This window comes from Dufourea novaeangliae, unplaced genomic scaffold (assembly GCF_001272555.1).
Source record: "Dufourea novaeangliae isolate 0120121106 unplaced genomic scaffold, ASM127255v1 scaffold21, whole genome shotgun sequence".
In the NCBI taxonomy this organism is placed as follows: Eukaryota; Metazoa; Arthropoda; class Insecta; order Hymenoptera; family Halictidae; genus Dufourea; species Dufourea novaeangliae.
The window spans coordinates 4360315-4431187 of record NW_015373910.1 but is presented as its reverse complement, the minus strand read 5'-3'; the positions used below and the strand labels follow the sequence as shown (position 1 = coordinate 4431187).

Sequence of the window (70873 nt, the reverse complement as noted above, 5' to 3'; positions counted from 1 at the left end):
CAGGCATTTTAATTAATTCTAAAATAATTACTTTCTATTTCATTGCGTTTCGTTACCTCATGTAGACGATGCTCCAAGTGTCCCTTCAACAATGTGAACTGAATTCTCCTGTATTCCCCCTGCTTGGAGATCGATTTCGAGCTCTCATCGCCGTTGGACGATTTGCTCTTCAATCGAAGATGCGACATCCTCACGTATCTCCCGTTTCGACGAGACACAATCGCGATTCACGAACGTTCATTCGGTCGGTATAGTTCGACAGTCACTCAGAACGTTTCCAGGCGAAAGGTTCGCGTCGTGAGTTGGTACAATCACGCGAAAACTGATAGCTGCGAGATAATAAGACCAATTTCCACCACAGTTTGCGTGTAAATACAGCCGAACGATGGTTAAAAAGAATGTTCGTTCGCGTGCGTGTGACAAAACGGAACGATTATTATTCTTTCCTTTCGCGACACCTACTCGAGGAAACGACGCGCCGATTGATCGTTACGGTCCGATCTCCAGGCTGATTAATCAATTGAAATTCGTTCGCTTGGCACGAAGTTGCCTCGCATGTGTGACGATAACAATGATTCGTTTATGGCCGACGAGAGTATACAAAACTTGGATGAAATGAGAATTTATTCTACTGAGCCGTGGAGTCAACGTGAGTACCGACACTGTTTATGCAAATTCGCGGGATCAGAGCTGATAGTTCAAACACAAAGAAGGTCAAAATCAAAGGATTTATTTTCGTTGTGTTTGGTATTTGGTACGGTAAAAATTGAAATACATTTTATTATAATTAGTTTCAGTATTAATTATTTTAAATACTAATCTATTTACTACATAGTGACTGTATTATACTAAATTATAAACGGTACTGTGAGTACTGAACAAATTTATTTCGTTAATTGCGTAATAATTGTTCGTATAAAAATTTTAAAAAGAAATTATATTGGTTTTAGTGTTGATCATTTTAGATAGCAATCTACATACTATTAATTCACATCTACTAAATTATAATTGCCACTGGTTCGGAATTGAATAAGTTTCTTAAAAAAAAAAAGAAAAACACATGTTCTACGTAAAATTAATTGTACGGTTGTTACATAAGATTAATCCTACACGTAATGCATGGCAGAAAATCAGGTTCAAAGCCCAGAATTTCTATTTAATACCGGTCGTAAAGATAATGATTCTTACCAAAACAGATTCGAGGTAACAAGTGACTTAAGTAGAAACAACGGTTACATCCTATCGCATCCACAATCAATGTATTTTCTTTGTCTCTCCCATGCTTTTTATTATTTCAGGTGAGTTTCAGCTGTACTGCCATATTAAACAACAACAGACGAATGACGTAATGGGATGTTCAAGAAGCCGTAGTATTTATTACCGATTAAAAATTTATCATCGTTACAAAAGTCGCAATTAGTATCGTGATTCGTCATGAATTATTTCTATAAACTTGACTTTGTAAACCAAAAGTAGACCAAAAACTATGTACCTAACTTCACACTTATGAATGAAATTATCGTACAATTATGAAGGTAATAAAATCCTTAATAAAGGAATTGCAAATATCTTTTCAATTTAATTTTTTCCAAATTATCCTGTAATTAGTTGAATTTCCGTAGATAACTTGAATCCAATTATTATCAATTCACACGATTATTAACTATTTCAATCTTTAATGACGTTAAAAATTTCTAACAGTGTTCGTATATTCTTGCAAAATGCTGAAAAGTTATCACTAGATTACAGAAGTTTATGCAAATTAATAATTTCAAATACTAGTAACTAAGAATTAAAATGGAGCAGAATTTTAAATTCTATGCTAGAGACTTTACTACGTTAAAAGTAACACATAATAGTATTGAATTATATTAAAACCTTCATTTTATTGCATTTCCCAAGTTAAAAGATAAACACAACAACCTATTGTACCTCGGACATGGACCTATATCCAATTTTAAATGTTAGTGGATTTATTTTGCAAATTTGACAATATGTAGTACTAGTTTATACAAATCGAGGCGTTACGACGATTTGAAACATTTATGCTTTTATAAACAATAAATATACTTCTTGGAAATTATTTTTAATTAGTTTTGTAGATTATGTCCTTCAAATGGCCACCATTTTGTTCTTAACAATGGCGGGCTCTTTCTAACAAAATATATTTTAAAACGGTCTAGTAACTTTTGGGCCACCCTGTACAATCAATGAAGTGCGTAAACTATTTAGTACTTTAGAAAATAGCAAAAATAATAACAAAAACTGTACTCAAGGTATAACAGGTTCCCCTAATATTTTGAATTCGTAAATTAATTGCAGGATAAGAAACCACGGAACCATTTTTATCGTGAACGTTTATCGAGCCCAGTGGATTACGATACCAGCCGGAACGTACCTCGAGAGGAGATCAATGGTGCCAGCTGATCGAGCACGCGACCGGAAACCCTTGCACTTTCGCTTGGAACATATCTCGGTAGACCAAAAAGAAAGCGCAAACGACACGAATATGCGTTCAGTTTGTCGTCGATAATTGTCACGCCGCTATCAGGCGACGCTGCAATTATCGACCGATTACGGGAATCTTTTTGCTCGAGTGGCCGACAAACGGAAATACTAAATATTTAGAACGTAACAGTTATTTAGCGTTCCATCCTGGGTTCGTAATATCGTTTGCAAAATTAAAATTATTACGAACAATAAAAAGAATAAGAAATATTAAAGAAAAGAATAAAAGAACCATTGACACACAGTTGGTCACGAAAGTATTCGGCCATTTGAGACATTAAGCGAATTTTCAGTGGAATTGTAAGTAGGTTTGCAAATAAAAAACTATTAAAACTTATTTTTAACCCTTTAACGCCCAGACTCTTAAATCGTTATTTCAAAATTATGAGACTGATATATAGGCTTGTTATGTTGTTATTTTAAAGTCAAAAATATCGATATTAGACCAACTTTTTTTTTATTTATTTTTTACCCTTTAACGACCCAATACCTCTTGTGGGGAAAACATTTTTTCTCGCGATTAGTTAACTCAAAAATGGTCCAAGTAAAATAAAAGATATTTAGGATAACGATCCCATACACTGCTGCTTTTTACGAATAAAATTGTGCCCAACTCTACATCAGGATCGCCATTTAGAGTTTCGTTCAATGGAAAAAACGAGAACAAAAGAGAATAAAAAATCTCATCCACGTGTATCGATCTTCCCCACCCACGTGCTCTATTTCAGTGACCGTAAAAGTATCTTTCCTCGTGACGGCACAAACCGAACTCGAAAAGTTAGGTAATAAAATTTTCACGTATGGTAGATATGTGACGCATACATATTTGCGCAATCCGTTTCCTACGATGAATTCACGATTCCAAGTCACGGCGAATACTACGCCTTCGACGTTGGTCACATCCTCCGTATCGATAGCAAGAGATCCGATAATCTTCTTCGAATAGACGCGGACCGAGTCCCAAGGACAATTATCCGCACTTAGCGTTTCATGACTTTGAATTCGATTATCGTTAATTCAATGACAATGCCGAACGGAGGTGGAAAAGTTTGCGCGACCGAGAGCGCGATTCAACTGACAAAGAAAAACGATTCATGATCGGTATGACTAACACGCACAACGACGGCAACGAAACGTAGAAATGATACTCATTTATCGCGAGATATGACTCTTTTGTTAACGTCAAAATGACTGTAATTGATTGCCAGAAAATTGAACTGTACATTGCGGAAGGGAGTTAATGACTGATTAGAAATTTTTAATGTTAAAAGTGTCGATTATTAGGTCATGAAATGATCTTTGGACAATTAGATTTTATGGGTCTTAAATATTATTGCAATCTGTATCAGATAATTTAAAAAATAATTTTCATACGCTTTCTGAAAATCTTTGTGTAACCTGGAATACGATCTAAATGACAAAGAAAAGATTTCACGATTCAAATGATGCATCAAAGGTAGAGACGATAGTTGTTAGAAATATTAGCCCGAAGCCTTTGATTTTTAAAAGAACTGCGCTCTTTCGAGGTTATGGGGTTAAGTGCCGTGCAGTTGATCGGATCCGTGGCCAGATCCTCTAGGAACAATGTCCTTATTCTTAAGGCAATTTTCACTCATTTGTTTCATATAAACAATCATCCCCAACTTTCGCTCATTTGTTTCACATAAACAAACCGTTATCGATAGCCGAAGGACCCAGATTTCTTTAGTCCCATCCCATGCACCCTCTTTGAACGCATTCTAGAAACGCACGCGTTCTAGAAACACTATCATAAATTCTCCCATGGTCAATGAGTGACAGACACACTTCAAACCAGGGACTTCTACCGAAACGTAAAAAATACCGGTATTTCAAGATCGTACCGGTTTAAGTCCTTGCTTAAAACACGTTGACGCTAACATAGTACAGTCTCCTCTCGATTATCGTCCCGAACTCGAGTTCACGCCGGGACAATAATCGTATTAGCAGAAATACTTCAGGTTCCACGGCCTCCCCCAATGGTGGGGATAATGCCTGGACAATAAACGTGTAGACCAAGCCAGACAATAATCGAGAGCAGTCTGTACCCAGGCATTCTGACTGTTTTGACGGTCCTAGTGTCAAAAACTTGCGGTCATCGATAGATTAAGATCACTAACATCGTGGCGTTAATTCCCATCTCTCCAATCCCCAATTACGTCAGGATCGCATTCACGTATCACAACTGTATACACAGCCACTACACACACGGGCGCACATGATCAAGCACATTCCACATATGGTATATAACATCACAGCGATCCTACTCTGTCCGATCCATTTGTAAGTCACGTTTCGGTCACTGCGCGCATGACGATCGAAACAACACGACCGGCCCGGAACCGAGTAGTCACCTGTAGCGGTTCAAATCAACCGCGACGACGGCTGACCACGCACTGAATTAACCATCGGCCGGGGGCTGCGATTTATTAGCCTCCGCGGGACAAAAGGGTCCCCGCGTGAGAGAAACGAGAAATCGATAGGTAAGTTGGAAACGCGCTTAGAACGGTGAAACGATGACAGTATGTGATTGACCAACAGGCTTGGATAAATATGCAGAATCAACTCTTTTTTTTTACACGAAAGATACGTTCCTTAAAAAATCGTGTATAACTGTGCAAAAAAAAAAACGTACGTTGATTATAGTAAAATGGGAGATACGTTCAAAGTTATTAAAAAAACTGTGTAAGATGAAATAAAGAATATTTGCAATTTAATATTTTAGTTACATTACCAAAATAATAGTAGAAATTAACTTTCATTTATACATTTATATATTTCATTCACGAAACCGAACAATACAAATTTTGAAAAAAGCTTTTTTTTTTCTTCAAGCAAAATTTGTTTAAACTTTTTTCCAATTTTTGTTATGGTGAGTTTATAGCGCTTATTGTAACATTAAACTTCTGTTTGAAACATTTCTTCTAAGCTCTTGTATTTTAAGAGTTATACGCGAAAAAGTGGGAGTGCCTATGCGATTTTGAGGCCAAAAAGGCCACTTCACTTTACTTCAAAAATTTGTCGTCTTCGCACTGTGAATGTTTTGATTCGCGTGATTTCGCGCTACGAAGCGGAAAACCGTTGCACAAAGGAGAAATAGGTGTTCTAAGGGGGTGGAAAGGGGCTAACCGAGATGTTGGTCAGTCGAACATCTTTCGTTGACTGCCACCGAGGGAAACAATAATTGACCGCGGGCCAGCAACGATACCTGAGACCGTGTGTGGGCGATCCACGTGGACGGACCACCGTTTCCCATCCGTTCGCCAGGTGGTGGATGGGAACAAACGCAGAGAGCGGGGTCACAACGATTTACGCGCGAGCCTAAAACAGGCTGGGGTCTAGAGCAAATGGAGGATGATGCACGAGCGTCCCTACGATTAACCGTTCGGTAACGGTAAACTTTTGCCGGCCCGAAGGTGTGCCTAGCGGAGAATAACGTCATTGGGTTTTCGAGGATACGATTTGGAGAGTCCAGAACATTTATGACGCATCCAGGCGTTGAATGTTTGTCAGTGAATACAACACAGGTGGCAAATCTGTCCTTGAGGATTGACTGTTTGGTAACGATAACCTTTTCCTGCCCCGAAGCTGTACTACAGGAGTAACGTCACTAACTCTTCGAGGGTTTTAAATATTAGATACTAAAATCTAAGGTGCCACAATCAAGTGAAATCTGTCCTTGTGAATGAAGCTATTCCAATATCGAGCAATGTTCAGATTTATGATGGTCCTCGGTTTTTAAGATCGCTCGTAGATAATCAGACTTCGACTAGTGGAACTCGTTTGAAGCTGAACCGAATATGAAGTGGAAATAAACGGTAATAAAGGCGCCGCAATCAGAATTATCGTGTTGTTAACCACACGGGGACAAGGACAGTGCAAACAATTGCATGGATCGTTATCGGTGAGGTCCACCGTTCGTGGAAATTAACGATCCACAAGGAATATGAGCGTGTCACGTTCGTGGAGCCCCCTTTCACTCTGGAAGACTGAGAAAAAGTGGGAAAGCGTTTGTCTTTAAGTATCTCGCGTCGGTTCGACTTTAACCTAAAGACCACTTTTGCTTTGCACTGATTGTATTCATGTGACCGTAATGATTGTTAAATAAACATTTTAAAAAATGTGTGTAAACTTTATATCGTTTGCTGTTCTTTCACTGACCGAGTATGGCAGGTGATTACTCTGCTTGGAATTCGAGAAACGGACAGCTCGATGCTTCCAATCGTGTACTTCTATTTTTCCCATTATTCCGTCCGAGTTTCCAATATTATTAAGGTGTATATAGGTCGAGACTGCGGAATCGGCCAGATGTAACAATCGAATCACTTCCGAGCAATTGTTTGTACATCACCACTGTCGTTTTTCTAGTTTTCTGGTTTTTCGTTCTCTTCGAAGAAAACTGAGACTTCATGTAGCACGTTCAATCGATACACGATTAGAACACCGTTCTTGTAGAAACCGAAGCAGTCGATCACAGCAGAATATCTAATTCGCACTGAACACGAACAATTTTCTGGTTGTGCCTAAAATTGAGCACTCATTTCGTGCGTGGTTTTTATCGACGAAGGAAAACCAAGATAAGGACGAGTACATACTTGAAAGCAAGGTTTTGTCGTATCAACGAACTATCTGCAAGCTTCGGCATTTCCACGATCGATAAATGAATTCTCGAGGAATTTTTCGTTCCGTTTCAGAAGTAGGTCTTCGCTTGTTGCGCCGTGCAATAATGCTTTTACTTCGCTCCTTGAAATTCCCTGTCTGAACATCGAAAACGCCCCCTTGCAGCATCCTGGATTTAGTACTCGGTACTCGATAGTGGAAATATCACGAAAAATTCAGTATTCGGTATTTGAACCATGAAACTAAAAGAGTCGAATATTCAACATTCAGTATTCAGTATAGCCAATACACGATACTCGAGAACCTCCGATCAACAGGTAACCGATTCATCGATCTTAAACGATACTAACGGTATTCAGTATTCATTTTGTAATCTACGAATGATACATTTCCGCGTCTTTTAGCGAAACTTTAAACCTTTAAATAATAAATCGATATTGAATATTTACACGATACCGCTTTATCAGATTCAAAATTGGATCGGAGACAATTTAAAAAAAAAACACACACACACACACAAGAATAAAGATCTAAAAAAAAGCCATAAAATTGAATGAAAGTAACGAAATTATGTGACTAACCTAAATTCGATGGGAAACTCGGTCACATTGACGACAAATCGTGTGGTTCCATTCGGACGCGGTTTCAAATACATAAATATAAATAAGTAGGACAGCCCGCCTTTTCGGATAACAGCAGATGAATCGAGCTTGTAGGGTACTACGGGCGTCCTGTGCCAAATCACGGCTGCATCCCGCATTCCTCGCGGTTTTGTGAATCGTCTGATCGCGAAATTGGAAGGATCACTCCCCCAAATAATCCCGACACGCGTTCGTCTGTTAATCCGTTTCACGCATCAAATCGTTGCCAGCCAAATGTTACTGTGTCACCGTTAAACTAGCATCTTCCACCGATGATAATTGGCAACGCATTATACTTGTCCTCAAAATTCATGTACTTTCCAGCTTCCACTTCTTTTTTGTTCGCTTTCGATGTAATTAAATCGAACAACTACCTCCTAACACACGTTTCTGTGTCGCAAAAAAAGCGATATAAACATGGTGCATGAGATAAACGAAACACCCTAGAGAACTGAATATCCAAATATTTTCCTGGTGGTTAGCAAAAACTGTTAATGATATGACGGGTAATCAAAATTTTACTAATATCTCCACCGAAACATCTTTCTATCGCGTATTGTGTTGAGTTAATTATAACCCTCAAATTGTATTCAATGTAGATTCGTAATGGCGCGAAACACTGATTTGAACGGTCATTGATGCCGGGAACGTGAAGGCTCGTTCATTGTTAATTAAGAATTATTTACCCAATTCGAGTCCGAATCGAACGTCAACCACATCCTCGGATCCGGCAGCCATGAGTTCATATTGATCAATGATTTGTAAATGTAACATTTGTCCGTGAAATTAACTTTGAACACTATCCTTTCGAGCGTATTCGAACGTTGTCACCAACGAAAGTTTCGTTTGTAACTGACCGAAGGAACTGTACCTCCGGTCATGTTTACACGAGAAAGCGACCAATTCGATCCTTCGATACCTCTCTGCCCACGAACTCGAGACTTAATCGATCTATTACAGTGAATTAAGCGCCGAGTGTTCGTAATAGGCTTTATGTCCCATACAACCCGTTTTTGAAATTTACCTACGACCTAATTCGCAACCGTGTCACTTCTCGGCATAATATAGTTAATAATCGATTACCGAAAAAATAATTTTATGTTGAAATAAATAAAATAGTACCTACGTGCTGATGTATCAGCTTCTGTGTATTTTTCGAAATTACTTTCATCTGACGCGGTTGCTTTTTGGAAAATTAGGAATCGTTATGTACTTTTTAACAGAAAAAATATTCAATAAACAAAACTATTATTCCTAAATTATCGACCCCTTCTATGATTCTAAACTAACTTTCGAGATTAATAGAGTATAAACTTCAACGAATTTTTAAAAGGAACGTTAAAATTCTGTTGTATTCGTGTGTAAGAAATGTATGTTACTCGTTGCGTTTACAATGAACGTCAAATTAAAAAAAAATATTCCTACGTGATGATGGAACGATAATACGATCGATGGGCATTGCATACTAATGAGATAACATCAATATCTTTCTTAAAATCGTACAATTCGAAACTTAACCATTGCTGACAAATAGGTATTCATAAAGGAACAGTTAATTTAATTGTTTTCTCCTGTTTAAAATTCAATCTCATTATAGAGTTACCTATAGTTATTTGATCGAAGTTTTAGAGGTTAATGCCTTAAAATACAGGAACAGATAACACGAAGGATTTTTTACGTCGTGTCAACTACAGATAAAAGAACGAAGTCATAACTTGAAATACTGAATTACGCTTGTTAGTTGTCAATAAATTACCAACAAACAAACAATCGCTGTGATCCGTCGATTTCACTTACCAATTAAACAAAAGATTGTCTCCTCCGGGTGTCCGTTGTCGTCATGTATAATAAAGCTGTCGTTCTTCCTAAACCGAAAGACAAAAATTCAATCACTTGTAATACGATCGATTAGCTCAAAAAATTAATCCAACACAAGCAATTTGTCCCTCAAAGATTTTACTTTCATAACAATTACTCATTCCTCTTTAAAACTACATAAAATAACGTAAAAAGAGCAATCCCTGTTGAACATTCGAAACAAAGGAAAGATAATAAAGACTTTAACCAAAACCGGAAATGAATCAAAGAAACAACAGCATGTAATTATAACTATTAAAATTCTTGACACAATTAATAAAAACAATTAAAGTATTCTACTTTCTTGATTATACATACACTTCTATTACGAGACACGACAAATTCCTCTTAAATGATTTGATTTCTTTGAAACGATGTACGATTCTACAGGACTCGAGGAAAGTTTTTTGTTGCGAGAATTCTAACCTCACCTGAGAGAGTGCAATTATTTCAATGATCTGTAAACCCGTCACTCGTCAACACGTACAGCACGAGCGCGGATTAGAAGCACCATTTTCTGTTGAATCGCGAATCGCATCGTGTTCAACGAACGATTTAATAATGACGGACAGTCACACGATAAATCGTAACACAAAAATGTATCTCGCTTTCTTTTGCTTGATCTACGAAGCGTCATCCACTAGTTAGCGCCACAGCAGCGAACAGCTGATTTCTCATGCACGTGCGCTATGTGTCAGCGTCTGAACACCAAACTACTTGTACCGAAATGTGCACTGTACCTCGAACATTTCTGTAATCTAATAATACTGAGAACATACGTTATCAATATTATTGATTTACTACAATGTAAAATAAATACTGTAAGAACTGTTATGTGTTATTATGTCGATATAAAAACTGTACAATAAATTCACGTGATCGATCCTTATTAAACGTTTCTCTCGCTCTTACGTATAAGTAAACACGATGTAGAAGTTCAAAATTTGTTTTTGTCTTTTTCTATGTATTAGTTTTTGCTGACAGGCCTCTAAATCATGTTGTGTACATATACCTATTTAACTGATCTAATAACACCACTGTTATTCTATTTTTCTTAATAGTCTGAACAAGATTTTATTATTAACATTATAAAATTAGATTTTCTATCCTATCTTTCCAATGTTTAAGATCTCTATCATTATTGTATATTCTTACTACCACCACGCCAAATTTAATAGAAAAATAGAAACGAAATTGATAATACATTTCTTGTATTATTCAGTACGCAGAAATTTCATTTCAGTATTAATAATTTTGTACTAACCTTATTATATATGATTGTTTTTTTCGAACAGTTTCGTTCTTTACTGTTACGAGAGTTGTACTTCTTACACATCAATCTTTCCACTATAAATATTATTGTATTTACACGTTCACCTTGAAAACTTATACAAATTCAATTCACTTTATAATGTATATATCCAGGTTTACTCGTAAGAAGGATAAATAAATCATTATAAGGAAAAATACGAAAGTGGTGAGCAAATGCTCAAATATATTTTATTAAGGACAATAAATTTATACAGTATGTTTTAAGCGATACTGCTAGCATTGGATGCAATTCTGGGCCATAAATCTGCACATTCTTTTGCGACAGGTCCTGTAATAGCTGATCCTTTCATTTCACCCTTATTATTTACTATAACACCTGCATTGTCCTCAAAGTATATGAACACACCATCCTTCCTCCTAAATGGTTTCCGTTGCCTTATTACCACTGCAGGCATCACTATAAAAAGTACTTGTTAATGTTACAGGAACAGTTGATCCTTCACATAGGATAAGTTATTTTTGAATAAGTGAAACATTTTACATGATTATGTATGTAAGAAATATCATATACAAAACTGGAGTTCCAGACTGAGAAGGTAGAAATGATAAGTTTCTTTTTGAATAAAAAAAATACTTACCCTTTTTTCTGAGTTCTGGTTTACCCTTCTTAACAGTGGCAACAATCATATCACCTGATCCTGCAGCTGGAAGGCGATTTAATCTGCCTTTAATTCCTTGAACTGCGATGACATATAAATTTTTTGCACCTGTAAAAATAAATTTGACACTGAACACAAATACAAATGATAAAACATAACTGTATCAGTTATCCGGAATGTAATATTAGATTTTATATGTTCAAATTACATTTCTTTGTTCCTATAACAATTCAAAGAGACAAATCACCTATTATGTTTTGCTATAAAGAATTGATTGTAAAGTGCTAATAATTCGATAAGTTGTATTATCTCCACTTATATTAAACCATCGAATTATAAAGAACTTGTTCCTTCCGAATTACTCAAAATACTTAACAGAAAATAATTTATAACAGTGAATGACAATCACCAACCATGTGTTATTCTCAGCCATAACATGGCTACTTTTTTGAGGTTACATGATATTTATACTATTTTTTTTCCAATTACTTTCATGTTAATCGTTGATATTGATGGACACGTCTAACGCGGCGTTTGCTTCCAATACAGTCGTCGATTTTTCCAAGTTCCACCGATATTAATGAAAAATTATTCCTGTCGCTACATATCGCGAACATTCCTTTATTGTTTTCATCACTTATTTCAAATTGATACTTCATTTTCAGATGGATTTCCTTGGATTCTTATCCGTCCCGAAAACCGACTTACCTCTCTTCGACATCTTGGCGTGTTTGAAAGAGAAAGAAACTGCTGTTTACAGCGCACTAGTCCTTGCGCATATCATGCTGAACAGCTTCCGGCGCGGAAACACTTGCAACATTTAAACAACACAATTCACTTTCGAATAATGATAACAGACACATAATATATTTAATGCAATTTAGATTAATAAAGTAAAAAGTTATAAAGTAATAAATGATATAGTAACAGGCATATTACAACTATCTACCAATATACTACATTTTTATGTTTCATCTAATCTCATTTAATTGTATTTTTTTAGACAATTAAAATTTAATCAAAATGATATCAAAGTATGTTAATGTATACGAATATGATATTTACACAGTGTCTAGTTTCTCTAATTTTTAAATTCTAAATATACAAGATATTTTGTAAGGGATATATTCTTAATTGCTTTATTACATTCAATATATAAATATTGAATCAGAGTGATTTGTAAAATATTTACTATATTATGTAAAATATTATTCTTTTCTGCAACAAATACACACATTAAAGTATAGAAATATTATATTTTAATTGGAAGTTATTATAAACTATAAAAGATGTGTGATGTATGGGATGTATAAGTGTATATAAGTAAATATATATACATGTATATATATATACTTGATTCAGAGCTGGTGATCCAGAAGATAATCAGATAGAAGAGTACTTGCGGGTACCTGCTCACCGAAACTAATATAGCTATCAATAGCTATTTAATATTGTCTATTATTATTTACCATAAAGAAAGTTGTAATAAAATCCCCTTTTACTTCCGACACTCTCTTGTTCTGTCATTCGTGGGAGTTTGAGGCCAAAGAACAACAATAAAATTTTGTACCGTTATTGACATCATATTTAATACAAGAAAAATGCCAAGTGATCTATTAGAGGATATAACTATGGAATTGGGAGGTAATTCGTAATTTGACTTCGTTAAGTATATTTTGCATGTTCCTCACTTGCACGAAACTTAACCTTCATATATTTAGTAATATGTAATCCTAAGTTATTTATTTTTTTTATATGTCCATACATAAGAACCGAATATTTACAAATAAAACTTTTATGAATTAATAGTATACATTTTTGTACATCATTTGCATATTGTTGTAGTCAGGGGGATGGTTATATGTTAATAAAGTTTATCCATTTTTTCTTTTATTAAACATTGCATAAATTCTTTTTTTTTTTTATTTAGCCAAGGAGACATGGCCTGTAAATGTACCTATTCCTTTATATCAACCGTTCCAAGTGGAACAGATGCTATTGCCCGACAGTGCAAATTCTTTGGCTGTACAAGCATTTCTTAAAATGTGTGGCTACAAATTTGACATAATCTCAAGATATAATGCTGAATATATGTCTCCTACTGGTCGAGTACCGTTCATCAAATGTGGAGATCGTATAGAATCTGAATTTGATAGAATTGTATCATTTATAGAAAGCAATGGTGTTAGTTTATCAAAAAATTTGTCTACAGCCAGCAAAGCAGATATGAGGGCTTATATGTCATTGGTTAATAATGTACTTGTAAATGCTGAATTATACATTTGTTGGGTTGACGAAGTAACCCTGAACCAAGATACTAAACAAAGACATGGACACGTATATCCTTGGCCTTTGAATCATTATCTGAACTGGCAAAAAAGGAATGAAGTTATAAAGAAACTGAACGTACTTGGCTGGTATAATAAGAGCATAGAAGAAGTATGTAACGAAGTTGAAACTTGTTGTAAAGCATTATCTGACAGATTGGGTGGTAATGAATATTTCTCTAGGGGCGAGTAAGTATAAACTAGCAATATTGAAATTTTATTTATGTTTTAAACAAGATTTGACAAACCATTATGTGAACCTCTAACATTTAATATTTAATTCAAAGAAAAATGCATTTTACTTTTTACCATTTTATTTATGTGCTTTTGAATTTAAAAGGATTACCGAAGTAGATGCCCTGGTATTTGGTCATATCTATACCCTAATCAATTCTGACCTTTGCCCGACCGTACAAAATATTGCAACAACTATAAAACAATTTCCAATGCTCATTAAATATATAACAAAAATAAGAAATAACTATTTCAAGGATACTTTGATTGAAGATTTTGAAATTATCGAGACCCCTTCCAAAGATACCCTGTGGAATTGTTCTGAATCCCTTGAATCGCTACCACCATTTTCAGACGATTCCTATGAATTTAAATTCTTGAAGGTTTATTACATTTGTTATTTTGTTAAGAACTTTGTACAAATATATGAAGTATATACATATATTTGTATTGTTTGGTATTCATTTGTTCACTTGACTAATTCATAATTGATCACTTTGTTGTTTAATTATATTTAGGACACCCAATGAATTAGATGCCTTAGTCTTTGGACATATTTTTATTATAATCACAACACATCTACCTCCTGATAACGTACTGGCGTCTATTGTCAAGAAATATACACTGCTTGTGAATCTCTGCAATCGCATTGAGACTAGGTATTTCAAGAAGCCAGAAGCTTAGATGGAATTACACTCGAACTTTAGATACATTGAGATCAGGTATACTGACGGCGTTGATATTAAGTTCCTGTGTTATGCTCGCGACCTTGGTACAAATGAAAATGTAAAGCCAGAATTGTGTAACATTCAATAAATTCCGAGAAATGAATGATTTATTTTGAACAATTATTTAGTTCAAAATTATTTTGGGAAAATACAATGATATATGTTATTGGAAGGTACAAATTATTGTAATAGTATTGTATGGTGCATACCATATATCCATACACATACATAAATACCTGATGACAAATTTTGCAACTGCAGCAAAAATAAGTATCAATGTGTCTGAAGTTCGAGTATGGTCGGATAGTAAATTGTATAGAAAAATAAGAAAGTATTGATAGTTAATTTGTTATAACAATTAACACTAGAACTACCACAGCAATCGAAACGATGACGAGTTCGTAAATTATTACAAAAGTAATTAAAATGCTATAACAATGTATTTCTTGAAATTTCTCAGAAATTTCATTGCAATATATAAATAAAAAGATTAATTAATTTATAAATATGTATTTTAATGAAACATTCAGAAAATTGTCATATTTGCAGATCTGATAGAAATATAGGTATGTGTTAATCGTCGGTAATTCTAGTGTTTAAGTAGAGAAAGTATATTAATGTTGAACATGAAATACCGTTGAATGTATTATTTTAAATATATAATACTGCACGTGACATTTTTCAGCATTTTTTCTCCCCAAGCAATAGAGGTGAAATAAAGTAAGAAAACATTGGAGGCGAGAAGTAAGTAATACTTCGGAGATTTCCAATGTACCTTTTTGGAAAACCGCAAGAGTTAAAAGATATCTAAACTAGATACTTTTCAGAATAATTTAACAGAAGTAATGGTAAATAATTATCAAATGATTATTGTCAGTTTTTTTCCTTTCAAGGATTATGTTCAACGTACCTGTTGTCAGCACCTATGTACTTCTGACTTAATTGAATCATACCGAAGAGTTATATGTAATATACAATTATTTCGATGTTAAGCACAATCAGAGAGCGTAAATCGACAATAAGTAATCTTTTAGTCATACATATTGTACATACAATCGTACTTTTAAAAATTATATTTAAAACAACGTTATAATGTATTATAAAATACTTTCCAATTTAAATTAAATATAAGTTATTAAAATGTTTAAATGCTTTTATATCGTACAAAATTCGATCCGAAAATAAATACTTAATATTGACGCAGGCTTGCATCACTATGTGTATATTTTTACAATTATTATATTAACAATAAGTCTGTTACATACTTCTTGTCTCCAGCGTTCCGTTATACAACACAGATTGTAATTGTCTTTACATTTTAATTAAATATCAACATTATCAAATGTTTGTGCACGAAATAAATTATAAAATTATTCTAATTTATTTAAAAACACCGGTGTCCAGTTTTTGTCAATGTATTATTGTAATGTGCAGCCATCTTATTAAACAAAAAATGTTTATCGTCTTAATGTAACAATTTACATCTAACTACATTTAATGTTCAATGATGAATAAATGAATTAATAATACAAACATTTGTTTCATACATAACAAGCATGTATTTACTTTGTATGATCTTCCTACTTTTATTATTTTTATTTTCTTGATAGCATCTATCGATAACAAATACGTCTGAAAGATACTATTACAACTCACACAGAAATCTAGTTTTTTTTATTCTAAACAGAAGTGTAAGCGGCTTGTGATTCGTTACTAATTAAAACTAAACACAGAAAAGTAACTGCATCTAATGAAAAATACATAGAGCAATTTGTAGTCATACAATTAAAACACTAAATCCATTTTCATTTTTATGTGATACACATACAAAATTAAAATTACCAGCTCGAGTAAACCTCGTTTTACATGATTCGTATAATATTTCTTTTGTGTATATTAAAGAAATTCAATAGAAGATATCCAATTAAACAAAAATTAGAGCACTCTTACAATTCCTCTGTAACAGGATCGATCTTACACATCTGTAAATTCGTGGCGTGAAACGTACATATGCGATCTTGAGGTATAGTAAGGACTACAAGATATAAATTCTCATGTTGTGTTTGTTCTGCTAAATTGTTTTGCATGGATGTTTTTGATATAGGTCTCCGTCTATGGATTACACGCAATTCTATAATTTTATTAGGTGTAGTTATAATGATATAATCGTCACACTCACGCTCATATACAGACACATACGTATCGTGTATTCATAACCATGGACATTACGAATATAAATATACATGCACTCAGTCTGCAATCTGAACTGATTTATACTTGTAGTGCTCAACTAAAGCTTCGACACTTATAGTTTTTAATACACTGATTAGGGGTAGTCAGCTGAGATCATATTCGCTATAATAACTAAGCTTGAATCGAAGACTTTGTTACCCTTTTGTGGGGAGATTTTTTGCAAGTATACGGATCTGCAATAAAGAGTAAAGAAAAATCGAAGTGACAAACAATAATTATACTAACTTATTCAGGATGTTGCTTTAAGAAAAAGCTGACGTTACTTGTGCAGACATGCTTGTCAAAACGTAAGAAAATTGAATTAGACAACTATAAATACAATGAATACGATCATTTTTTTTTGTACTGAAGGTACGAGCTCAGTATTTCCGTTTATGGATTTCCTGTTACATTGGGTATGATTCCCTCCTCACTATGTACGTACTATGTGTAGATGTAAAAACATTGTGAGAAACGGAAGATATTTGTGTTATAACTGGAAGTTCGCTCTATATTCATCTTTTATCTGTATTCTACAACTATATTTCGTTTCTATCGAATGAATCTTACTATTTTTTTTTGTTCTGTTAGATATTGCAATGATCTTATTTTGTGAGTCTTAGCTTTCTTCGGCTATTCTTACGATTAGATAAATGTGTAGTAAGTGCTTTGCGCTTTGCTATGTGTAACAGATTTAATTCATTTTACAACTGAACTACTGTTTATCTCACCAAAACTGAACTTGCTTTTAAATAAAGAGAGGACAGTTGTGCATACATACTGATTGTGTTTTTCTTCTTCGTATGCTCAGTATTTTTAATGAATACAAATGAGCTGATATTAACAATTTTTTTCAAAAGAATTTTGATTTTTTAATAAAAATTTGATTCAGACATCTCTCGATTTAATATTGCGTACAATGATATAATTTACATTTCTATTATTCGATTTCCGTAAAGTACGCATAAACTGAGAGACGTCTGTGATCTATTATAATTTTTACTGCTAGAGCACTTTAACATTGAATACTTGAACCAATTTTTCAATCATTTTAAATGAAAATAGTGTATACAATACAGATCGTACATATTTAATATAATGTGTAAGCCCTAGCAGTTAATATCGTTAAATCTTTATTGGTCTGTCTGTGAACTATAAAGATTCATTACCTATCATTTTAATTGATTGGTACCTGCCCAAAGTTTAATAGATATTGATTCTATTATCTACTATGATGCGTAGTTTTTAACAATACAATTTTATTGCATCGAGACATTGATTTTAAAATGCATTCTCGACGTTAAATTTACAAGATCAATATAAAAGGAATTATTCTTGCAGTGAAATTGTACATGAAACAAATACCAACAATGAACTATTGATAACAGTGTAACAAATGTATCATCAATATCTCATATTTCACTCGAAATCTTATGAGAATTATAACTGAATATCAATTTAAACTTCAAAAGTGACTGTTGTATTTTTGCTAGACATCTTTTCCATCGGACGTACTTACGAATAAGATTATTATTGCAAATTGTATAATTTTTTGGCGTGTATTATTGCACGCATTTTTAAGATATACATACATGTATAAGATACCTATGTAGACTGATACCTCCACATTAGTTTTGTGCTTACTACCCAAATTAATCTGGTGGTAAAAAACTAAAGAGTCGGAATTGTTCTCTAATACGTGGTCTAACATCCCCTCCCTGCAATATCAATTATATTTGGTTCATTATTATTAATATTTAAATATTAATCAAATCATTACAAATACTTACCCAGTTTACTAAGTTTTCTAAAAAAGGTAACAACTTCATTAGTTCATTGTCTGAACGGTCAGCGAACCAGCTCTCTATAGGGATACCATTTTCCAACTGCAATAAACAGATTTCGTAAGATTAACGAACAGTTTGTAAAATTTGAATTACTAGTTATTAACACTAACCTGATATCCAAATGCTTGTGGACTATTATCAATAATAACAGTTTTAGATAAATCTCTACCCAATATAGACAGATCCTTGATATAATTCCCATTAACGCAGACACAGTGTTCTCTGAATAGACGGTATTTAATCAATTTCCTTGTCGGATCTAATAGATTCATTAACTTGTTTGCGTAAACACGCTTGCTCGCGGTAAAAAGGATGACTTCGTACAATGATGAAACATGTTCTAAAAATTCACGGAAATACGGTCGTGTTCTGACAAATACTGTGTATGTTACATCTTGAAAGACTACTGGAAAACGGAACGCTGCATCCGAGAGTTCTTGTAGACTACAGTGAACTAACGTTTCATCCTGTTTAACAAAAACATATTTTTATATTTCTTTCTCCACATGTTTTGTGATATCCAAGGGAGTCTGTCAGTTCTGATATCTGATACTTCAGAAAATACACAACGAAAAAATGACCATTTCTCCTAGAATTCTGGACTGAAAGACTCCCTTGAAACTTTATGTTTTATTATTCTAAAATGGACGTACCAAATCTAATACTAGACTAAATTCTGGACTGCTGCGTGTTTTAAGTGGAAGAGCAGGACATCTAGCTCTCATCGCTGGGGTCAAAGGTGGTAAATGCTTGATGAAGACATAAGGATCAAACGGCTCCCAGTCTTCTTGAACATGTGTAACCATATTTTCTACATCGCAACTTTCTACTATTTCCTCGCCCCCAACTTCCATATATTCGACATCGTGATAGTCACTCTCAATATCCTCGGAGTCATATTTTTCCGTAACGTTTCCATTTGTGTCGGAGGAGTGATGATGATTTATATTATACATGGTGGTTGCATTATACTTCGTACTACTAAATCCTGGCTCGTATTTTGATGAATGACTATCAAGTGGATATTGATTTTTCGATAAACTACTGTTATTTTCATTATTGTTGCTAAGCGTGTATTTTCCGCTTGGAAAATACTTTTCTGTTGAGAACGAACGAGTTCCGTACATGGATGTAGAATGTATTAAACTGTAGCATTCGTCGGATGTCTCTGTTTGGATACAGGAAGCGGTGAAGTACAGCGAACTGGTATCTACAAGAAACGAAATATCATTCGATACACGGTCAAAAACGAATAATTGATTTTATATGACATTTTTATATATCTGTGTACCATTGTTCTTAGTTTCTTCATCATCCAATGCATACGAAAGGTCTGCATGCGATCCTACAGATGCTGGAGGCATTAGATTTGTCAGTGGTAATACACTTGGAATGGAAGGCTTAAAATCGTGTACAGTGGATATGGAGGAACTGCATGAATCTGTGTTTAATATTGATGAGTACAGAGATAAAATGGTTGTGTTCCAGTTTTCTTTAGATTCTTCAGAAACTTTCGACACTGTTGTGCATTTCGATGGCTAAAAACAATTGTAATTATTTTTTCTTTTAATCGTACAGAAAAATTTGATATTCATTATAACAAATCACTATGATTTATAACAACATACAGTAACTGCATCTTTCGCAGTCGTTCGATGTAATGGAGTTGAAGTAACCATTGACCGCTTTATGCATTTTCTTCTACGAGGTCCTCTCTCTCGTCTAATAGGCGCAGACTTCGCGAAATGTAAAACATTTTCTTTACAAGCCTACGAAGAACAATCGTTTTAACAAAACTGAATTGGTGTCTTTGTATTAACCAAATGGCTTCGATTGTAGGTCTAACAAATCTAATTGCACAACATCCTTGCGAGTTAGTCAGTCACAACCATTAATCGCTGATTAGTTAGGAAAGTATTTCGTTTTAAGAAACAGTGAAGCTTTGTTTTTAATAAATGACCTGCAAAGATCATTTATAATAAGCGAATAAACAGTAATACGATGATACTAAAGAAGAATGTACTATGTATAGGAAAGATGAATCATGTTTAAATGTTAACTGAAACTTCAATGCTCACCTCTTTCAAAAAATGTGTGCATCTACGTCTCCATCGTGTTAGCCTACTGCATTTATTAGGCGTGTTAATACGGTGATTACCATTACCCACAGATGGAAGTTTCCTCAGACCGTTCAGTTGTACTCTATGGTTGGAAATTTTTGATCTAGGTATACTGCTTATATTTAGGCGACCACGCAGTCTTCTACTAACATGTTCGCTTCGTAACCACATTTCAAAGAAATGTCTAAATTTCCTAAAAAGAAACACACAATCATAGTTATGCTGTTGAAACTAATGAAAAACACGATATCAAGTATTATTAGCTGGATCAATAAGTAATCCACTACATTTTTTTTTATTATAAAGCAATATATTTTGGTTTACAAACATTATTTTCCAGTGTAACAAATTCACTTAGTAAAAATTATGGAGAATCTTGGAATAACAATACGGTATTATTAATTAACAACTGGAACATTCATAAAATGAATAGAATACTTTAAGTACATTTGAGAATTAGAATCACATCTTTATCAACAGAAAGGTGTTGCAACTTTGCATATGTAATATATGTAAGTATACAGTAGAGACAAAAGTCTCTGTACATTATGATTGTGGGAATAATAAGAGCTATACTTTATATTAATGATTGCGTATAAATCCTTAAATTTATATATCATACACAATACACAGACTTTAACAATAAATATTCCAGAAAAAAATCAATTATACTATTTTATAATAATATGAAGCATACAAATACTTTCGTCCTTCATTATACATTCGTAAATTCTCTATTTCTTCCAGCAATTGTATGTATATGTTATACATTCTTCCAAAAGCATTGTAGTAAAATAAAAATTGACATATGTCACATTTTATATCAGGTCTATAACTTTTTATTCTCAATTCCAAAAGCATAGCAAGTAATAATAACAATACAAATTAGTACACTACATATTGTACAGTCAGTTATTTGACTAAAATAAAAATAACTGTGTCATTCCTAAACTTTTTTCGAAGTCAGTATAGTAAAATATGTAATAAAATTAAATGAAGTTTTTATTTCATTTTGGAGCCAGAAATGTTTGTACAAAATACTTCACGAGTAACTTATTTCTTTCTCAAATAATTGTAAATAAGTAATAAGATAAAATTATTTGAAAAACTGTCAAAACGTTTAGGTCCTGTATCATGGAAATTACGCGGGAAAGAAATTCGATCGCAGGTAAAAAGGGGCGTTCCTCGACCACAGTTCTTTGAAGAACCTGTATAAACGTATATACATACTCCCATACTCGAGCGTCATATACCAAGCGAAACACAAACACAAACGCGTGTACGCACACATACACGCTCCTGAGTATATATCGATTTATATGCAGTGTAATACCCGGTTACGTTTTCTAACGTTTTCAGGGAAACGGTCGTTTGTTCGTGCGCGAAACCAAGCAATCATAGAGAAATCGGAGAAAAATCGCGTCAAAGGAAAGGCCATATTCGATGGCTATTTCGCTTTACAGTCCCAGCATCGGATGGAAATCGATCGAGAGTTTGAAAGTGCAATGTTGCGCCGCGGTAGCGGCGGCGGCACCCAACAACAATTGTAACACCTGAAAATTCGCGCGAAAACTATTCGCCGGGTATAGACGGTGAATCAACACTCGGACTGATGCTATCGCTTACCATATCTCTCAAGTAACAGGCAGGCTCGTTAAACACAGAAATAAGTCGGCCACGTTATATTCACACGCGTCTCATTCAAATCCCTCGCTCGCGTTCACTTTTCATCCCCCCGAAACTAAACAATCATGGCTGCGGCGTCGCTCGAAAATACATAATGAATCAAACTCAACACTTCTTTATCGACACACTTTGCTGTATTGCGATATGGGGAAAATTTGTAAGAATTTATTTGTGATTCAATGTGAACAGTGCCGATTATGAAAACGAATATATTCTACGGCATCGTTCTTCCAGCAACTTGATTAACTTATAGAAGCTTTCCGGTTACTAATGCGACATCTATCTTTTAAAGAAGCTTTCGTTCAATTCTTACAATGGCGGCTTGCTCTGATTAAAAGAAATCGAATAAAGTACCATTCCGCGAATGTGTTATTTACAATATTACATATAAACGAAAATAAAATTTAATGTACTATTATTAGGAGACAGCTTTCTTATTTAAGTTGGAATAAATATTTTAGATCACGATCTTGAATTTTGTAGAATAAAGTACATATTGAGCATAATGCGACGATCTAACTGATGAACATACTTTGTAGGAACAAATAAAAATAATTAGACCATGAATTTTATGCATTGATAGCGTAGATGAGTGTTGAAAAATCATTACAGTAAATTGAAAGAGTTTAATGAAATTATTATGTTAAGTGTAACTCAATAAAACTGTTACTACAGTGGATAAATTTTTGTTTCATTCCAATTTTTGTAAATTAAGAAAAATTGATATTTGTATAAACATACATCCCCTAGTAATAAGAAACATTTATTTTTGAGAAATGGTTTTAGTACGCCTCAAAAAATCAGTGTATAAAAATCTGTTATTGTGTATTTACGAATCCTGAAAGTATATAGAAAAATCACGAAGCCCAAAAAACTTGTGAAGGCACGATTTCTATACAAAAATAGCAATAAATATTTAAGACTTTTATTGAATTTGCGTGTAGCTATTTACATCGTTATATCATAATTTCTTTTCAATATTATATCATTGTAAGAATAGCGAATAATAATTTTATATTATTTATAAAATCATCTTATACCGTATGCTCTATTAATCATGATTAGTTCAATATTTACAATATGTATTAGAAAAAGCCAAGTTGTACATCGACTATGTACAGCAGAGTGGCATGTGTATAAATTGTAATTGTTATTTAATTAGCACTTACGAATTATCTATATAACACAATTTTTGTATACTTGCTTCGACTTCTACTACATTTTATGTGTTATTTCATTCAAAACATGAGAAATCACATCGTGTTATGTAAGTTTCTGCGCTGTATAGATGGTAATGTTTAATTGCAAAAAAAAGAGAAAATTATATATGGTGTTTATTATCTCTAAATTCCACGTGTAGCATTTTTTGTTATCTAAAGACTTTTCGTTTTAATTAGGAAAGGCTTCAATTTCAAAGTTATTTTCATATAAGCATAGGTATGCGAAAGAATCGAAATTTCGTAAGCTTCAAGTAAACAACTAAAGTGATGCTTCTTTTGTACTTTAATCACTAATCTACGAATTGTAACTATGCATCTATAAAAATCTATTACAATTTACAAAATCAAAAACATTTTACACCATTAAAACAGCGATGATAATTAAATTCGATTAACTTTTTACATATAATAATAATAATAATAAAAAATGTATAAAGTCTGAATGAGACAAACGTTTTAGTGCGTGTCAAGGAAAAAACTACCAGCAGCAATTCATCTTGGAGTGCATTCGCCTTGTATAGTATACGCGGAAGTAAAAATTTTGTAACGAAATTTATTATACATGTAACCGTAGTCACAAGATGTTCACTACTTGTTTCTGTAGTAAACATCACTATTTCCGAGTTAGAAGTAAAGAATGTAGTGGTCAAACACCGTTCGATGTTGTGGAATTTTGAACCGGTGGCCTCAATAGATCATGGTATTGCAGCAAAGCTTCGCGTAAAGATCTTGAAACTTGACCCGATGCGGTAGCAATTGTACATTCTACTAAACAGGGATATAATCCAATCAGTTGTTCCCATACTGACTTTTCAACTGAAAAATGAAATTCAAAATTTTAAGTATAATACTGAGTTAATTGCAAATGTATTAAAATGAAAAGTTTAACCCTCTACGCTACGTCACTTCTTGTTGGCTCAATAAACTACCTATATGTATCTACTCCAAATTTCTACTTCAAACTTTAGCAGAATAAAAGTTATTACAAAACAAAATTTTGGAGGTTAGTACAACTCCACGTGTGATTTTGCGAATTCAACACAAAGGATAAACAAATAATGAAATATTCTTATTAGTAAAATTATGTTTTTCTTCGTATTTTAAGTTACAGTTACCTTTATTTGGAGGCGCTTTTTTTAGCGACACAACAAGTGTTGCAACTGCTTTCAGGACAAATGAAATTTCGGACAATCTGTACCTAGAAAAGGTTTATATAATAAGTACTCACAAATGAATAAAAATTCATCGCACTTTATAAAGAGGCTTATGCAGTTATGTAATATTGTTAGGTATATCGATTGGAAGTCGGTAGTAACATTATTTGTCGTTAAAAAAAAACGAAACTATTACCTAGGTAATGGACATTTTCCACTTCGTCTTTCATTTTCTATATATCGTCGTAAAACTTCTTGAAACCTATGAAGGAGAGCAGTGACTGCCAATCTTCCAGCTACGCCTCCTTCGTCGTTTTCGGGATTTTTTGATGTGTCGTGTTCCGATTCGTTATTTAATCCGTCCAAAAGGGAAAACTGTAGCAGTGTTTCGAAACAGGTTTTCGCGAACTCCTCCCTCAATTTCGTTTCGCTGCCATTTTCTGGACAGAAAATGGAAAACAATATTACAACCAGATTATTTTAAGCATAGAAACATTGAACTGCTTACCCATATTCGTTGTGGTCGCCGAATGTATAGAACCTTTATTCAAAAGCATCACCACGCGTAAAATAAATTGATGAGGTATGTGTTGAGAATGCGGCAGAACTTCATCTCGTAAAAGTTCCATCACTTGACAGTCTACAGCTTCATCCGCTTGAATTTCTTCGACGCCTCGTTCCACGTTCAATACGCTATATGATGGACAGAAACATCGGACATTTCAACGAAAATCAATAGCTTTTCTAAATGGACGATAACGATAACATTTTCTTCTTTTTAAAGTCACCTTTTCGGGAACAAAAAGTCATCCAAGGTACTCGCAAGTTCGGGCCACATATTCTGAAACTGTTCGGGAGATTTTCTGGCCAGGGGCAAGCCCGTGTGCAAAACAGCAAGCAAACTAGTAACAGCTAATTTCCATGTTGTCGGTGACGGACAGGCATATTTCATCGACAAAGGCACGTGCAACGCTTCTATAATGTGCTTCAACACTTGCCCTTCTATCACAGCTATTTCATGGGCTGTTTTTTGATACAACGTTACGACCATCGATAAGGCTTTCTCTCCGAAAGGAACGTAGTTCATGGTGACCCAATCAGTCTGAATAAATGAGAAACACTAAGCAACAAATCGCTCGGTAAAGATAACGATCGAGTGCTCGAAGTATAAATACGCACAGATACACCTCTAACTTGGGAAATGTGTTTCGTTGGTATTTTACCATACGTGGGCGCTTCACATGCCAATTTCGAGAAGCTCAGAAGCTGGAGGAAGATCAGGACGATCATTGTTCGCAAATTGTCAGGTCCGTTTAGAGCCTCCTGTCGGGCAGGTAATAAAGTTCATTTAAACTGGTTGTAGATAATTCAAAGAACGCTGAAGATCACACACACCTTTTGTAAGAGCTCCATCGAATGAAGCACGCCATCCTGTAAATGGGTAAGGACGACATCTGGCATTGTTGGTAAAATATACGGCGTTGACTCACCGTGTACCGGGACTGCAACTGCATTTTTCAATACTATGCAAAGTTTCTGTAAGTCTGGACCAGTGAATCTAAACAAACGACGTAAGAGAAATTGTAGTCGACTTCTGGCTGCAAATGAAATCTACTGTAAATCTAACATATTAGGGAAAATTGTATCACGTGTCCCTGAAATATGTTAGGAAATACTGGATGACAAATACATACTGGATATAAAACTTTGCCCTATACTGCGTCCGCAAATCTTACTGGATGAAATGATTCAATGACTTTGAAAGGATTTATAAACATACTTGTTTCTGATGTGTTGAAAAACAGCTGGGAATATGTGAACCAATGCTGTTAAAAATGCTTGAGACGGTATATAAGGTTCTGCTTCGCCTTCCTGCGGCGGTGTTGTACTTTCCATTCCAATATTAAGCCACACACGCCACGCAACGACCCACAATGCTTCTGAGTCGTTCGACTGGATCACTTCGTTATTGTCGCTTCCTTTTTGAAGATATAAAATCTCTTGGAACGATTTCAAGGCTGCCAACGATACCTATTGACATAGATCACGTATAAATTATTTAAGATTACGCATTATTCTGCTCTGACGGGGACAAACATTTTTCACTGTACCTCATTGTTTTTACTGAGCGCAGAATTTTCTATGAATTCAAGTAAAAGAGACCAAGCTCTAGGGAAATCGCCCAACATTTGTAAAAGTTGACGTTTTGTATTAAAAACTCTTCCAACGCCACTCAATGTCAATACCTGTAAAATGATCGTCTATAAGGCCTGTTCCTTCATTTAATATCGGTTAAAAAGTTTTTTCTTATTTATTAATAAAATACTTCAAAGCAGAAATAAATCAAATATTCTTCTCTAATAGTTATTGGACTGCAGATTTTATGCATTTATAACATAAAGAAGTATGTGAAATGCAATAGAAAACAGAACTTGCATCAGGTTTAATAGATGTTTTATTTTATTCTTAACCCGATAAACAACTTTAGGGAAAAAAGAAGTTTCTGTTTTTAACCCCGTCTTTATAAATTGTTTCGTAAAATGTTATTTGGCATAAATATAATACGCAATATAAATAGAAATTATTACCTGTGTTTCTGCCCATTGCTTCTGCGCTGTGTTTCTACTATGATGTATGAGAATGTTTCCGCTAGTATCTACCTTTTCACTGCTAGCAGAATTAGATAAACTTCTTACTTTATCTAGTAATGGAAAGAGAACCTGCCAAAGCACGGCCTGCCATGTTGGCTGGTGCAACAGACTACCATGTGCGGATATTGTCGAAAATAAAGTTTGACTGGCTGATTTGCGTACTGCAGGCCGAGGATCCACGCACAAATCCCCTGAAAATATAACAGTATCACGTGCTACCTACCATTTAAAATCATTACTATAGTGTTAATTATAATTACAATTCGTTGTAATTACAACAAGTTGCTGTATTGAGTTTGATAATGTAGATCATGGCTACGATACAAAAGTAATGCATTACCTAATCTCGTGTATAGGCACATCCAAAGTTTATCAAACGCCGGCATGTTTGTTGTACCAGGAAAATCCGGAAATACAGAGGACGAATCTCCTTTCAGTGAAACACAGAGTTTTTCTTGATTTTGATAAAAATAATCGCTTATATTCCACTGAAAAGGCGAACACAATGATGTCAACGAACTAACTACATTTATATATTAAATACACATAATTTACTGATCCGTTTATCTACTTCAACCAATTGTATATTATACACGATAGAAGAAAAAAAAACTGTTCATTTTAATAATGCGTTCATAATTAATTGTAATTGCCTGATTGCCTTGATTGATCTTAATTTTCATTTGTTCAAGGTATTTTCGCTTGGACTTTAATAACTTTAGGCGCTTCTAAGTCTTCTACAACTGAACGTATGTGTCTTTTAAACATGATTTCTTGCCCTGATATATTCCAAAGGAATTCCACCTGCCTGTAATCGCGCAACACACCTTCATTTCCTATGTCTCTTGTAAGATTAAAAAGAATTGTACAAGCAATGCTACGCATAGAATCAAAATTCAAGCATCAGAGATTTTAATAAAATGTAAATCGGTTCTTACCATTAATCCGACAGCAGTAAGTGAAATATTTAATTCTTGAGTTTGCGAACCAAACTTGGCAGCTGTGTCGACGCAAAGTGGAAGACACCGCCAAGGCATCACTGGCAGAAAATCAGTTACTACCAATTGTAAGCACTGAAAAGCTATTCTAACTAAAGCTTCCCTGTAAAATGTTATTAAGAGACCACATTAATTAACAATATCGAGCTATATATACGTGTTTAAATATTGTGATATTTACCCATGGTGATCAGACACTGCTCCAATGATACCAAGTACCAATGGCCAACCATGATATAATGTCTCTCCTGCTCCATGTAGAACTTGTAAAACACACTCCAATTGACGTTGTCTCACATCACCATGACGTACCGATGATAACTCGGATAATGGTCCCAAAAGTAAGGTCTGCAACTTCTGTGTTGAAACAAGGAATAGCATTTGTAGTAACAGATCCTGTTGTATACACTTTTTTTTTCATTTTACAAAGTGCCATATAGATGAACATACTTGGTTATCGCGTAAAGGTTGGGGATATTTGTGCTGTAGTGCCATTTTGACAAGGTACGTAATAGCTTCCACTCCCCATTCTCTCATACGAATGTGCGGATGTTGACAAACTTCCAACAAATGATTCGTTAATGGCCTCCATAGAACTTCCACTCGAGGCAAATTCACTAAACCAGTTTCCAAAAGTTTCGCCACAGCAAACAACGATGGTTCCTAATAGGCATACAAGTTGTATGTAAGCAGCTTCGCATTTCAACTTAAAAAAAAGCTGTCTATTATAAATATCCGGAAATTTACCCTATTGGAGTAAGCCAACTCCATGGCTTCGTGGCTTAGTTTGCAAAGTGCATCTATTAGGTGATGTAAAGCTACATCGTCTAAATGTTGGCTGCTTTCGAACAATCTGCTAAGCATGGCGCTAAGTACAGGCAAATCCGCCATTACTGCATTCGTAAGTACTGCATTTGGATCAGCAGCAGTCCTACCAGCTTTCAAGGATCCTCCCGTGGAAGGTTTTAAACCCAGTATCCAAACAAGATGTTGTAATGTTGTAAGCACCAAGTGCCACGCACCACCGAGTATACTACCGTGGCAATGGGCAAGTGACAATAATGCACGCATGCATTGTAAATTCTTTGCTGTTAACATCACAGGCCCCTGGTGTGCACCTACATAAGCATAATTTTACAGAATGCGTAAAGTGTTAATGAGTATTCAGAGATGCATCGAATGATTGAATTAGTTCCTTTTTAAACGAAGATATTAGTACCATATGAGAACATCTTAACCTGAAGTGACACAGTAGTAAAAAATTAATATAATGAATAAATGATTAGTTAAATTTGTAAATTCTTTCAAATAAATGTCACGGAATCTCAGTTAAAATTACATGACAGATTAAGATCATTTCTTAGGAGAAAAATGTGTCGAATTAACATAAGAGATGGATGAGGGTTAATACAAAAGGCCACTTGATACAAAATAACTTTCAACGAACGAAAGCTTTCATACTTAATTTAGTATTACAGGTATAAATACCTAGGCTTTCGTTTTTATTTGGAGTTATTTTAATTTTCAGTTATATTTACGTACCAACTGGCAGAGATGCGGTAGGTAGCGGAGTACCAACAGCTACTACCTGCTGTCGATAGTCCGGTTCTCCCATAGTCAAATTGTACTGAGAGGATTCTTGTTGTCTTGCACTTGGTATACCTTGAGGAGCATTGTACAATACTGTCAACGCATAGTGAGGAGGCAACGAAGCTTTGCATATTGCCGTAATGAACGCGTCGCGGGGAGTCTGTAGCTCTAATTGTCCACACAGAGATGCGAATGTTTGAATAGCTTTTAACACGTTTTCTGTCGCAGATTCGTCGGTGCTGATAATTATGATAAAACAATAATTATTTTTCTATATAAATAGCTGTAAAATAATCATTGCAAGCAGCAGGGCTTTTTTTTTTTACCTGGCATCTATAAGAGGACTTAATGCCGCTAGTAAACCGCACCAACTTGAATTAATGAGTTGAGTATGAAGTTTTCGTTCAGATTCAGTCGGTTTATACGTTTGATTTCCAGTCACAGCTTCGCCAGACCCATTAATTGCAAACGCGATGGATCGTATAATATCCAGTAAACATGCATAAGCTATACTGATTCCATAGCCAATTGGTATTTGTGGCGGTTCGACTTTATCAAGCATGTCCAAACTATAAATTATTTTCAGTAGAAATGTTACTGTAATCGAATTAACATCCGTGCGAAATATTGTAAGCAGCGACGGTATACTTACTAGGTGGATTTAGCTTGACCACTTGTGAACGTCGCAACTACCGGCAACCAAATACCGCGGGAATAAAAACCAGGTTGTGGTGAGACGCCAGGACCAATTGGCATTCCCGTGAATAGGGGGGATGCAGTATTTTGTGGTATTGTCGTACCTGACACTGTATTATAAACGTGTTAATGTCTCGTCGTTTAACGTTGTATCGTTATCTAATAAAACAAACTTTACCCATATTAGTCTGATTCATCATTTGCGGATTAACAAAAAGACTATGAACATAGGCTCCCAAACTATTGACAATATCTTGAAAGATATTGGTCGCATGAGGCTTTAAATCGTAACATTCGCAAAAATTTGTAAGTAGATCAGCTTGCACTGTCATCTTATGTAAAACCTCCAATGCTAATGCTCTCTGCCAAGTTGGCTTATCAGGATCCAAAAATTTAACAATTAAAGATAAGAATATTTCACATTCTGTTACCTAAAAGCATACAAATATAATAATATGTATTTGTTTAATTCTATAAGATATGTTTATACTGTGTGATATTGAATTATATTATTTACCAGAAGACAATGATATTTCTGTATTAATATAGAAACAACTCTAAGAAGTCTCATGCTAATAGGAAAATAAGGCTTATCCAAAGGCGTGGCTTGTTGCAACGCCGCCGGAACGGAATTACGATATTTGATATTCGGTGAGAACAGTTTAATTACGAGGGCACAAACCCTTTCTTTTAACAGAAAGCTGAATTCTGGATGCTGAAAAGAACAACAAATTGAAAATTTATAGTTCACAGTTGACTTATTTATATGTAATGTAAATACCTTAAAAAATACCGAGGAAAAATTTGTTAGAACGGATTCTAACAATTCCAAACCGAATGTACGTGTCATTTCGGTAATTCCAATTAACCAGTAAGGTTGATCTGCATTCACCAATTGAACTAAATCCTAGGAAAATAAAATGTATTTTAATCGTTTCATTTTATAAATCAATTTAATGGAAAATAGAAATGCAAATACTTGAAACATTAAATATGCATCAGCAGCACATGGCCCTAAACCTTTGGGTGCCTGATTAGTAGGAATTTTCAGCTCTTCCAAATTTATATCATCTGAATCTTCGTTATCAGCACTTTGTTCATCTTCTGCAACAACACGTTCAAATACCAATGAGACCAGCTGTCGCACAGTGGCTCCTGCCGTGTTGATTGTTGTACTATCTTTTGTAAAATGTAAACGAAAGCAAAGGACAAGATTCTGAAAATTAAATCGCTTGATAAACTTATTCCTATAACACAAGTTTTAATTTAATGCATATTATTGATTATTACCCTTGCAAGTGTTTCACCATGAACAATTGTATTACTTGTGAGTAACAATGTCACAGTTTGCAAAACTTTAACTTCTTCTGTTCCCGATTCCATCAACATCCATAATGTGTCTGTGATGTAACGAGCACCTTTCTGATCAACAGCTTGTTGTGTAATTAACCTTTGCATTATGGTTAAACAAAACTAGAACAGTATAAGGATATACACTTAAAACCAAGAGAATAAATTACAATAATTACAATTAGGGAGAAGAATGTCTGTTCCTTGCATATGTACCTTAATAATTTTTACATCTTTACTTTCGCAGCCTTGAACCAAGGGGTACAAAATTTGATTTACAATATAATAAATGGGGGCACCTGAAGCGTTTGCAGTAGTTCTGATTTTTGTGATTCCCTCTTCGCATGACTGTAATGGAAACCATATAAATAAATAACAATTATTTATCATGATTTTTATAAGATTTATCCATATGATCTTTTTTAAAAACTGGTTCTATTTTTATATTCAAAAAACCATAAAAGCAATGGGAGCATCTTGATTCTCTGTTAGAGATCATTTTAAATGTGAATTTACCAAAAAATACATTTAAGGATGGTGAACTAACCTAACATTTTCATTTAACATTACATTAAAATAAACATTGAATTATTACGGAGATTAATAATAACAACATACTTCCTTAATCTGTGGATACTTCTTCTTAGTCTCAGAGGCAAGAGCTTTCAAATCAACTTGCAACGACTCCAAAAATTTGGAAGTATTTTCCGGGTTAGCTCCGACAGCTGCGCTCGCCATCGTATTACGATCCTTTTTTTACGAGCTCACCATAAAAATCTATCTCATCATAAGCTATAAACAGCTCTTTGACGAACGCATACTTTTGTAATACCATTCGTATCTAACCGACAGTAGGTGAGTTGGCACGTCCCATGCCGATTATCAGAAATGACAATGGACAGGTGACAATCTGTCGAATTTATCCTTAAACATTCTCGAACTTACATCATTTTAAAGACATAAATTGCAATAATCCCTTGAGGATGTTTCTGACAATTGTGTTAAAGCTCTTTAAGAATCATGTTGTCCCACGATTATCAATTATTTGCATTTTTATCGCAACACGTTCAAGTAAATAATAAACCGTGGCATGCAATGGCGCTGATAACTCATATGTCGAAATCGTGCTCTGACATCGAACATAACTCATTATACACGTAGTATGGAAACTAATACGATAACCCAAGGATACGTGATACGTTGCACTCTGGAGGCCAAAATATTGGGTTCGTGAGAAAATAATATTATTTTTCAATACTAGAGATTAATTAGATTTCAAATCTAGAATTCAATACTAGAATTTAGAATACCTAACATCCAGTTTTCAAACGGTTCTAAATAATGTTTATTTAAAAGTATTGCGGATTTTTGCTACGTAATTGAAAATGGTCCAAATAAACCGGTAGTGTCATCTACCATAAAATGTTCATGTTAGTAGTCACATAGCACAACCGATGTATCTATTCGCTTGAGCATTTTACCGCAGATGACGCCACTGATCTTTTAGACTATTTCCGGTTCATATCAGTTCATATAAAAAAATCATTTTGTATCTTTAAAATTAATAATACATTCCCTTAGTTCTATATTGATCGTCAACACGTTTTCTGTATTTGTATCACTCAATAACAATTTCTGCTCGTTGCATTTTTAATTAATATTCAAGTTTGTATTAATATTAATATTCATATTGTTTGACCTGGTCATTTTTTCGAACTCTCGTGTTTAAAGAGATAAGAGAGATAAAAAGTGATGGAGGGCTAGAAGTAGCGACAAATTGTTAAACGGATACGATAAACCGAGCTACTATCGGAATCCCATTTAGTATATATATTTCAATCGTTGAGTGTATCCTCGCGAGCAAACTCGGCAAAAAGTGACGGAAAAGAAGGTCCTCCAGCACTTGGTAAATTTATTTCAAGTACTGAAATAAATATTAAATCGAATATTAATTTCATATAAATTGCAGTAATTCCCGATACCATTTGATAGGAGGCCCTCCCCCTTCACCCCTTTTTCCCCTAGCGGAAACTGAATTTGCTCGTGAGTACCAACCTAATATGTACCCTCGCGAACAAACTCGGCTTCCGCTAGGGGAAAAGGTGACGTAAAGAAGGGCCTCCTACTATGCTCCTACCTCTTGGTATTTAGAAATTTTTGTCAAATTAACATTCGATTTAATATTTATTTCAGTACCTGGAATAAATTTACCATGTGGTAAGAGACTTTTCTTCTACGCTGCTTTTTCCCCTAGTGGAAGCCGAGTTTGCTCGTGGGGTCGTTCTGTACAACGGTCGGCAACGTTCATAGTATACTTGTTGCTCACACGCGGCTGAGAGCTGAGAGTTTAGTTTGGCGGTTGGTCGAGGAGGGAAGAAAGGGGATAGGTGACGGCCCGTCCAAGGGTGTTCTTCCTCTTACGTTTTCGTTTGACTTCGCGAGCTTTCCGCAACCTGGTGAGCGCGTCCCGATCCAATTAGCATATGCCATTTCCTAGCGGGAATTTCGTTTCGCTGATCGAATAAAGGTAATTACATGACACTACATATACATATATATAGACACGTTTCAATGAACCAGCGATCCATCGTTCGGAGTTTCGATGCTGACCAAAAAACGACTGGATCCCCAGCGAAAACTTGACACATCGTTTTTCATTTTTTTTTTCGTTTCATATTAATGCGAGAGACCGCCGTTCTAACCTAAATTCTAATTTCTGTCATGGAACGTAACCCGCGGGGGATGGGGGTAAGGAGGGCGACAACCACGGGGTCTCCTTCTCTTTTTGACAGCTAAAAATACGGTTTTTGACGGAGCGTCCGCGAGATCGAACACCTCGACTATTACGGCCACGATACACCGCGCACGCATTTTAAATCGTTTACGTAGCATTCCTCGCGGGAAATATGCGTTCCGGTTCTCGCCGAATTGTACATCTATTCGAGGACCACGATTAATTATGCCCGTGTCGCCCGCGTTAATCTTCATTAACTAGCGAACGTGCCTCGTTGTTTATACCGCGATACTTCTGCTTTGCACATATATGGTAGTACTTAAATCACGATGGATTTAATATGCATGCAGCTTGAAACCGAGGATACCACGGTGTGATTTTTCTTTCGTTTGTAACGCTGGAATACGTTCGCGGCTAACTGAAGGTATTTTTATGTGCATTTTTATCTTTTATATAGTTTCATTGTTAACGTTTATCAAATTATTTTTTATTAATGTGCGAGGAAAAGTAGTAGTGAACAATCGACGACGTTTTAAAAATGACTGATTAGCAGACTGCTGATTGTATGCATTTCTTGCAGATGCAACTGAATGGAACACAAAAAATAGAAACTATTATATGCAGCTTGCTGTAAACATTGTCTTCTTCCTTATTTAGTGAAACTCTTCGTTGTAATAACAAGTCTTCAATTTTTTGTTGCTATTAAGTTCTCTATGAAAATTTGAATTTGCACAAATATTCACAGTCTACTAAAAATTTTAAATGTAACAGTGGTAGAATTTACAGACTTTATTTTATAAAATTCATTAAGAAAATATTAATTTTCTTTTGATGGTAGGATAACACTGTGACAAAATTACGGATACATTAATCTTACAATTAGAGCAGGGTGTAATTTTAGTTCATGTTATATTTACTATTACAAAAACAGTCTCCTTCCTGAAAATAGAATTAATCACTATTTAAATTTAGATCGATTGCCTAGTGAGGTTGATCACAATAATCTTCTATCAATCTTATCTATGTAATTGATATCTGTGTTGATCCAAATTCAACATTCATATTTTTATAAATAGAATCTCTATGATATTTGCAGAAGTATCTGGTATGAAATGTTTTATTGCTAGAAAAGCTAGTCATACTGTTCTCTGTCCTTTGAAAATTATTTTTATACAACATATATATTTTAGATTAATTTTGAGGACAGTAGGCATTAATATTGAAGATCATTTTTGTAAAGTAAAAAGCTGCCTTGTTTGTATTATTTGTTATGGATCTTAAAAGTCATTGGTTATATATAAACTCATTTAAGTCAAATATAAAAATCAATTATGTTGGCATACGTAAATATTTTGTTTCCATAAATAATTCATGAATATAATTGATAATTTTCCCCAGTAAGCAATATAATAACACTTGTAGCTATAAATAGATTCATTATCACTATAATTATTGCATTGATAAGTACTTCCTATTTGACATAATGTTCTGTTATCCACTGTGTGATACAATTATTTTCAAATACTTCCTAGTACAGTGTAATACCTGGTACAAATTTAGTTAGGTGCAATAGTTAATAGCCATGCGTAAGTAGTACATTAATAGATGAACAAAACCTGCAAAAATTATGTTTCGAAATGTACAAGTACAACTACCTAAATTAAAATGTATTTGTTTTAGCTTGCAGGAAATTCAATATGTCGCATCATTTTGTCACAGTTTGTGTAGTGTGCGTTTTATGCACCACGCATACTCCTTGCTCAGCACACACTGAACTCTCGAGCATGAAACAGACAACTCGTGATTATGTGAACTCTGAACATGTACTGGGTCCTAATGAACAGTTACAGCCATTGTGGTGGTCGCTAATTAAATTTAAAGAATCGCAAGCAAAGGATAATAGAAAAGAAAATTTACATAATTTAGGCACCTATAAGAATAGTGCTGTTAAATTTTCTAGTAATGTATCAAACAACAATAATGGTAATAAAATGTCAACACTGTTGATGCCGTCGGCCGTAGACGAAACTCGTACAAAGAGAAAAACCCTGCAGAGTATGAAAGTTAATAAAAATGTTCAAGATACTTATGTTCCAGTGATAGATGAACATTTTACAACTGTAAAATACTTAGAAATAATAGAGAGATTAGGACAGATTGAAATAAGTCACAATGGGGAATTAAAATCTGTACAATCTACAAAAGATTCGAATTCTATCAACGGAATCAGGAGGAAAAGGAATGTAGATATTATAGATGAAAAGTACTTCATGAGGAAAATTTTCGAAACTTACGGAGATGGTACTAGCTTGACAATGGAAGGTTTCGAGAAGTTATTAAGGAAACTAGGATTACTAAGATTACTTACAGATATATCTAGATTGGAGGATCCTAATATTGTTACTAGTCATGAAAATCCATTAGGTGAGTTTTTATCTTCATTGTACGATTGCTTAAGACATTTTCCTAATTTAACAGCAGTTATACTATCTTTATTAGAATCAGGTCTGTAGTGGATCATGTATGTGAGAGATAAAATATATTTCAATATGTGACACACAACTGATATCCAGTATATTACTTTTAATTATCAATTAACAACCCATCAATCATAATAAATCTGCTCTAATACATATGTCTGCATATCTTCTTTAATCGCACATTTTGAATTGATTTAATGCCAGAATCGTCTTAATGATAATAATCTAGCTTAATTTGTAGGTTCAAACTCCTATTGACCTATTAAATTACTTATTGATTTCATTGAACTGCTATTCGGTTCTTCATTAAAATATGTTCATGGGTAGCTTATCGTGGGAAAAAAATAAGGGTAATAATGCTTGTCAAGGAATAAAGGCAATTTACTGTTACGAAAGGATAACTAGAATTTTATACTGGCCCTGTTTGTTGTACGAGATATGATATTAAATAATCATATCTTACGTAACCTTATCCTCTACAAAGATAGCTGGCATTCTTCTGTTATCAGTAACTTCATATTACATACAAAGTATTTAACAGCATTGAAACCATATCAAAATGCATCCGAGATGCATTCTGTGGCAATGTGATAATAAAACTTCCATTTCTCAAAAAATGATGAATATTAATTTTAGTATTCTTACAATCTTAATATATTGCAATTCAAATTCACCATCGACTAATTATATGAAAAAATACGATAGTTCGTAATAAAAATCTTATGTTACAGAGAAATCAAAGAATATACAAAATAATGGCCTAACAGAATACGAGAATGGAATTCGAAAAGAACGGGTAAGATTTGTTGTAATGATTCGGACATCACATTTTACTGTAGTATTGAACACGTTTTTCTTTCTAAGTCATTAAATGTTTCTCACACACGACTGTCCCACTATTTCAGTGCTTAAGTAGCAAAGAATTATTAAGTACTGTTGCGAGAGATATGCCCTACAATTCCATCACTAATAATAATACAAAATTACCAAGTTGGCTTTTCGAACGTGTGTGTCCAGCTCTTGTTTACCAATTAGTAGGTGAATCGAGTTCAGAAAGAAATGGCTGCATTCTTGTACCGGAGAATTATAAACCAGTAATAGTCACTAAATACCTTGGAGAGGATGTATCGCGTAACATGGTTCAAGGTAAGCAATATTTCAGCACAGATAGATTCTTTATTCTGGTGTTATTACGATACATTAAATATTATTTTCATCTGTTTCAGTGTGGGCCTATTCTATAATCAGTATTCTAATAATTAGTCTCTGTGGTTTATTCGGTGTAGCTGTCATACCTTTTATGGGTAAAGTATACTATCATCAATTACTACAGTTTTTGGTCGCTCTTGCTGTCGGAACATTATGCGGCGATGCTCTTATTCATTTGTTACCCCATGTAAGATTTTCTAACGAGAGTACAACAATAATTATACGTCGTTATAAGTAACAATAATTAAGAATAGACATTTATTGATAATTGTATATTTGTCCCAGGCAATGATGTCGCACGATCATAATCATGATCACGGTCACGATGAAAAAGATCACGTTGATATAGATCATAAGGAACAGCATAATTTGAATATGTTGAAGGGGCTAGTTTCAATGATGGGTCTTGTACTATTTTTTTTCACGGAGAAAGCCCTGACACTGGTAGCAGAATGGAGAAAACTTCGACAGCGTCGTAATAAAGTAAATAATATTATTTCAGTTTTTATGAAAATTAAGCACGAGTAATGATACATAAATAAATCATTGATTTTAGCTCCCATCGCGTGTTAGAGTAATGCGAGAGACGGATGGACCAAATAGCAACGTTGTCGGCGAGAAACTTTGCAAACACAAGTATTCATCATATCCTTATTGTTACGGTGAAATTAACACAGATGCTCAAGGTGAAATAGTATAATTATTTACTCTAGAATACTCGTTCATTGAATTCTATAGCTAGTACAATCTTGTGATATCTTTTACCACAGTTTTTAAACATTGTTGAATGTGATAATTGATCTATCTTAAAAAAAGGAACTGTAATTATATTCAGATAATCACCATAATCGTCAGCACAATAATCACGAGAGGCCTCCTGTCATCGAAGAAGAGAAACCATTGACATCGAACTGTAATTCAGTATCGAAAATAATGACAAATGACGTGGAAAAGAAACCCAATGAGGATTGGAGATTAGACGATTCGATTGTAAATACGAAGAAAAATACGGACGGTGCTGATATACCGTTAAACAAATCTGAAAGTTATACCGTTATTATACGCGAGCATGAAACGAAACACCATGGTCACACTCATTCCCACGGTATAATTTAATTTTTCAAGCTGACTTGATTACTTATACATGAAGCACGTTTATTAAGCGATTTAACTCTTAAATTTCCTTGACTAGGTCACGTCCATTCTGCTCCAGAATCGATGTCGAGCGTTGCTTGGATGGTGGTTATGGGCGATGGTTTGCATAATTTTACAGACGGTATGGCAATAGGTGCTGCGTTCTCAGCGAACATAGCGGGTGGTTTTTCAACGGCGATAGCTGTATTTTGCCACGAGTTACCTCATGAAATAGGTACATCACTTTCAAGATTTAAACTTAAATTTTCGTTTTTCTTTTTGTGATTTTCCTTGAAAACAATGAAAATATTTCGGATTACCGTCACGGACCCAGTTCCTGATCAGTTTAGTATATAAATATCATACAATCAGTTTATTATAATTTATGTTTGTTTCCCAAAAAATGACTAAAAAATTATTAACGATTTTGAAATTTATACGTAAAATTTGATAGCTCAGAGTGAGATACGGATATATGATTTAGGTGGTCAGAAATAGCTCTTACGTGATCGGGAATTGGGTCCACAACGGTATACTTTTACAAGATTAAAAATATTGTTCTGAGATTCGATCCAAATTTGTTTTCTTTTTTTTTTTTAATTAGGAGACTTCGCAGTTCTGTTGAAAGCGGGAATGAGCGCTAAGCAAGCTGTCTTTTACAATCTGTTATCTTCCATACTCTGCTTATTTGGTATGATATTCGGTGTGCTGTTGGGTAGCACTCCTGCTGTGAGCAGCTGGATGTTTGCAGCTGCTGCAGGAATGTTTATATATATAGCATTAGTAGATATGGTAAATGATATGTAATTTATTCTTCTATAATTATTCAGTCGGATTCAATGACAATTCGTAAAATGTGATATTTTCGTTTAGATTCCAGAATTATCTTCAAGTCATTCTGCGGAACGTAGTTCTCATTGGCAGTGTATTCTACAGGCGTTAGGGCTATCGTGTGGCCTTGGAATAATGTTAATTATAGCGCTCTATGAACAGGATCTTAAGAATATGTTCAGTGATTAAATTTACAAAGACTGACAACTTTTTTTTAAACAATGGTAAGCTTGCGATACTTCCTACAGACCTATCTCTATAGGTTGCTACCTGAGTCAATAAAACTTTAGTTGTGAGTTTTTACCGAAAAAAACCATTTACTTTTATTGCAATGTAAACATACTTACTTTTTCCTTCTTCGTATTGTCTAGCGTAAGATTTGCTGTTGACAGCAACACACACTTTGTTGTCGAGACGAAAAACTTAGAGGTACTGTAATGGAATAAATGCTAAATATGTTTGGCAACGTTTTATAACGTTACGAGTATTTCAGTCCACAAAAACAAAACGAAATAGGCAACTCGAAGAAACTTAGATAATGCAAATACAACGACAATACTTGAGGTATACTTATTAGAAATCGTATTCGAGAATTTCCGTTCACTTAAAGTAATTTAAAGAAAAAACAAGGATCGGGAGTAAAGTTCGAATACTTTACAATTTATTTGGACATTATGAAGATAGGTAAATATAGTTTATTCTTACTGAATAGTTTTTGATATTTTACTCACTAAGATCATATGAATTTGTGAAAATGTCATGCAGATCTCGATTGGCTGTAAATAAGTAACATTGCAAAGAAAACTTACAGATATAAATACAAAATCCATGAAACTATTATTTTAGTAGTATTGATTAAATCATCTAAAATTACATGCGGTTTTCTTTTTTAATTTTAATATTTTTCAAATATTATACACTCCTTTAATTTTGATAATTATGATGATTGTTCAAAATATAAATTAAAATCCGCATATATCCTTTGTTTATCAATTGCTTGGCATTCACAATTTATATGTGCTTGAAAGCAATCAGTGCCCAAGTTGAATTGTGATATATTTAATAACTGCATTCATTATTTCGATGCAATAATTTAGATACAATTTCAGATAAATACCTTATAACTGAAAATCCGTGTTGCATATAATGCTATCGTCAGAAGTATATGATTGAAATTATCAAAGTGCTCTATATATCTTTTAAGATAATTATAATTCAGGTAGATCGAAGAAACAAGTTAGTGGTATTAAATCGATAACAAATTATAGGAAACTACGTATTCATTGTTCATAATTGCATTTTAATGAGTTCACAAAAATGTTCGTCTTTAAATTTCCGGTGCTCCTTCAGTTAAGCTGTTTTAGTGTAATTACTTAGTATGTATTATGCACAGTCTTGAATTCGATTCTAGAAAGAAGTACATATGAAAATTTTTCTTTCATTAATTGATACAAACGAGAATGTTTATAAAATATATAAAATATTTACCGACGATACCGTACCGCGTCTTAACTTTACTTAACAACAGACACGCTTGTGCATAAAACAACTTGATCAAATATTGATCGAAATGAACAAAAATGGTACAAAAATATATTACACCGTTCGTAATAATTCGATAATATTAAAACTTTAAAAGTATTCTCATACTGCCACAGTAATTACCAGTTTTCTTTTATCGGTAATTGCTCATAATTCTAGGTACATATCTGCATGTCATGCCGTAATATACGATCGAAACTTAAAATCCAAATAACTGTAGCTATAAACCTAAACATTTTTAGCTGTACTTATATAAACTAGTGATAACTTTATCGTTAATCGTGACGAAGAAAAATGTTGTTCAAGAAGCATGTTGAAATTTTGCAAAAGATTGTGTTTTTCACGAGATTTATTTTCTCGATGTTGTGTACAAATCGTTTCGACCCGATTGCATTTACCATGGACATTGCTCGAATCACACTTAAATGTCCGTTGCAAATATGTATTACGTACTTTTTTTTATTACGTAAAAAAATGTACCATTTAAACAACCAAATTGTGGGGAGACCTCCTCATCTACTTATTGTAAGTTACTTATGACACTTATTTTGTTTGTATGTTAATATTAATGCTACGATCGATAACAATGTATTTTTTTACAGAAAATGTAAAAAATCGAAAAAAAGCGTTGTATTCTTGTAAGCGAACATTATTTCTAAAATTGTATCTTACATCGATACCGATGTAATTAACTAAATGATTTGCGCTTTTTGTAAAATTTCGAATGCTATGTATAAACATTAGTTTTTACATATTATATTACATGTTTACACATTATTATACTTCCTAAGTAGTTTTAATTTTACTTTAATGCAATAGCAAGCCGTACACTTGTTGGTTTTTATTTGAAGGAATATTTTACTGTTTCTAAGAAGAGATCAGTTGTCATTTGCTTTAATAAATATGTCTGTTAAATCGGCTTCCCCCTAATTCGTCGTAATATCCCCATTTGTCTACACTAAATTAGAACATTCGCGAAAATACTAAAAAAAATATAAGTTATTTTCTTAAACAATCTTAATCTAACATCACAAGTTTTGTATACATAAAACAAATAAGAATGCTACTAATCTATTTCCTTCTTATCAGAAATTTCCAACTAAAAATACTTTTTAATCAGTTTGCATTGATTTTCTTCAAGGGGATTGTTCCATCGTATAATACTAAGGAAAAAGCATAACACAAGGAGCCCAAGAGAAGAAGATAACGAATAATGATCTTTTTTATTCTTTCAAACAGAATAATAGAAGAATGTGAATGACATATTTACAGATGAAATGCTCAACAATAAATATACGCATACGAATTGCATAAAATTATAAACTACATAGTTAATATACTTTTTGTTGTTAGACAATATGCATCATCTGTTCAAAATATTCTTTTCCGCGTTTCAGAACACTTAATATACAATCGTAGTAAAACTTACAGACTTTTCAAGTATTTTCTTCTTATTATGTTATATGACTTCGTTCTGGTAATCCTAACAAAATGATGTAACAAGTATTAACATTATATTATTAGAGATCATAAGAAAATGTTTTGTCATACAGAAACAAGGTCGTCTTTATCGCTCATCTGTGCTGATAAACTGAACGCAGTGTCCGTGCTAGCTTCGCTATTTAAGCTTTCGTTAAACGCTGGCTTCATATGAGCAGCATCACTCATTTCCCTCATTAACCCAGCCATATCATCATCTGGATCGATTTCTTGCATTTCACCTACTACATCGATCTCCATAGACTGACTATCTGTTATTGACATTTCTGGCACTTCCGGTATGGTTTCTTTAAACTGGATTAAATAATCATTTATATACTGTTTATGTGATATATGTATACATGGTAATACTGTACTTATTTAAATGCTTACTTTCATGGACTCCAGTTTACATTCGGCTGGTAAATTCATATGGAACACGCAATTGGTATCGAAAATTACAGGCACTGGCTCATGACATTCTATATCTGCTCTAACTGCTCCGCAAGCTTTAAACAAAACTTGATGTTGATCCTGTCAATGCAATATCGTTTCTTTTGTTTAGTCTTATACTATTTTAATACTGTAAATTGATAATATAATCTTACTTTAAGAATATGTTTACGACAATGTTTTGCAGCAGGAAGAGTTCTTTCCCCACATTTCACTCCACCTTCCGTGAAGATACATTTTGATACACTTGGTATTTTTTGTGCAGGTCCATCCGTTGCCTGGAATAAATTCATCAACCATTCTCTTTAGTCGAAAAGAATTTTAATGGAAATCTTAACAACATAGTACATCCGTGCATTACCTGTGCCCTACGTTCTAATGATTTTCTATACAATATAGCCTCGACTCCACTTCGTCTATGATATCGATTTAAAGCTTTCAATTTTTCGTAAATATTTTTTTCTTTCGTAGCTTCTTTCGGTTGATCATGTATGCTACACAATGTTTCCTTCTCTTTCTTTAGACCGTGCAAATATTTCCGTCTTTTTTCTTTTAAAGTGTACTGTAGTCTTCTAAATTGATCAATATAAAGTGATTGAAGCCGAATCAATTTTTCCCTTGCAATGTATATCACCTCCTCGGCGGTGAAAATTCCTGCGTGCCTTAAAAAATTAATACTACTTATTTGATAGAATTGAGTTTCTTATCTTCGCATGAAGCAACTACAAAATCCAAGTCTGCAGTACTGAGAGTTTAAAGCTTTTGTTAAGCTACATTACTATTATGTAAAGGTTGTGTGTAAGGAAGAATTAAAAGTATTGGATAGATTTGCTCAAGCTAAAGCATGCTAGCTGATATTCTACAGAGTTACGTTTTTCATATAATAAGGTATTGTAAAACCTACAGTACAATCTTATCCTTACTTTAAGGGATCCTCTTGTGCGCTATATAAACTTTCATTATCACTATCATCCAGATAGCTTCCTCGTAAAGTATCACTCACTACTGTAGGTTCAACATCACTATCCGAAGAACTAGCATAGTCTAAGATATCACATCCACTTGCATTTACTCTGAATGCATCGACCTCAGCTAAAATTTCAAAGCACAGTTAAGGGCCAGAATTGAAAAGCTTTCTTATTTGTAGAGATCTTCAAAACATAAATATAATTTTGACCGAATCTAAACTTACTGAAAGGATCCAACGCTTTGATTTTTCCTTCTTCATCCTCTGTGTCTTCTGTGCTTGAGTCGGTTGGTTTAACATAGTGACTTAAGTTTAGTAATAGCATTTCAGGCGACTGTGGTAATGAATGCCTGGATGTTGATTTTATACGTGCTATCTGAGCTTTTCTAGTATGTTCAGTGCAATATCTGTTGAAAAGAAATAACTATGTGCAGTCCAAGGAAGATTATATTAAATGATTTATGTAAATCTGATCATTGCACATACGAAATATCTCTTCTGTCCAACTTTGGTGCTGCGTTTTGGCACTTTCTACCATTGGTATTATAAACAAAACCACATTGTTTGTAAGGTGCATTTGGATCCTCAAGAATATGTTTGATGCAGTAATTGTATCCTTCCAGACAAGACTGCGTACATTCATAGGATGCGTATAGACAAGCATGTGTTTGCTTTGATTTTTTTGTGACTACTGTAGTCACAGGCATTGTTTTTGGGATACGAAACATACCTTGTCTGTGTAAAAAATAAAAATTATATAGTAAGAAATAAAAGTTTTATAGCAATTAATCGTGAAAAGGACGGAACATTGACTTTTAAGAAAATAGCAATAGCCATAGCTACGTTCAAATTGATTTATTTATAATATCTTTCATGTTTTTTCAGAAAATTTAAGAGACGAAATATCTAAATATATACAATAAAATACAAAACAAAAGCTTTTTGAACACATGTATTCCCTTAATATAAAACTTTAAAAATATATCGAATGAGTTCTATAACTTCAAATTTACCGCGAGAACTTACATCGGAAATCAAACCAATTGCATTAACGTTCTAAATATCTTCATGTTAACATGTATTGAATACTTGTAAAATTTTCATTCAATATTACACATTGTACAGATGCAAATTTTCAATCGATTAAAAGAAAAACAAATATCAAAAAACTGATATTTGTAACAAGTGGTAGTCGATCGCCATTTTGTATGTGGGATGTTGAATGAAGTTTCATTGATGTATGGACGAATTTCGAAAGAATGAGGCGGACATGTGATTGGTTTTTGTGAAAAATCGGCGTAAAACGGAACGAGCAGGACTTGGGGCAGCCGCAGAGCATAATTTATTTTTTTTTAGAAACTTACCGTGATCTTTTACATCAATTCTTCCGAGACGAAAAAGACAGTGCCAACCGTTCACGCCTGTCACCGTCAACGTTCTTCTGGAAACTTCAGGGGAAAAAGATAACTCGGTGAAGCGTAAAGTAGCGGCGACCGTGCCGTAAGTTGGAAATTGTATGGGAACAAAATAATGAATACTCGATAATAAAGCACGGGGTCCTTTGTCAGGACCGAAATAACGAGACGCTACTACAGGAATAACATTGGCTGCGTGCACGTACTATACTAGTTGAACGAACGTTGCGTCACTTCCGGGAGTTTAAAGCTCAAAAGTTCCAATTCATAAACTACGTGATTCATACTTATCGGTAGATCAAAAAAAGTTCAGATAGGTTATGACGTTGGTTGTAAAGTGTTAAACGAGTTGGTTTTATTGCGTGACGCACGCGTGTTTACTGTTAACCAAACGCAACGTGATCATGAGGAAAGAATTTGCGATATTCGTTTCGAGACATACACGTTCGTTGCAGTAATCGTGTCAACATACAGTTAAATAGAACATTTTCTGCAACATAATAACAAATAGCATTCTATGGTTCTTCGTTGGAAAAGGATAAATTTTAATACTGCGTAAAACCAAAGCACACTAAGTATCTTTAATATCATTACATAAGATGCAGGGATAAATTTTATTACGTTATCACAGTTGATAGTATCTTCTGTGATTAACCTTGTTTTTTTGTAACCAACCTCATGGCCTGTCGAAAATTCATAAACGAAAGTTACTTTACATGATATAATAGACGAATAAATGATGCACGTAGATGACATTTCCGTGCAATAATCGACACATCACATCGTTGATCACTTTGCGTACCGAACTTTCTATATATACGAAATTCTGAATTATACTTAATGATAGTGATGCGCTACTCAAAGAGACAACTCTATGAACATATTACAACCACACAGAAATGTGGTTTCGTAACAAGATATTCGAACAAATAAAACGTGCACGAGAGCAGAACTGATCTAAACGGTATCAAAGAGTTACGTACGAGCCTCTGTAAATCACAACAATCTATTATCATAAATATACGTAAGCGTTGAAGCCTCTGAAGCATCTCTGAAGTTCATTTTTCATTTCCTGTACGATTCCGATGCAGTGCCGTGAAGTTGACCGCGTACCGGAATAATTCGACGAAAAAGAAAGCTTCTATGCCCGGTATTTAAAAGCTCGCATGCTAGCGTGAACAGCAAGTTACTTGACTAACAATTAAAAACCAGTAAACTGTTGTAACTATATGGTACGAGAATTATTAAAATAATTCGTGAAACAGTGACACGCCAGAGAAACAGAAATAAAGAATTTATTTACTTCTTTATAAACGCGCGATCATGATTCACTGTGAAATGTTCGTCTGTGAGTATGGACTTAGAGTGGAGTTTCCGGTCAGCGTAGTGACGTGAAGTTTTCAACGTGTCGCTGTTGCGCGTTCGTCGTGCTTGCCGCTTTGTCGCCGCCGTCGGAACCGCCGTGAAGTGCGCATCGTTAGTACCGAGTTGTGTGTACATATAAATGGCGGCTGACGAAAAATGGTACTTTGCGAAAGAACAGCTCACAAACACGCCGAGCAGACGATGCGGCATCGACGCGGATAAGGAACTGAGCTACCGACAGCAGGCAGCGAATTTCATTCAGGATATGGGACAGCGGCTCGCGGTGTATCCTTTTTAACGAGTGCATGTTCGGTTGCGTGTTCTCTCAACCTCCCTTTGCCCCCTGTCCCCACCGATGTTTTACATTCGTTTTCGATGCTTTCACCCGCTGAAAAATCACCCCCAAACGGTCGTGTATGTTCGCGTGATTATCTACATCTTACGTAACGATCCATCAATAGTTCGGAATTCCGAGTAAACGCGAGATACGTAATGTGTTGTAAACACGAGTGACGTGCGAAAGAGAGGAGGTCACGCGTCATGATTACCGATTCTCCATATTGGACATTCTCGCGTTACACATTTAGTGAACCCGTAGAATTTTTGGATTTTCGAGCTGTTCAATACGACCGTGTTCCCGTAGGAAATGTTTTGGGTGAGTGAGAATACCGAGAAATTTTGTTAGCCGAAAGGAGGACGGGGAATAGGGTCATGGAAAGGCAGCATTGTTTGCCAAGCCAAGTTTGACAGTATTACCAACCAAAGGCACGGTTTTTTTTGCTGATATTCCTTATACAAGTATATTTTCCTTGTATTTTCAGTTTGTCCTTTCTTTATGCATCTTTATACATAGCATCAAGGGTCGATCTCACTTGCCGATGAATGTGTTATTGTACGCTTATATGAGAAGCATTTGCTATAGTTGGTTTACAAGCTATAAGAAACTCCTAAAGTTATTTCATTGAGGACTGAGTTTTATTGATAAGGCAAAGCACATACGTCTCTTTTAGAGATAATGATTTTTACAGTGAAACTAATGCAAATCAAATTTGAGTTGAGATAATTTGGGACATTCCTGTTGTAAATGTCAGCAAATATAACTAACAAAGTCAATAAGTACCTTACTATCATTGATATTTCATATCGTATAGAAAATTTAACTGAATCCATTCTTTATAATATTGCATCTCTAATAATGGGCTAATCTTTATTAAAGGACATTGATTTTTAAGGATTTTAGTAATTTATTATTATTATTATTTAAATAGTTTAAGAATTAACTTCTATAATAAGATTATAATTGTTTAACAGTACTATTATTTTGAAAACATTTTATACATAGAATCAAGTTACAAAACACAAAAAAATATTTGTATTTTCCATAACATTTTTATGTTTCAGATACATGTTTGTCATAAAATTCTTAATTGCCATACTGGTTGTGAGAACTTCAACATATTCTTCATATTATTTCGAATCAAAATTTGATGAGCGTATCTTGAGATTATGGTATTAGATGAAATTCGCTTAGAGAACTATAGTATCAATTTTTCTAGTTCTACTCAACAGCACACAGTATTCTTGTATCAACTTCTTATGTACTAAAAACACAATGACAGAGTGATGGCCTCTTTTGTATTGTTCTATTTTCATTCTATTGTAAGCTTTTCTGACATCTTAATTTATATGCACTTTTAATTAAGGTAGTAAATAATTTAAAAAAAAAATAAATAAAATGTTAATAGTATTAATGCAAAAAAATATAAACTGAGAAGATCTTTAGATAAAAGGCAAGAGTACACAGCAACATTATGTGACTTTGTTGATCAAGTTTTTTATATTAAATGTAATTTACAGTTTAAATAAAATTTTTTAAGTATAATCTATTGTTCCCTCTATTTTCTAATCTTACCATTTAATTTAATAGTATTTTCGTGTCTGAGTGCAGTTTGCTACTTTAATATTTTTTTTCTTTTTAATTTACTATCCTATTATACGTAAAACTATATAAAACGTGCTTCCTTTGAGAAATTTTCCTACATTTGTATCTATTTTTGAAAATATTTTTTTCAAGTATTGTAAAAATAAGTGTCCAAAGATTTGTTTGTACGTCTCTTGTATCGTAACACTTCAGTGAAAATGATTTAATTTTGTCATTTCTAATATTCTACTCGTATATTTTTTTATTTATTGCATTAGTAAGTGATTTATGTATTTATCCTTAGTTCTCTGCATCGTGTAGAACCAAAGAATGACCATGTCTTATTCTAAACAATTTTCACAATTAGAAATTATAATAGTTCAAGAAAAACAGCATGAATATTTCTTATAATTTTAAAATAATATGTAATCGCTACTGTATCAAATATGGAAATGTAATAGGCAATATACATTGTTTGATGTTTTCCTTAATTAGTGAATCACAGAACGCAATTATGTATCAACACAGCAATAGTGTACATGCACAGGTTCTACGTATTCCACTCGCTGTCACACTTCCACAGGAATGCAATCGCGGCGGCAGCACTATTTTTAGCGGCAAAAGTCGAAGAACAACCGCGCAAGTTAGAACATGTTATCAAAATGGCACACATGTGTCTCCACAGAGATCAGCCCCCACCTGACATCAGGTCTGAGGTAGGATTCAGAAAATCAACCCAAGAAGTAATCAAGAAAAAACGACACAAAGAGATCATCATTCGAGTAATATATTAATTTATAGCAATACCTTGAGCAAGCTCAGGACCTGGTTTTCAATGAAAATGTCCTACTGCAAACATTGGGGTTTGATGTCGCCATTGATCATCCCCACACACATGTTGTTAGGTGTTGTCAACTGGTTAAAGGTACATATATTACGTATAGTTAATCGTTCCATGATACAGTCAGTCTCATTTTCACTAAACACGTAGCAATCGTAAGAAAAGCTTAACAAACAGGAATAATAACATCTGTATGTGAACTAACAACTGCACTGTGAAATACTAAATTCTATTAAAGTTTTACAATCTTTTTTTTTGCAGCGAGCAAGGACTTAGCCCAGACTTCATACTTCATGGCATCTAACAGGTGGCTACACATTATTTCCTAGTATCTCTTACTCTTAGCAGTCTTCTGGTCAAATAGATGCCAGCTGGAGCATATTTCCAAGCTAAAACTGTCAGGCAATAGCCACTGGCGCAACATTCTGACCTGTTATTCCATCAGAAAGCAAAGTAAACGTGAAACGGAATTGTATATGTAGGTTTTATTTTTAATTGATTTAATTGATGGTATCTATAAATTCAAGGGAAGCTTAGGAACACTGTGGGTGTATCATGAAAGCACGATGATAGGACTTAATAACGTTTTCTTTAGTACAACAAAAGTTTACTTTGATTTCACACGCTTTTCGAGTTCTAATGCGAATGTTTAAATTGTCAACAGTAACTTTTTGGGAGGAATGTTGCGTTGCAGTCGCGGTAATGTCTGATTCTAAAGAGAACGTATGCCAAAGCGAAACGAAGTTTATTTCGTAAACTAAGTTCACGATGAGGATTGCTTAATCGAAGGTAAATGAAATATTCTTAACGACTGATCGTTTTCTCTTAAATTACGGTATATTGTCCAGTTTTTTATTTTTATATTTATATACACTTATTTTCAAGCTGTAGATGCACAAAAGAGATTAGAAGAGTGGATGACATGAATGTGAAAACAGTAATACGATGTGTGAATGCACAGAGATAATTAACAATTAAAGATAGGAGAATATATAGACATATCAATAGAGTTTGTTTGTGTTAGCATTTCATTATAGCATGGTCACAATCAGGTCCCAATTTATTCAAATATTATTTGATTATTTTTATAAAAGTATGATCATTGAATAATATTCGAATAGATGACTTGAATGTTTAGTTTGGATTAAGCCTTAACCTATCTCTGTTGTAAGCAAAACAATTGAAATTTTAAAACTTATAAGAATTTTTTTACTTAAAAATACGTTCTCTCGAATATACAAGAGTTGGTCATTTTAGTTTGTTACTTTATGCTTCGTGTACTATTTAATATGGTACTATTATTCACTCTATCATGGGATTATGTTGGGGCAAACTTCGGTAAAATTTGTTACGATACAACAGAGTGTTATAGGGCTTATACTAATTGTCGTCTATGGAAAAATTCACATATAAATAAGTTTGTGTAGCTCATCGCGAAAAAGTAGCATTGCATCAACATGTGCTGTTCTTTCAATTGTTTTGGAAACGTACTCTTTGGAATTAAAAATTATATTCACAGACCGAAAGTTCGAATTGGAAAACAATGTAATCAATCGTCTTGAACGAATCGTAAGAAATTCGTCCTGGTTTTATCCCGATATTACCCATGTTTAATAGAACTTGTACATGTCTTTTTATAGTACAGTTCTTTTCACGCCGTGGGTTATATTACACGGAACAGTGGTCGGTACAGAAGGTATCAACGTTCCCCTGTCAATTTATAGAAGAATTTTTTCGTTTCAGTTTACATTTGACAACAATGTGTCTGCAGTACAAACCAACAGTAGTCGCCTGTTTCTGCATACATCTCGCCTGTAAATGGTCCAACTGGGAGGTAAAGTATTGCAACTGTCGCATAAAAAAAAGAATTACGAATTTCTAAATAAAAAATCATCCAATTAATTAATACAACTATCATAATTATTTTCATATAGATACCACAGAGTACAGAAGGGAAGCATTGGTTCTGGTACGTCGACAGGACGGTTACTTCTGAACTCCTTCAGGAACTTACCGCAGAATTCCTCCACATATTTGATAAATGTCCCTCGAGACTAAAGAGGAAAATCATGAGCATATCCGCCAGTCAAAGTACAAGCATCAATCATACTAGTTTACCAAATTCACCTTTTGTGAGTATCTTTCGCTGAATAATAAATCTTCAATACTGAAAAATACTGTAGCGTGTCTCGATGCTATTCATATTTTTATAAGAACAGATTCGTTGATACCGTTGAATCTTTTGCAGGACGCGGAACCTCGTAAAGTACAGTCTCCTGCGACGACGGCCGATGGACCGACATTCCATATGAATCGACCTCATTACTCGGACAAGTTAGAAGACAAGAAACAAATTACCGCTGTTCCCACGAGGCCGCCAGTCGATTACCGGGAGTATCGCGAGAAGAAGGAACGGGAACGTTTAGAAAGGGAGAAGGCGGCGGTTCCGTCGACAGCCGCGCAAAGTCACGCATCGGACGTTAACAAGCATCATTCGCATCATCATAAGCCTGTGTCTAGTACAAACGTGTTGAATAAGCATCAGTTGCCGCCTGGCCAGAAGGGGCTTCATCATAATCATCACCACAGACCGGACGCGAAGGTCGGCCAATCGGTGCCGCAGAGACACTCGAGTAGCAGTCAAGCTAGGGAACCAAATCGCGATCCTAATAGACAGAGGTTACAAAGGGAATACAACTCGACGACAAGTAGCAGTAGTAGCAGTAGTACCCTTCATTTACATAGTCACGCAGTGCCGAAGGAACCGAGCTCGGACAATTCCTTGACCGACTCTGCTGCTCACAGATCTGATGTCGGGCCGCTACAGGAGCCGGTATCGCATGGAAACATGCAGGAGAAACTTAGTAATAATAACCATAGTGTGCATAGATTAAGCGGAGTAGAGAGTAGTAAGCATCAGGGTCACGAGAAGAGAATGTACGATCCAAGGCACAAGCCTGTGGAGCATAGAAAAGACAGTGAGCAGAAAGGATACAAATATCCGGACCCGTCGAGAGCTGATCGACAAAGGAAGTCCGACAGTCTAGAGCAGAGGTGCGAGGAGGTGAGGAAGATCATCGAGAAGCCCTTGCCGCCGCCGAAACCCGCGCTCGAAGTGTCGTACGTATCGAATGCACAGAAACCGACTCATCACACTAAATACAATCAACCGGAAAAATTACAAACCAGCGGTGGCGCGGTTCCGGTCGATGGAAAGCTGACCACCGGCCAGAGTTCGTTCACGCAGGAGAAGTCCCCGACCGGTTCGAGTGTATTGCTCTCTCAGAAACCTTTATCGTCGAAAACGGTCTCGAATCAGCACACCGCCCACGGTGTTTGGCAAATATTGAAAGACAAGATCAAGATCTGTAGCACTCAGGCGTCGAGTCTGACGTCCTTGAACAATCTCGATGATCCGAAAACGGAGAAACGGCCACGGCACGACGACACCGAGAAGAATTCGTTGGACATCCAACCGGCCATGTTACAAACGCCCCCTGGCAAGCACAAATCGTTGTTCAGCCCGGAGAAGGTACCGACGCCTCGAGAATCCCACTCGCAGAGGCCTAAGTCCAAGCAGAAGACGCCGCCGTCGGCTGCAAAAGTTCCTAAACAAGAGCGCGTGACGGACACGTCGATAGGTTTTAATTTAGTGTCACCGTTTGCGAGCCCGCCTGCTTTGCAGCAGCAGCAGCAGCAGCAGGAGACGGCGCTTTCAATGAAACGGCCTGCAGGCGATGTTTCCACGTCGTCCCATAAGAGGCATCGCTCGGGTAGCGCCAGCGAAGGTGGACAGCCGGTTAAAGTGAAGATAGAGGACACGTCTAGCTTCGAGGCCGTCAAGATGCTCGGCAGGGTACCGGAATTGATACAACCGATCAGGGACAATCCATCGTCGAATGGCAGAGCCAGTCAGATCGCGAACGACATGAAACCACCGGAGTTGATCAAGCCGTTCGACACGGAACCGACATTATCGCGGTTCGGTGTGACGCAACACCAGCAAGGTTTGTCGAGTCTGCAAGGTTTGACGAATGGTCTGGACACGAACGCGGTGAAGCAGGAGTCTCAGGAGTTCCAAGTGAAGAAAGAGTCGTACAAGACCGACATGTCGAAGAAGATGGAGCATCAACAGATCAAAGCGGAATACCTGTCGCCGATGAAGTCCGCGCAGAGTATAAGTGCTCTGCTCCAGGAGCCATTGGCACCGATGCCGTCGTTGCTTCAGAGTATGCAGCCGTTCGGCCAATCATTGGCCCAGCAACAAACGCCGCAGGAGCAGTTTCACCAGCAGCATTTGCAACAGCCACAGCCGCAACTGTCGCAGCAACAGCAGTCTCTGTCGCATTCGTTATCGCTGGCGGATCATCATATCCCAATCCAGAATCAGTGCTTGTCCCTGCCGACGGTGAACGAGCCTGCGATAGCGTCGACCGTCGACATAAGCGCGCTCACCGGACCGGTGCTGAGCAGTACAGAGTCCGTAGTCTCGGTGCCAACGTCGACGACAACCGTGACGGTTCCAACTGCCCCTGAAGAGAAGCGATCGGAGCATCACAAGAGCGAGAAGAAGAAGAAGAAGGAGAAGCACAAGCACAAAGACAAGGAGAAGAGCAAGGACAAACACAAGCACAAACACAAAGATAAGGACAAAGAGAAGCATCGGGAGAAGGAGAAGGAGAAATCAGCCGGGGACGAGACTGTGTCGGCTGCAGTGCCCATTAAAATCACGATACCCAAGGACAAATTGAACCTGAGCACAGAGTCGACGGGCAGTACCGCGGGTAGCGCGATGGCGCCGCCCGACAAGAACAAATCACCACAGAGCACCAGCATCAAGATCATTATCCCCAAAGAACGGTTGAAAGGCGCGGACAGTGTGTCGAATTCACCGGTCCAGCCGGTTGTCCAGGCCCCGTTAAAGATCAAAATCCGCACGGACGGGATTTCCCGTAGCTCGACCGGCGGTGCATCCTCAACAACGAATAGCTCGAGCAGCACCAGCACCGTCGTGCCGGAATTCACGAACGAGAGTCGGAAACGCGACCGAGCGGACGCGAAGGAAAGCCCAATGACCAGTCTACCGACGAAGAAGCAGCAGCAGCAGCAGCAGCAATTGCAGCAGGTCTCATCGGCGAGTGGTGGCTACGGGCAGCAACACCGACCTGGCGAACGGCAGAACGGCAGACACTATAGTTCAGGCAGCAATAACAAGGTACGTGGAGGCGGTAGAGGCGGCCGCCAGTATATCGGGCGTGGTCCATCAACAGCAGGATCGGCGGCCCATTACGGTGCTCCCGGCCAGCGGGACGGCTACTATCAGCAAGACACCTACAATAGTAACAATGCTCGTAATCCGCATCATCCTCATCCATCCTCCGTCCGTGGCGGCGATCCGAACTACACCAGGGGCGGCGGTGGTGGTGGTCGCGTGAATCAGTCCCAGCCGGACTCGTCGTATTTCTTTGCTAATTATCCGCCACCATCGATCTACAACCACCCCGCCGGATACATGTACGATCCGGTGATGTACTATTCGCAGTATCAGCAACAGTACCAGATGTATCCGACGGGGAACGTGATCATGACGCCGGATGGAGCGATTGACACGTCTGTACCGCCGCCGTCCTTGCTGTCGGGCATGCGACCGGGCCAGGGCATGATCCCGGTCGCTGTTCAGTCGGCTCGGCAGCAGGAACCCAAGACACCGCCGCCACCCTTACCGAGCGGACCACCCCCAAGTTCCTCACCACCGCCCCCACCACCGCCGGAATAACGTTTGTACGGAAATCCTTGTCTTGTAGTGGACTTTCAAAGGTAGTCTCCCACTTCCCCAAAAAGTAGCGCCAAATGGCTCCAGCCACTTTTCGGTTTCTCGTTTTTCTCCATCGACTTGATTGTTCGTTGCGTGGCAGACGAATTGGTGAATGATCCACTACCTGTTGGCAAGTTTTATGTCTCTAGGGAAATAGAAAAATCTGTTAGTATCTAGAGACTTAGGGTTAGCCCAGATGGCGTTTAGTATTTAGGCCTTTTTTTTTTTAGTGTTTACTAAGTAACGGATTTACGTCGAACTATTTTGTCGTCTTTTTAAACAACATGGATTATTCATTTGTACGGGCTAATATTTATTGTATACAGGCAATTATCGATTAGTGTTCTAAAGCTCCTCGACACTGAGTGTTCAGACGTCATCCCCACCATTGGGGGTCCCCCCTGGAACCACTCAAGCGCCCAGTGGTGTGGATGACGTCTGAACACTCATCGATGATTTACTGTAGTTAGTGGAAGGAATATTGTAAGTTTTTCCACAGAAACTTAAGAAACACAGGCTATTCTGAAATCTGACGGTGACAAAAAATAAGAAAAAAATTAAGAAAACGTATGGTGTCTTAAGTTCGTGCGAAAATAGTTATTCTATTTCTTCCACAGGATTATACTCTCGAACATATTCTACCTTGTACAATATTATCCGTTTCGGGCTCACTGATAGCAAAATTCGAATTATGAAATATTTTTCTATGGAGCATCCAGGCGTCAAATTGATTCTTTTTGTTCTTTGGACAAGGGGACAATAGGGAGAACCGAGAAAGCGAACGTGGCTGAACCAGACTTTCCACCATGCCTCTATCCTCTCTTCTTCTCCCCTTCCAGTTTTGTGAATGGTAGAAGTAGCAGCATGACGTACGATCTCTATCCCCCTAGTGTTACGAATTACCATATTTCGATCTTTCCACCTTTGTACCTGTAGCGCATCTCCTTAGAGAGTAGTTTCTAAATGAGTGTGTGAGCGTTCGTTTCGATGAACGAACTGGGGCGAGATCCTCGGGATCTTGGACGGAGAGGGGGACAAAGCAACGAAACATCACCACATCGAGAACGAGACGATGGTGTCGCGAGTTCTTTTTCGATTCGCGGAAAGATTACGATTTACCGACGAATGCTAATGTGATCGATAGTTTCGAATTATTGAAGTGTGTCGAAGGTCTTTCGAATCTGCAGGCACGATTTTCTTTCCGATATCCGAACATTCAGCCGACCGCAGGCTACGTCACGCGAGAATAGCTTCAAATACTGTTAGACAGAATTACAAAGATAATGCTAAACGGAAGGAAATATTGTCGTCGAGACAAATACTCGAAGCACTGCCAGATAAATAGAGAGAGTAAAGGTAAAACTATTTAGCGTTTACAGTCAAATGTGGCAGATAGATTTTTACAAACGAGTGCTCAATCAAGAGAATAGGTCCCCTTTTTCAATTTTTTTTTCTTTCGTTCCACTCCCCCTGGTAGCGAGGAGGTGGAATCCTCGTCTAGTTACTTTTCACGAAGAGACTCGTTTAGGGTGTTCTATAGATTCCTTTGCTGGCAAAGGGTTACAGAGAGATAGGGTGGTGTGCGTTTAGTCCGAAACGGTATAAACGATTCAAATAGAAAAGGACGATAACAAAAAAAAAAAAAAACACGAAAAGAAAAACTTACAAAGTTACTTAAAAAGAGCAAAAAAACAAGACACTCACACGCGAAATATGTATATCCGTATGCAGTGAAGTGAGCGTGGGAGTGCTCGGAGAATTAAGTGTAATTATGTCAATGTGAATTTCGGAAGTGTTTACGTAATTTGTAAAGGTATATATATGTAATTTCGTTGGAACTAACACACGTTGTATCACTTTTGTCAATATTTTATACGCGAATGGATATATTTATTAACGATATATTTTTCCGATCGACCCTTTGCTGTTCGACGAAAGTACAGACTCCTCTCGATTATCGTCTGATCTTGTTCTACTCGATTATTGTCCAGGCGTTATCCCCACCACTGAGTGGAGGGGAGGCCTTGAAACCTGCCGAGCGCATACTGTGTTGCCGAGGCTCGGATTTCGGGCAAATAACCAATTTACGAGGGTCTGAAGCATTTCTCCCTATACGATTATTGTCCTAGCGAAGATCAAAGTTCGGGATAATAATCGAGCAGAGTCTGTAATATAAATGCTGCTTTTCTGGTGGCCATCTTGGATCGGCCATTTTGGATCGTCCATGGTGATCGCCCGAGTGTTTTTAGAGAAGTTCAGATAGTGCTCCTTTTCGCGCCTCGGTTCGGGACATTGATGAACACGCAAAGGGTTATTATATATATATATTTTCACGATGATTTTTCTGCGTGAAAGCACACACGTCCGTCGTTGCACTGTGACTGGTTTAAACGGACGTGAAACTGGTTATTTTGGCGCGACCGCTCAACACACACAATGCGACTTCTGTACGATTGTCTTTCGATTCTTCTTCGTGTCTTCATTTTCTTACGTTCTTACGTTTGATCGATTCGAACTGAACTGTCCGGGACACGAAACAGGAAGACAATTAACATTAGAAGCATCGTGAGATCATTGTTACAATAGAAGAACACTATTTACGACTGAAGTATCGATGTTAGTATTTCAATGATGTAGTTAAAACAATTGTCGTTTAAAACAGACTATCTTTGTCATTCGACGCTTCGCCTCCGAATCGGTACACGCTCACAGAGTCGATCGTTTATTTTCCAAGATTTCAGAGAAGAATAAATATATTGTTTCTTCGAACATACGTGGCTCGAGACAGGACATCTTTTGTGTCCGTTCGGTCGATTCTACGCCGCTGCATTTATAGTAAAAAAAATTCATATCGAGTGTATACGATCGAAAGCATTTTCACGGGAATTTACGAGCTGTCGAATGTACAAACGCGAGATTTCGTTGTACCGATCAAAGGGTGGGTTATTCAGGGTTTCTTTCGTGGTCGCACGAAATAGGAAGAGAAACGGAGTGTACGATTTCGGTTCTCAAACGCTTGTTTTTTTATAACGAAACTCGACGGGAACGGATCGATCGCGTGGAAATCGACAAAGATATACAATATATATCGTCGTCCAGTTCGCAGGCGAAGCGCAACAAGTACGAGAAAAAGAGATAAAAACAAAACAGTCCATTTTCGTCGAGCAATTAGTTAAGATTCACTTAAGATTACGAAGCAATTAGTTAAGGATTCACCCGTCTGCCTAAGATTTTATTTTTTACATTCTCCTGTACGATTGTTTCGAGCTTGATCACACCGAGCGTATCATCAGTGTTTTTTTTTTTTTTTTTTTTTTTTTTTTTTTTTTAATTCTTATCAGTATACATACTTACATATATGTATATATTCACGTCTCTTTGACAATATAATATACGGGGTAAGACAAAAGCAGAGTAAAGAAACGAAGAATTAATCATTGATACAGAAAGGATAGATATATTATCTCAGGAACGTGTTGAGAGAGAATGTGTGTGAGAGAGATTAGTACGATTAATATATTATAAAAATATATATATTGCGTTTATATTTACACAAACATACGCGTGCGCGCGTACGTCATTTGTGATTGCCATTTTGTGACGGACAAACGGAAGAGAGAAAACGGAAGAAATTCTTATATATATTTTTTTTTTTTTTGGATCGTTGCCGCTAGAATTTAAATGGCGCGTCGATGTCATTGTTGTTAATTGTTATAATTATATTGTCGCAATTAGTGCTAGTAACTTTTCAACTTAGACCATTTACATATTGTGTACTGTGTGATTGCTATGATCGTTGCCTCGTTTTTAGGCCTTCCCGTTGCAGAATTCCGTACTCGTGTTCCCGTAATTTTCTTTGGTGGGAACAATCAGGAATTTTTCTTCCGGAGGGAAATGAGATCGTGTGTGTGTCTGGACGATAATAGAGGATGAACCTCGAATTAACAGGAATCCAAGTATGGAAATTTGCGCGGGAGCGAAGGAACCGAACCCCTTCGATGGCACATCTGTGTGTATACTTTTTAAGCGTTGACATCCGTGGGTGTCATTGTTCGCGCAAGGACGAGCCTAGGCGGAAATAGGTTACGAAGAATGTTTATTGTAATTGTGAAAAAAAAAAAAAGAAAAAACGACCAACGGCTATTCGAGACGTTTTGAGAGAGTTTAGAAGAATTCAGGGAGAACTGGCGCCATTGATTTAAGCCCTTAGACTGTGAACCACTCTATTGTGGTCTCTCATGTTCTTTGTTCATAATTCGTGGAACATCGAATTGTATGTATAAATGAAATTTTATAGAATGTAACAACTGTAGTTATCACGGAAGACGCCGTCGATGAATGCACAACAACGGGTGAATAGAAAAGGGCCATTTACGAATTTCTTGTTGCGCGTAAAGGCGGTGTTCGTAATCGGAGGGTTAGTTGGCGTTTCTTTTGATAAGATAAAACACACTTCTGTTTTTTTCATCGATGTGGCTGTATGAAAAACAAAACGATTTTTTAAACATTTTTATCGCGACGATCGATTTATCGCCATTGTTCTTCCTGGATCCGTTCAAAAGCAACAAACACGTAGGGCCTTTGTGTTGGCCTTAAATCGACGGCAGAGCGTTGTACAACCGTGAAAGGAATTTTTTGAGCGGGTGGGGGAGAGAAAGAAAAGAAGAATGCGTGGGGAGCAGCAGCAGGATCAACGGGCGAAAGATAATAAGCTCTAGAGATCAAACGTGATCGGCCTAGTTAGAAAGAAAAACGAAAAATATATTGTGCAATTGTGGCAGTCGTACGAAGACAAAATAATTATTAATTATGGATTACGAGTCCACGCATGTGATGATGATCCAGCGATCGATACGAATGATACGGGGATATAATAATATACGGATCGTTGAGCTACGGCAAGAGGAAAAAGCACGACAAACAAAAACAAAACAAAAAAATGCGTAACAATTAATTGCGAACACTGCATTCAGTACTGTACACAATGTATAACTCAAACCACTTGTCGCGTACGTTACCTGTTCTTTTCTTCTTTTAGTTTTCTTTCTTTTCGACACACGATAAAACGTCTGCGTTCGAATAGATTCTTCGGAAATGATTCGATTTTAAGGAGAGTTTCGGAAGTTCTCGCAACGAAGAAGGGTTGTCGGTTTGGTTCCGTTCGTTGTTTCTATTATGTATCGTTATATTTATCCGTTTTTAAGAACAATGTTGAAACAAGAGAGAACGGAAACACGGGGGACCAGCGTGAATGTAAACGAGACTAGTATGATCGAATCGTGTACAGACTCCTCTCGATTATCGTCCGGCTTCTTCTACGCGATTATTGTCCAGTCGTTATCTAATATTAGGGGGCGGGGGTGGAACCTGTCAAGCGAATACTTTGTTGTCTCGAGGCTCAGACTTTGGGTAAAAAAATGAATTTACGAGATTTGAAGCATTTCTCCCTATACGATTATTGTCCTGGCGCGGATCTGAGTTCGGGACGATAATCAAGAGCAGTCTGTATAACCATTTAGATATGGTCCGAGGCCCCTGGGTAACGCAGGCGGTTTACTGTGAAATTAGACTGTTTGTAGATCGTATTATATATACACATATATATATATATAAATTACAGGGATCGTACGCGTCACGTGTTCGACCAAGAAAAAAAAAGAAATAAGCATCGCAAATAAACGTTCTGTGGAAACGAAAAGTACCTTAGTGATTATTTTGTCTTTTTCTTAACACAACACCATATATATATATATATACATACATATATGCATATTATATATATATATACATAAATGAATGTTAAATATACATAAACAGAACAATGTAATATGTGTGTATATATATATATATAATATATATATATATATAATATCGCACACCATATGGCCGCATCTTTTTTGTGTACTAACATTATATATATATATATATATATACATATATCACAGCCATCTATATGTATATTACGAGTATATATATATCATTGTGTAAAAGTCTATATCCATTTTATATATATATGCAGATATTATACATAATCGCCGTTGATTAGCAAGACGGTGATTAAGTTTCATACACATGTTATTTGATTTGCTTGGTGGAGGGTACCTACCGATCGTTTTCCATTGTTATTGTTCAACATCGACGCTATTGTTGTTATTATTGTTGTTGTTGTTTGTCATGTGTGTGTGCGTGCGTGCGTGTGTGATTTTGCATGAGCATGCGCCCCGCGGTTGTAGCAGGCTTTTTCCATTGTGTCGCGTGCATGCGTACACAGAGTTCTCTTTTTTTTTTTTTTAAGGACACGCTTCATTGCGTCTCATTCGACCTACTTTTTACGACAGTAGCTACTCTGGTACCGAAAGGAATCTGGAGATGGTTACAGTTAACCCGAATCTTTTGGGGCCACAAATCGTTCGATTTCACCTAGAGACAAAACGCTAAAAAGATTCATTTTCTTTTAACAAATTCCTTTTCAGGATCGGTACATATTCATATTCATTGAACCGATTCATACAGATTCATTTGGATTCATGGTCTAAGGGTGTAATTCTTGCGATTCCATCGAAATCCCTCGGAAATTAATCGTACCGAATACTCAACACAGTAGCGGACATAAAAGGTACCATTTTTTCGATTTATTTTCATTTTTTAACATCAACTTTAAACTTTGGGATATGTTTATTATATATATATATGTATTCTGATAAAGAATTAAAAGCTGTATAAAACCCAGTATAGTAAGGTTTTAAGTTGATTTTAGGAAATAATAAAAAGAATAAAATAATGGTACCTTTTTTGTCCGCTACTGTATATAGCGTATCACGAATATTGGTTTCACTCATTAAGCTTTAACTCGGGTACAGAGGCATAAATATACCGGATATGTTCATTCTACATAATTTTAAGAAACAAGAATAGGACCTGTTTAATAGAAGAAAGGAAACACAGCAAGCACTTCGATGTCCGCGATGACCAGACCGATATTTTCAACCGATCGACCGTCAGACCGGCCAATTTTCTCAGAGAGAACGCGTGCAGTAAATCGATCTGAAAACAGACACCAGTGTATATATATATAATTGCTGAGCCGCTAATCACAAATAGCTAAACTAACTTAACGTTAACCCTCGAAAATTACACCCCACCTCAGCATATATAAACGCCACACTAGTGCGAATTAAAATTCTGAATTTCTTATGACTAAGAACTCGAAGAGAATAAAAGCAGAATTGAACTCACAACATATTCTTTAAGGTAAAGGTTCCTCGGAAATTCCGTGATACAATAATTCCAAAATAGAGAAATCATTTTTTAATAGGAAAATTTGTTACAGTTATGCTAGTTTCTTCAGAGTGAAATTTCCCCTGAAATTCAAGTATAATAATTGCAATAATTTTTCGACTATGAAAATTTCTTCCACCAATGCTGACCAGCAGAGTTGAGTAAAATGTAATCTAATTACAAAATCCATTGTAATTAACTGTACTAAATTTACAATAAAAATTACAATGTAATTGTAATTGCAATGTACATTTTGTAATTAGATTACATTGTTCCCAACTCTGCTGGCCAGATAGAATGTTACAATGTTTCGAATGCAAATTCGCGCCAGTGTGGTGTCTGAGGATGAAATTACGCATGTAGGAATTTGTAAAGGAACGAAGTACCACAGTTCTGTTTTGTGATTTTCAGGAGAAGCACTCGTCCAGCCACCACAAAAGCTCGAGCAAGATGTCGCAGTCCCAGCAGTCCCACGCGACGTAGTACACGGACTGAAGAGGATGTCGGTAAAGAAAACGAAAACAAAGAAAAAATAGCTCCCGATACGACTGACACACCGTCCGCCCGGAAAGAAAGGAGTTCACAAACCTTGCTTCAATGCTTTCGTTCGTCCCTCAACGAGGGACGTCGGAGACATCGAGGAGGAATGCCAGCTTTCATCGTTGTGTTGTGTCCCCGTTTTACCGTACGAATCGATCGATCGATCGATCGATCGAGTACACACACACACACACAACACGGATATATCTCTTTCCCAAATGGGAGATCGCTCGAGGCGGCCTCTCCTCCTCCACGCGGCGATGGGGAAAGTTCCGGCGGCCATTTTGGTTCCGCGTGCGTCATCGGGGAGAGCCCAACGAGACGAAGATATCCGACGTGGGGAAACGCAGCGATGCTTGGCGCGTTTTACTTGTTGGCCAAAGGTTAATTCCGTAAAAAGCAAAACAAACATCGATCAGCGAACAAATGCTTTTGTTTTCCCTTCTTCGACTAGGCAAAGAGAGAAACGCGACGAGAACGATGAATGGAGAAATAAATCATTCTTACTCAGGTGACAAATTAGGTATCCGCGATGATAAGTTAAGAGGAAAGCAAACTTCACAAACAAACACATACACACACACACACACACACACACACACACACACGTACACATTTCGTCCTCGGTCATTGAATTACAACGACTGATCTATGCCCCCTAAAACCGTTTCCTACGCATCTTCATTATCTGTAACATAATGCGTCACATGAACTTTGTTTTACTTTTTTTTTTTTTTTTCGAGACAATATTGAGAGGACTCGTCGAGAGTGTATTAACGTATAGCACTTGGGATCGTTCGAAGTTCGATTGTTGTTCTTGAGAAGCATAGATATACCGACAGAATGTTGTTTGCCACGATCACTGGAGGTTTCTCAGGGATCGATTTATTATCAGTTATTATGGTACGACAGGAGGAACAATGGTTTTCCATTCAATGTCGAATTTTATATCGAACTTCCGGTTCCTGGTCCCGAGGGCCCCTTACTTTATCAACCTCAATAGACCCCAACCCCCCTTCTTTTTTTGTATTTGTTATTACGTTTAACTGCCACACAGTTTTTTCCGCATCGAGGACAACAAGAGACAATGCGTCGCCATTTTCACGGCTATTACCCTGAGGACACAGAGGTTACTGTTATTTTTATCGTACAACTTTTAGCCCCGTTTTTTCCGTTTTTCTTACGTTCATTGTGCATTTAATCTTTTTTTTTTTTTTGATACTCCATTATTTTTCTTTTCTTCAATCGATCGAGCATCATACAGAAATTTATCATGTATTTTAGGATCGCGTTTGATTTCGATGAAAGTACACGATGTGCCACTGTTCCCACTATTTAATAGCGTCTTATGGTCTCGATTAAACGAATCTTCGCGTAATAGAGCGATTAAAAACGAAAAGGAAAACGCTCGTAAACGGTGTCCCTGATGAACGAGTCGTTCGCCGCGCGAGGGCGATCAGCATGCACACAGAGAAAACAAAAAAAAAATACAGACCGAAAAATGATATATATAAAACGGAAAGAACAACACCACACGGTCCACATGTCCAATGATATTTATTCGTGCCGTTTTGTTATGTAAATAGCCGGAGAAACTGCATAATATAGTAAGTAATTCGAATTATACTATCGCCATTTAGTATAAAGGACTATAGATAAAATAATTAATATTATTGTCAGACTGTAAATAAAATTATTTTGTATGCCAAAATAAACCAAATGAAATGACTCGTTACACAAACACACACGCACGCAACGGCCACATACAGAATATCGTGTCACAGAGAACAAATCTACACAAACCGAAAATGAGACATTAAAAACGAAACAGAAAATGTTACGACTCGAAAGCACATCAAACACACGCGTACGAGAACACAGAATGGAGGTAGTACGTAATGTCACAAGGTATGCGAAAATTGGGGTATATTATACACATACACAAACACACACACACACAAGTAAACGACTTACGAAGCATGCGCATTAGTTAGCCACGGTTTAAATACTCGATTCTGTTCTGTCCGTAGGTATTATTTTTTAAGGAACGCAACGGAAGAAAAACAAACAATTGATAATCAGAATCATCCCGTGTATTGCGAAACGGCCGTGCGTACTGTATACCCGGAGAAACAAACAAGATCGTTTGTTGCCGTTTCCGAAGAACCATGCGCTTTCCGTACACCTCCCTCCCCCCTTCGAGAATTTGTTGCGTTTGAACGGAGGAGCCCCGGTGAACGAACCACGGGAACGTGCTCTCCGTTCGATTATTAATAATATTACTATTAAAGTATCGATAACATTAATCACGATAATTATAATAAACACCACATTTACACAGACACATACGTACACTAACGTGCTAACTTTGCTTCCGCTAGGGGAAAAAATGGCGCAGGAGAAGAGCCTCCTACCAGTTTGTTTCGAAAGTTTCTGAAATTTATGTGCCAAATTAACATTCATTTTAACATTTATTTCAGTACTTGAATTAAATTTACCATCTGGTAGGAAGTCCTTACGCCACATTTTTCCCTAACGGAAGTAGAGTTTGCTCGCGAGGATGTACACACGCAATGATAATGGTAAAACACTAAGAAACACGAGAGGTACGGTGAAAAATCGCCCGTGTATCGTTCGCGACAGTTTCGAACGAACTGATTCACCCGACCATACACACACACACAAACATTAATAGCCATCGTTCTTCTTCGTCCATATGTTCTTCTTTCTGTGCGTACTATCCGTGGGTCGCGCGCCCTCCCCCACACGCAGTTGTTTCGATGGTAAAAAGAACCACGGAATGAAAAAGGATAAAGGAAAAGTAACACGCACGGAGGAAAGATGAAAAATGTAATTTATCGATTGAATTCGTAAGATCGAATTGTAAACCTTAGTAAAAATCATGGATTCGTCGAGAGAAAGAAAAAATCGACTGTATGTCAGAAACAATGCCTTTGACGAGTTCGTTCAACGAAAAAGAAAAAAAAAAATGGTACGTTAGCAATAAATGGTATCCAAGCGCGACTCGGCTCGATAAAATCGCTCGTTCGGGGATAATATTCAGCCAGGGATATTTTTCATTCTTGTTAGACGGTGGATAGATCGTTTGGGGGGGGGGAGAGAGCCGACGAGCCTATTTTATCGTGCCGACTTATTAGTGTATTTTCGTATGTCCCCCGTGGCCGAGAGAGAGAAAGAGGGAGTATAACCTTTTGAGATGTTCCGTTTAGAAGGGACACAAGCACGCCCGTTTATAAGTGCACACAAAAAGCACATATATACAGACACATCCTTGTACGACACACGATCATCGAACATTCCTCTACGTTTTTCTCTGTGTATGTTTCTCTCTCTCTTCGTGCTTTTTTTTTTTTTTATCGTTCGAGAGAAGAAACAACACGCGAGAATAGAGAGAGAGGATCGTATATAGCAACCCTTTCTTTAGCGTCCTCTTGGCTGTGCGGTACAAACGACGTTTATTGCTAATTGTTTTCTTCTTATTTTTTTTTTTTTTTGTTTCTTCAGTCAACGGATAGATGCGTAAATAATCGAAATATTATAGAAACACCGTTGTTTCAAACACAATTCTCACCGGGGGTTCACGCGACGACCACGGGAGAACGAGAATTTTCGGTGAATGGATCGGACGACGAGAGTTATCAATTGACAGCGTGTTTTATTGTCGCGTAAATACACGCGTATAATAATGTCCTCGACCGAAGAACGAAACGGACGTGCTCCCTTGAGATCGTTCAGAGAGAAATTTAATCGTATTCTTCGAGAGAAAAGTAAATCGGGGGAGATGTGTGTAGTATTGATGTGTTTCTTTTTTTTTTTTTTAAGAGAGCCTCTTCCGTTTTTTTCTTCGGCAACGAAAGAGAATTAATAAAAATATGTACACCAGGCTCGAGCGAGAGACAAGAGTTTTCCTTTTTTTTTTTTAATTTTTTTTTTTTAAATGCGAACGAGAGAGTTAATGTGAACCGTGTCCGCGATGTAAATAAATTTATTCTTAAGGACTTAAAACTGAAGCGACGATTCGTGAAGAGTGTATACTTATTATTATTATTAATTATTATTATCGTTTGCAAGTCGTGCATTTGTATTTCACGCGTATGCCCAACGAGCTGCGATATCGTGGATACATGCTCGTCCCCCCGGAAGTCCTCAGTCGCGGGAAAGGATCGCTCGAATTAAGAATTGTATTGTCGTTCGTCCGCGATGTAGAGGTTCAAAAGACGAAATTTCACGTGAAAAAAAAAAAAGAAAAAGACGGATGAACGTGAATCGTGTGAGACGTTTTCCAATGTTTCGCCTCGAGACTAAACTATTCTTTCTTTGTTCTCCTCTTTGGATTCAGGGGGTGGGCCTGGTACACCTCTCTTGTTCGCCGATCATGAGCGGGATCGTTGTATATATATTTTGATTTTTAGAGAGATATTGAAAAATGGAACAAAAGAGTATTGAAAATCGACGCGGTAAACCTTTCCTCGGTTCTTCACGACTGACGATCTTCGGGTGATCCCGAGCTGAGCTTGCCTAGTTCCAGGCGGCGTTAACAAAGTTATCCTCAATAAAGAGAGAAGCAAAAGAATGACTAAAAAAAAAGAAACATCTCGACTCCTGTTATTTTTCACCCTTTGGCGTTCGCGGTCTCCACGATCTTGGATTTCTTATTTATATTGTAAATAACCCTCATTCCCCCCTTTTTTAAAACGATTTTTACAACGATTCTTTAGTTTTATAAACAGTAGAAATTTCAGAAATAAAAATGCTCTTTCAAGATCATTGTTTTCATAGATATTTTATATAGTGTTATATTATTATATTGGTTTTAACAGATACTGTGCCACATTTTCTTGATATTACATTGTTTATCATATCGCATTACGTAATGTTGATTACTGGAGATTTAAATGAAATGTGGAAACAAAGAAATGATTTTATTCTTTTTTGGTTAATTATCTAAAATGAATCTTATATTTCTTATCGGTAATATTTATATTGCAAAAATAATTATAGCGTAGACTCGTTGCGTTCGAAATGTATTGTGACATTCATAAGAGCATTTTGGATTAACATTCAGGTGCAAATACGAGTATAATCAGTGATGCCAGAATCGTGGAACTTGGTGTAATGAGTTGCATATTTATATACGTATTATATATTATATATGACGTTCGTTCCCAATCACGGTGATTTTTCACAGTGATTCGTGATTTCTCGTGATCGTTTCTGATTGGTGGAGAAACCTAACAGTTCTTTACACGCGACACATAATCTGTATATTTTATATTAACGACATCAAAACAAACATTCGAGTTATATCGTATAAATAAAGTGAAGGAATAATTAGAAACAATGAAGAATAATGAATAAATTAATGATTATACATTATAATCTACCTGTTACTTAGCAAATCATTCTTTTAGAATTTCTAGTTTTTTCTACTGATTTTTACAAACACAAATAGTAATGTAATTCATCGTAAAATCATCGTGAGGTGAGTACGTGGGGTCACAGAACCCCTGCAGGAGGCGCCAGAGACATCGCAGAATAACTGGCGCCGAATGTTAACGTATCTTAAAGATTTCTATCTCAAAAAATTGCGCCCAATTTGCTCCCTCCGAATCTCAAATTATTCCTGACGACTTAATGTGTAGACCCAATACTGCAGAACACCAGGATTAGTACAATTATTTATGCTACTATTAACGTTGACCTCATACGGAGAGGCAACCCTCACAAAAACAGATTTGGATTGCATTTACACGGCTGAACGGGCATCATTTTTCTTCGTCACGCATTAGATTCGAAGTTTAAAGAACTTAGATTAGTACTCTCTAGCAGCTCGGAATCAGTAATTACAAGAATATTGTTAAATTCACAACTGTTTGCTACGATTGACAGTATATCCCGTCATGCATACCCCGTTTTGTTCACTTCAGACAGCTGTTACACCGTTATACGGATAGCTTCCGTCTAGATAAAGCACTCAATTTGTAGCTTAAAAAACGTAGATTAATCCTCTCTCATTAACAATAACAATAACCGACCAGAACACTGTTAAATTCGCATTTAATTGTTGAATACCACTATTTTTTCGACCGGTGGCGCCACCCGTAGCAATTCGCTCAAACTGCTAGCTAAATCATACCGACAGGTGAGTGAAAATTTCTAGTCATGGAAAAATGCAAATATCTCAGTAATTAAGCACTTAATATGAACGTCATTAGTCTCAAATTGTTCCTCAGGACTTAATTCATCGATCCAACGGTGCAGAATCCCTGAATTAGTAAAATTAGTTATGCCTGTATTACCTTAGCCCCTTATGGGGCGACAACTCTAATTGCAACATATTACGATCGCATTTACACCGCTAAACAGGCATGATTCTTCTTCGTTTTACATTAGATACAACGTTTAAAGAACGTAGATTCGTACTCTCTAGCAGCCGGGAA

The 70873-nt window shown here is 36.1% G+C and overlaps 8 protein-coding genes across 10 annotated transcripts in view; 3 read left to right on the top strand and 5 right to left on the bottom strand.

Annotated features, from left to right (window-relative positions):
* Window positions 1–8507, bottom strand: part of LOC107194166 (kinase D-interacting substrate of 220 kDa) — a 39097-nt gene extending 30590 nt beyond the window's left edge. The window contains exon 1 of the mRNA XM_015583736.1: window positions 8474–8507. Within this exon, the coding sequence (XP_015439222.1) occupies window positions 8474–8506 (33 nt within the window). The 5' untranslated portion in view covers window position 8507. The remainder of the gene's footprint in view (window positions 1–8473) is intronic.
* A 2604-nt stretch (window positions 8508–11111) lies between these two features.
* On the bottom strand, window positions 11112–12296 carry LOC107193912 (60S ribosomal protein L23). The gene is made up of 3 exons (XM_015583451.1): window positions 12284–12296; window positions 11555–11683; window positions 11112–11373 (listed from the first exon to the last, which is right to left on the bottom strand). The coding sequence occupies exons 1-3, from the start codon at window positions 12294–12296 to the stop codon at window positions 11177–11179; spliced, it is 339 nt and encodes a 112-aa protein (XP_015438937.1). The 3' UTR covers window positions 11112–11176.
* A 678-nt stretch (window positions 12297–12974) lies between these two features.
* On the top strand, window positions 12975–14954 carry LOC107194080 (metaxin-2-like). The gene is made up of 3 exons (XM_015583643.1): window positions 12975–13219; window positions 13506–14091; window positions 14655–14954. Exons 1-3 carry the CDS (start codon window positions 13177–13179, stop codon window positions 14818–14820), a joined length of 795 nt encoding a protein of 264 aa, XP_015439129.1. The 5' UTR covers window positions 12975–13176; the 3' UTR covers window positions 14821–14954.
* A 3707-nt stretch (window positions 14955–18661) lies between these two features.
* Window positions 18662–21255, bottom strand: LOC107193960 (CTD small phosphatase-like protein 2). Its single transcript, XM_015583500.1, has 7 exons — window positions 21022–21255; window positions 20572–20712; window positions 20235–20481; window positions 19597–20153; window positions 19054–19410; window positions 18887–18982; window positions 18662–18814 (listed from the first exon to the last, which is right to left on the bottom strand). Exons 1-7 carry the CDS (start codon window positions 21232–21234, stop codon window positions 18749–18751), a joined length of 1677 nt encoding a protein of 558 aa, XP_015438986.1. The 5' UTR covers window positions 21235–21255; the 3' UTR covers window positions 18662–18748.
* A 3181-nt stretch (window positions 21256–24436) lies between these two features.
* Window positions 24437–33305, bottom strand: LOC107193959 (protein MON2 homolog). Of its 2 annotated transcripts, none has more exons than XM_015583498.1 (25): window positions 33027–33305; window positions 32625–32756; window positions 32349–32531; window positions 32038–32274; window positions 31840–31965; window positions 31576–31773; window positions 31237–31489; window positions 31015–31162; window positions 30689–30931; window positions 30315–30601; window positions 29520–29890; window positions 29223–29435; window positions 28954–29129; window positions 28713–28875; window positions 28115–28262; window positions 27712–27965; window positions 27235–27369; window positions 26904–27154; window positions 26519–26681; window positions 26281–26446; window positions 25912–26239; window positions 25632–25816; window positions 25320–25563; window positions 25085–25167; window positions 24437–24785 (listed from the first exon to the last, which is right to left on the bottom strand). In XM_015583498.1, exons 1-25 carry the CDS (start codon window positions 33144–33146, stop codon window positions 24616–24618), a joined length of 4977 nt encoding a protein of 1658 aa, XP_015438984.1. In that variant the 5' UTR covers window positions 33147–33305; the 3' UTR covers window positions 24437–24615. The 2 variants fall into 2 exon arrangements, with proteins under 2 accessions (XP_015438984.1, XP_015438985.1); XM_015583499.1 differs by having other exon boundaries at window positions 25912–26225; window positions 26303–26446.
* Window positions 33306–36839: 3534 nt separating this feature from the next.
* LOC107194089 (zinc transporter foi) lies at window positions 36840–40995 on the top strand. The gene is made up of 10 exons (XM_015583654.1): window positions 36840–37566; window positions 38354–38418; window positions 38528–38768; window positions 38849–39018; window positions 39117–39314; window positions 39388–39517; window positions 39667–39936; window positions 40024–40200; window positions 40570–40757; window positions 40839–40995. Exons 1-10 carry the CDS (start codon window positions 36840–36842, stop codon window positions 40983–40985), a joined length of 2313 nt encoding a protein of 770 aa, XP_015439140.1. The 3' UTR covers window positions 40986–40995.
* Window positions 40996–43727: 2732 nt separating this feature from the next.
* LOC107194062 (KAT8 regulatory NSL complex subunit 2) lies at window positions 43728–46795 on the bottom strand. Its single transcript, XM_015583627.1, has 9 exons — window positions 46602–46795; window positions 45724–45972; window positions 45463–45644; window positions 45194–45362; window positions 44632–44932; window positions 44426–44548; window positions 44211–44351; window positions 43890–44132; window positions 43728–43821 (listed from the first exon to the last, which is right to left on the bottom strand). Exons 2-9 carry the CDS (start codon window positions 45963–45965, stop codon window positions 43798–43800), a joined length of 1425 nt encoding a protein of 474 aa, XP_015439113.1. The 5' UTR covers window positions 45966–45972; window positions 46602–46795; the 3' UTR covers window positions 43728–43797.
* A 1282-nt stretch (window positions 46796–48077) lies between these two features.
* Window positions 48078–65490, top strand: LOC107194181 (cyclin-T). 2 transcript variants are annotated; one of them, XM_015583759.1, is made up of 8 exons: window positions 48078–48302; window positions 50444–50654; window positions 50740–50863; window positions 51041–51086; window positions 52523–52613; window positions 52714–52911; window positions 53028–55994; window positions 64284–65490. In XM_015583759.1, the coding sequence occupies exons 1-8, from the start codon at window positions 48157–48159 to the stop codon at window positions 64353–64355; spliced, it is 3855 nt and encodes a 1284-aa protein (XP_015439245.1). In that variant the 5' UTR covers window positions 48078–48156; the 3' UTR covers window positions 64356–65490. The 2 variants fall into 2 exon arrangements, with proteins under 2 accessions (XP_015439245.1, XP_015439244.1); XM_015583758.1 differs by lacking the exon at window positions 64284–65490 and having other exon boundaries at window positions 53028–56555.
* The last annotated feature ends 5383 nt before the right edge of the window (window positions 65491–70873 follow it).

Excerpts from the sequence above, each read along its gene's own strand:
- LOC107193912 (XM_015583451.1), bottom strand. Across the intron at positions 11,374-11,554 it reads ACCAGAACTCAGAAAAAAGG|TGATGCCTGCAGTGGTAATA; the intron begins GTAAGTATTTTT and ends TACTTTTTATAG.
- LOC107194080 (XM_015583643.1), top strand. The coding sequence starts at position 13,177 with ATGCCAAGTGATCTATTAGAGGATATAACTATGGAATTGGGAG. Across the intron at positions 13,220-13,505 it reads TATAACTATGGAATTGGGAG|CCAAGGAGACATGGCCTGTA; the intron begins GTAATTCGTAAT and ends TTTTTTATTTAG. Across the intron at positions 14,092-14,654 it reads GAATATTTCTCTAGGGGCGA|GACACCCAATGAATTAGATG; the intron begins GTAAGTATAAAC and ends AATTATATTTAG.
- LOC107193960 (XM_015583500.1), bottom strand. The coding sequence starts at position 21,234 with ATGTGGTTACGAAGCGAACATGTTAGTAGAAGACTGCGTGGTCGCCTA. Across the intron at positions 20,713-21,021 it reads GCACACATTTTTTGAAAGAG|GCTTGTAAAGAAAATGTTTT; the intron begins GTGAGCATTGAA and ends TGTTCTTCGTAG. Across the intron at positions 19,411-19,596 it reads TTAGTCTAGTATTAGATTTG|GATGAAACGTTAGTTCACTG; the intron begins GTACGTCCATTT and ends TTTGTTAAACAG.
- LOC107193959 (XM_015583498.1), bottom strand. The coding sequence starts at position 33,146 with ATGGCGAGCGCAGCTGTCGGAGCTAACCCGGAAAATACTTCCAAATTT. Across the intron at positions 30,602-30,688 it reads AGTCCTCTTATAGATGCCAG|CACCGACGAATCTGCGACAG; the intron begins GTAAAAAAAAAA and ends CATAATTATCAG. Across the intron at positions 26,447-26,518 it reads CGATGGAGCTCTTACAAAAG|GAGGCTCTAAACGGACCTGA; the intron begins GTGTGTGTGATC and ends CCTGCCCGACAG.
- LOC107194089 (XM_015583654.1), top strand. The coding sequence starts at position 36,840 with ATGTCGCATCATTTTGTCACAGTTTGTGTAGTGTGCGTTTTATGCACC. Across the intron at positions 39,937-40,023 it reads TGGTCACACTCATTCCCACG|GTCACGTCCATTCTGCTCCA; the intron begins GTATAATTTAAT and ends TTCCTTGACTAG. Across the intron at positions 40,758-40,838 it reads ATATAGCATTAGTAGATATG|ATTCCAGAATTATCTTCAAG; the intron begins GTAAATGATATG and ends ATTTTCGTTTAG.
- LOC107194062 (XM_015583627.1), bottom strand. The coding sequence starts at position 45,965 with ATGTTTCGTATCCCAAAAACAATGCCTGTGACTACAGTAGTCACAAAA. Across the intron at positions 44,933-45,193 it reads GCACAAGAGGATCCCTTAAA|GCACGCAGGAATTTTCACCG; the intron begins GTAAGGATAAGA and ends TAATTTTTTAAG. Across the intron at positions 44,133-44,210 it reads GTAAACTGGAGTCCATGAAA|TTTAAAGAAACCATACCGGA; the intron begins GTAAGCATTTAA and ends TATTTAATCCAG.
- LOC107194181 (XM_015583758.1), top strand. The coding sequence starts at position 48,157 with ATGGCGGCTGACGAAAAATGGTACTTTGCGAAAGAACAGCTCACAAAC. Across the intron at positions 50,864-51,040 it reads GTGTTGTCAACTGGTTAAAG|CGAGCAAGGACTTAGCCCAG; the intron begins GTACATATATTA and ends TTTTTTTTGCAG. Across the intron at positions 52,912-53,027 it reads GTTTACCAAATTCACCTTTT|GACGCGGAACCTCGTAAAGT; the intron begins GTGAGTATCTTT and ends AATCTTTTGCAG.